Genomic DNA, 69,830 nt, shown 5'->3' with positions numbered 1-69,830 from the left:
GGATGACTTGAGAATTATGCCCAAAAGGCCATCAGAGCACCTGTAGCACCTGCCTAGCTAATTACCAATGTGTATCTTGAAGGATATCAGGAATGCAGAAAACAGTCCTTGGAAACCCAGTATTTCAATAAACATAAAAAATGAACCAGTTAAGCAAATTTACACAGTAACAGTCATGGAGTGTGAACTCAAGTAGTACAAACTACGTAATGTACAAGAACTGAAGGGATTCTGAAAGGAAGAGCTAATGATGTTCATCACGAAAGGCTTTTTGAAGACATAAAGGGTAGAGATTGGTTTGTTCATTACTATGTCAAGAGTTGGAGATATAGCTGTGATCAAGACAAGATCCCTGCCCTTGTGGAGTTAACACTGTAACTGGGGGAATGAAATAGTAAACAAGTAAATAAACAACTTATTGATTTTATCATTACCTATTGATTTTCTACAATAATAGATGAAGTTTTGATTCTCCTACACCTCTCCATCATATTTCTCTCCTATTATACCAACATTCGGTTAAATAACTATTTTGTGTCAAATCAGCATGTACTGCTTACATTATTATGACTACATTCATTTTATTCACAGTTGAGTCAAATAATATATTTTAATTATGTCTCCTTTCTCATATTCATACTTATTTTTCTCACAATTATTAACTGCCTATTTATTCATTCATTCAATTTTCTACGTAAAATTTAAATATACTTCAAGTGCCTTAAAATTGAAGATGACCTAGCAGGTCCATTTCTTTCCTTTTTTTTTTTTTTTTTAATTTGTCTTGGAGGCATCCTTCCCGGAGCCCTCTGTCTTCCCATTTCATTTTGGACTGGTTGCTCTCAAGACCTGCCGCACAACCCGTATCCTCGACTTTTCTTTAATCACCATTCTCAGAATTTCCTTTGCCTGTCTTCTCTATCGGATCCTTTATTTCTTGGGTCCTATGCTTCCCCCTCCCACCTCCTGTTCTTTGATTTCTCTTGCTTTGGTGGAACATGGCCTTCAGGAGCTTCTTGAGGATGTACGGGAAGTACCTGCTGAGTCTTGATTGATAGTTTGGCTAGGTTTAGAATGTATGTACTGGCAAGTTTTTAAAAAGCATTATTTCATTGTCTTTTAGCTTCCATTATCACCACTGAGCAGTCCTATGCCATTCTTGTTCCTCATCCTTTGTGTTTGGATCATTTTCTCTCTTTGGAAGCTTTTAGAATCTTTGTCATTTATAGTACTCCAGAAATTCATGGTGATGTGAAATCTTGGTGTGGATCTTTTTTCTTTCATCATGCAAGGCTCAGTGTGGGCCCTTTCAGTCTTTAAACTCTTAGCTGTGGGTTCTGGCTTAATATGCTACGCCATCCTCTCTTAGTTGTTTTAGAAATCCGACAGTGCATAATTTCTAAGCCTAGCCAAACTGTCAACCCAGAGTCTTTTGATTTACTCTTACAAAAAGAGTAAACTTTTGGCATTCTTCCCAGTCCTCTGGGCCAAGTGGGAGTCTTCTGCAGGCTTTACACTAATCTACTTTCCTACCGTAATCATGCCCTCCAACTATAGAGGTGCTCATACCTCTGGCTCCACAGCCTTTCTGGGGTTTTAGTTTGAGTAGGAAAAATGCTTTTATAGTTAGACCCCAAAATATATAATAGCTCAAACATAAGAGGTTATTTTTTCTTAAGTATCAGGTCCATCCTCCCATAGTCATTTAAGGACCGAGGCTGACAGTGACTCTGGTGTCTTCAACATGTGACCTCCAAGAAGTTTACCCTAGTGGTCATCTCCATTCCAGCCTATCGGGAGAGGAAAAGTGTATGGAGGAGGGTGTACAGGAGATTTTCAGCGGCCAGGTCTAGTAGTGGCACACGTCTCTCCTACCCATATTCTCTTTGCTAGAACTCAGTCCTGTGGGCATGCCCCACTGTGGGGAGGCTGGGAAACGTAATCTAGGAATCGGCCCAACACGAAGAGGAGAACATGGATTTCGATGAACAGCTGGCAGTCTGTGCCGCCCCCGTGCCCCGTGGAGTAGAATGCTGTGACTCGCTTAGCTTTCTCTAGTCTAGGTCACGCACCACTTTTATATCTGCCCTTCAGATTCCAAAATATGTCAGCACCTCTTTCTTTTTTGTTGTTGTTTTCTTTACTGTTCCCTTTGTTCTAGGTTTAGGCCTTTCTTATTCCTTGATCATCATTTCAGGGAAATTTTGCTTTGAAGAAGTGTATAGTTACGCGGTCATTGAAAACACACAGGCATAATAAAATGACCACAGAAACATATCTCTGAGGTCCATATGGGTTTATTGGCTATGAATTTTCAATTCTCGAACTATATTCTGAATACTTTTAGTTATGAAAGTAAACGAAGAGAATTATATTCATTGATAGAAAATGCATTTCATAGGTTAACAAGAATAGAAAATTTTAGAAGTGTTATAGTATGATTCTATTTTTTGTATATGTTTGTAACTGTATTAAAATTCTTTTAAAGGATATACTTCTAAACTTAATGGTTGTGATTTGTAGGCAGGGGTTGAGAGGTTGGGGAGCCTGTCCCTTTTCACTGTATATGCTTCAGCGATATGTGCATATTTTACATTGAGCGTGTATTCGTTTGACCTTTCATTTCTGAAGAAAAGGACAAATAATGGAATACAGTCACCACTAAAGTTCTCAGATGCTCAAGTCCCTTATATAGAATGCAGTAGTGTTTGTATAGGCTACAGCTGGGTATGCCTGTACATCACTTAAGTTGTGTGGATTCATTCAGTGTAGAGCTCAGCATGTGGAAAATCCAAGTTTTGTGTTTTGGAACTTTCTGAGATTTTTTTTCCTGATTATTTTCAACCCGCATTGGTTGAATCTGTCGCTGCCAAGCCTGTGGGTATGGAGGGCTGACTGGTCAGCAGGGCCAAAGGCCCTCCAGTAGTCAAATAAAGTGAAGGCTGAAACATATCTGCCGGATTTGGAACTGAGGAGGTTGTTACTGGTGCTATGGGATCGAAAGTGACTCAGTGAGGAAAATGGAGGGTATTGGGAACTAGATATGGTGATTTGGCTTTTCTTTAAAAAGACCATTCAAGATCAAGGGTATGATTAGAGAGGCATGTAGAGTTGAGGAGACCAGGTCTGGGGTTTTTCTCCTCAATATATTAGAACTTTGAGTATGTTTTATAGCCTGTGGAGGAAGAGCCCAAAAGGAAGGGAGGGAAATTCAAAAAAGATGACTTCAAGGAGAATAAATTCTAGAATGTTCCTCATTTGCCTCCTCTGTCCAGTGGTGATGAGACTCCTCTGCAGGACCGAGTACCCAGATAAAGTGCTGTTCAGCAAACGGACGTATAATGAAAGGAAAGCCCCGAGCTTTCTGTGAGGAGGGCTTTGATTAGATGGCCTTTGAAACCTCTTGCAGTTTTCAGTTCTGTGCAATTTACCTGAGCTGGCCCTACTGAGCGTGGACTTGACAGAAGCAAACACCCTGATTTAGTATGATTTGAGTTAGGAGTCTAGGCTTATTAGCAAGAGAGAGAAGAATGAAGAATTTCTATTTCTTTTGAGGAGCAAAGCATTATCCCACCAGCACATCAGAAAATCTGAGTTAACACTTCCTCTAGCTTTTTATCAACTTAAGAAGCTCATTTTCTTTAAAGTACCTCTTTCTCTCCTTTTCTTAAGGATACTAATTTAGAATCTGTTTTGCCAAGGATCAGAGTATTTTGGGAATACATTTCTTCACCTCACCAGGGTTACAGTGAGTCATGGCTCTGACTCCATCCTCCTGCCTTCCCTGGGAAAGTTCTAGGCTCTGGGCTGCTAAGAGTGACTGTCTTCCCCTAGAATTGGAGTGCCATCTGGTATGTGTTATATAGAACCTTAGGGTTCGATGCTATACTTCGAGGGATTTTGAATCATAATGTAAACTGGGAATAAGATGCTTTGTGTAGAAGTTTCTCAGGTCAACAACTTCTTATCAAGAGGTAGCTTATACTCTCTGGAGGCCACTTCGGGTGAAAACAGTAGAGCACAGACTCATCTGCCCTGGGAACTCTCTCCTAAGCTCAGTCAAAAGGCAGACTTGAAATCACATTCCTCACTCTGCTTTCTAACAGTAGATATCCTGACACAGATATAAGGTCAAGTTAAGTCCCCTTCTTCTTGGTCAGTCTCTGCACCTTTTATACTCCCACTTTTTGGCCCATTGAAGAGAAGGGAATGGATGACAAGCATATGACAAGCATATGGCAGAAGTTGTCTTACACTCTTCGAGGTTTAGTAAGGATGATTCCTGTGGGTTCTGCCACGTTCCAAAGTGTGTCTCTTGAGAGGGTTGCTCAGCAGGTCTCAATTCCTGTCTTCCCACCCCATCCACCTGTGGGTAACTCAGCCGTCAGGCCAGTAAGGCATATGTGTACGGATCAGTTACATAAAAGGCTGTAAGGGAGTCAGACTTGAAATAGAAATAGGCAGAGCCTCTGACAATCAGTCCTAGGCAGGCGTCTTCAGCCTCTAGAAATAAGCTGCCCCTTCTGTAAGTCACCTGAAAAGTACATCTGTTCCACATGGGAAAAGGACACTTTTCTCCTGAAATGCCCTTGTAAGGAAGGGGTGGGAAGGCACAGCCCAGGCAGTCCAAATCACAGGGTCCTTCAGTTCTCTGTAGCCATGGACTGTACATTGGCCCTAGCCAGTTTTTAGTGTCCCGCCTTGCTCTTTTCATTCTGGGTAGCCTCCTGCAAAGCGGTTTATAGTACCTGCTCTGACAATACCAGCGATGTCCCTACTTGAAGGAAGAATAAATAAGTAGCAAAGGTAGAGCTCTGTTATGTGCGGCTCCTTCATTATTTCAGTGGTACCTGGGGGACAGTGGGAAAAATGACTTGCCATTAAGAAGCCTCTGCTTTCCCTTCCTCAAGCAACCACATAACATTCTGCAGAGGCGCCTCATGGAAACCAACCTGTCCAAGCTCCGAAGCAGTCGTGTCCCTTGGACCTCCAAGACCAACAAACTCAATCAGGCCAAGTCTGAGGGACTGAAGAGGTCTGAGGATGATGACATGATTTTGGTTTCTTGCCAGGTAATGTTCTGAGAACAGCTTTTCCAGGGTTTTCTGGCAAGTACAGTTTGGGCTTATTGTGATCCCAATAGTGGGTTTCTTACCTCCAAATTATAGCATGTGGGTCTTACCATAGAATTTGTAAATGAGTTTCAAGGAGGGCACTCCCTGCAACAGAGAACATGTATGCAGTATTTTGCACGCATTTGCATCCTTATGGAAAAAAGGACCAAAACATTCATCAGATTTGCATGGGGCTGTGTGATACACACACGCGCGCGCACACACACACACACACACACACACACACACAAGATCTACTTGATGTATAGGATGAAACACCCAAATTCCTTTGGGATCTTCTGTCAGCTCTAGGTTCAGCAGGGAAAAGAACCCCTCAAAGGAGACTCGGCAGTGGGTAAAGATGGGATGCTACCACCCCATATTGTGAAGATGCTTTCCACCCCTGCCATTCATACGACATCTGCTGCTTGCTCTCTGGATCTCCCTTCCCTTGCTCTTATTGAACAGTGTGTTTCCTCTCCACAGTGTGCTGGAAAGGATGTGAAAGCCCTGATTGACACAGGCTGTCAGTATAATCTCATCTCTTCAGCCTGTGTGTATAGACTGGGGTAAGTAGCTGCTGGATGGAGTTGTACTGGATGGATGGAATTCAGATGCTAATCACTCTGCCTGAATCTGTTTTGAGGTTAGAGATGGTGAAGGTCTCCACAGAGGCTCCAAGAGAAGTATGCAGAGCTAAAATATCAGCTGGATCCAGTCTGTAGGACAGAGTGAGGGTCCTCAGGGCCCTGGGAGGAATCAGTGAGCCAGGAAAGCCTCAGACTTTCCATTAACTCCCATGTATTACATTTTGAGAAAAGACCACTGGGCTCTGGAATGAGAGAACATGAGATTCTTGGTTGCTGTGTGTCATGCCCTGATCCAGATTTGTGCCCTGCCCAGACATCAAATTAGAAGGAGCTGTTCTGTTGGTATAACCTCCATGAGTAACAGCAGGATATGTGGGAGGCTTTAGCTTACTAGGGTCCTTCTTAAGGTCATACTGCCTGTCCCAAGAAGCATCAGTCTGAACTTGGAATGGGACTGCTGTTGCTGCCAGGCCTGAATAGCAGTCATTAACCAAAAGTTTCTCAGTGTGTTTTTTTCTTTCTGAAGAACATGTGAAATGACATCTTACTTCTGTGCCTGCTGGGTTTTGGGTGCGAGAGGCAGATACCTCATGTATTGAATGTCTTCAGTTCTCTAACAGCTGGTAATGACTTCTCTCTCTTTTAGTCACAGAAAGCTGTTTTGTACCCTTCCTCCTTTTCACTCAGTCTGTACTTTCATTTCTTCTTCCTTCTCTTTCTTCCAAAGTACCAAAGGGCACTGAGATGTAGCCCAGAATTAGGAGGATCAACCCAGCGTTCTTTTCCACTTCTGTATCCCTACACACAACAGATCATTCTCTAGCCCAAATCTCTGCATTGACACAATCGCTAGGGTATATATAATGGCCCATTTTAAACTACTTTCAAGGCGTTCATATTCTTAGGTAGGGCTTACACAAGACTTGATTTGTGGGATCAGTGACCTATGCTACGTGATCTGTTCCTTCTTGTTCCTCCCCTGCCCTCCACCTTCACCATTGCTGTGTCTCTTTGAAACTACCTCTGTGGGTTTTGTATATTGCTATACAGGGTGGTGGGGGGAGTCCAAGATGCAAGTGCTCTTGTGGGAAGAACCCTGGTCTTTTTAATGTGGTGAAAAGATGAGGTAAAGTGCAACGTGATGGTTCCAGAAAGACTAATTATGTCCTGGTGCATAATTAGGCAGCAGACTGCCATGATTCCAGAGGAATTAATAACCATCTATAAAGCTGCAATTATTATTTTTTTGGATGGGCTATAACACTAAAAGAGAGGAAATGGAGTAAAGCAGAAGTATTGGCACAGAAAGTCCATAATTAAGTATTTATCCACCAACCCACAATGGTTCGGGTGCTAGCTGTTCCCATCACGTTACATAACTGTGAAACCTTGGATGCTGTTTCTTTCCTTCCTCCCCTGCACAGATAAGTTAAATTAGTTGGAACTTTCTCTGTGATATTCCTTGCTGATATTAATATCAATGCACTTACTGACATTAAACTTATAGCCTAAGACTAACTGATGAGGGTAGACTGAAATAAAAAAGACACAGAGAAAGTTAGACATTGAACAAAGTATCTTCTAAAATTAGAATCAACCTGCCCTCTCTGAGATCTGTTACCCACAGAGGGGTAAAAGGACATGTTAACGAAGCTGCCTCGCACATGAGTAGGGATGTCAGGATGCAGAATAGGACTCTCTGAGTGCATCAACTCTTATCTTTTACCTGCACACATAGTGGCGTTATCTCTTTATGTACAGAGGCTGCATTTTTAGTTTTTCTTATATCCCCTGGCATGTTTAGGACACAGTGCCAAAATAAGAAGTGTAGACTGGCTAGCACTTTTTTTGTAAATTGATCCCAGGAAATCCCTGGATAATTCCAACTGTGGGTCAGAAGGTAGATATTGCCAGAGTCCATCAGAAGCCTCTGCCAAGGGGATTCTGGTATCTTCTCCTCTGGTGCAGACTCAAGGAGCATGTCAGATCTCACAAGCATGAAGGAGAGAAGCTTGCTCTACCCCGGCATCTGAAAGTAGTGGGCCAGATTGAGCACCTCGTGATCACACTGGGCTCTCTCCGCCTGGACTGCCCAGCAGCTGTGGTTGGTGAGTAGAACTGGGGACCGGACCTATGGGCCCCCATGTAAATCCTCTTCCTACTCATGAGATCTCATGTCTGTAAATACTGACTTCTTCAAAATCCCAGGTTTTCACTTTTCTGTACTGTAGACTGTGTCCCAATTATTGCCCTCCAAAATACCAGTGGGACCCTGGGCTACATTCAAGGCAAGTTGAGACTTATCTTGAAAAAAAGAAGGGGGAAGGAGCAAGACAACAAACATGTTGTGTGCCAGTGAAAGTGGCCCCTCAGAGCTTTCCATGAGCGACTCTGAGGTCGATGGCAAGATCCTCTCACTCCTATGCCATAAATCCCTTGATAATTCCCCAACACCTATTACTTTCCCTAATGTGTTCTATTCTACACTACTCTAAGTTCTTGATTTTCATTTAAAGTTAAAAAGTCCTGGGTTTGCCCTGGCCATGTGGTTCAGTTGGCTGGAGCATCATCCCATACATCCAGAGGTTGCAGGTTCGATTCCTGGTCAGAGCATGTACTTAGGTTGCAGGTTTGATCCCTAGTCAGGGCACGTATGGGAGACAACCGACTGATGTTTCTCTCTCACATTGATGTTTCTCTCTCTCTTTCCTTTCCTCTCTCTCCCAAATCAATAAAGGTATCCTTAGGCGAGGATTAAAAAAAGAAAGAAAAAGACCTGCTTTTGAATTTTGGTTAAAAAGACCAGGGCTTGAATCTTTGGTTCTATTGATGTTTCACTATAATGATCTGAGAAAATTACTTAAAATAACAGATGCACACCAGATGTTTATTAGATGGATAGAACAAATATTTATTGGGTGGATAGATGATTGATAGGCTGAATGGAAACTAATGATGATAAGGCTGACTTCTAAATCAATATGGAAGTGGCTGAATTTTAATTTCTTTTTATTAGAGGACAATGAGAAAAACTTGTCCCTTGGTCTGCAGACTCTCCGGTCCCTGAAGGTAGGATCGGTTCTACTTTCCCTTTGATATAAGGGGTTCTACTTTCCCCATATGAGGGGTCATCTTATATGGACACCCCCAAAGGGAGATCATTAACAGTAACCAGTGATTTTCCTTTGTTTTCAGTGCATCATAAACTTGGATAAACACCAGCTGATCATGGGGAAAACAGACAAAGAAGAAATTCCTTTTGTGGAGACAGTGTCCTTGAGTGAAGACAAGTGAGTGTCCAAATGGGTCAGATCAAATCAAATCCATTGGCCATTAACCAGAGGGGTTCTCATACAGGATGTTGGGTTGTGTTCTTTTTTTTTTAGGTATAATTAACATATTATATTAGCTTCGGGTATGCAACATAATGATTCAATATTTGTATATATTACAAAGTGATCATCACAGTAAGTCTAAACATCCATTACCTCATTTTCCCCCGCCATTCCCCCCCCACCCGGCCATCCCCATGGGTTGCGTTCTGCCTGTGGCCTTCAGTCATACCACAGATACACTCTCCCCACCCCCACATTTCACCATCTTAAAAAACTCTCTCGCTCACATTTCAGAGTGAGCAGTTATGATACTGCCCAGAGTGGTGGAGAAAATGAGTTTAAACTAAACTTATGCTCGCCTTCCTAAAGTCCTTGAATTGGGTATCGTTTATTCTGTTTCCTTCTCCTTTCAGCACTTCAGAAGCATAACCGCAGCCTGCAGTGTGTCTGCACAGGTGCACACACCAAGTGGACAGATGGAGAAACCGGGGTTTGAACCAAATGCAGTAGCAACTTGCTGTGGACCAAGTCCTTTTCTCTAATAGAAGCCACAGGGGCTCTTTCCCACCCAGACCTCTCTAGACTTTAGTCTGTGCTTAGAGATCTTGTCTGGTTATAGCCATTGTTTTCTACTCCTTTGACCACTTAATATAGACCTTTTGACACTGCCAGGTCTCACTTGTGGCCTCTTTCTCTGCTTCTTCCAGGAACTTGCTTTTATTAGTCAAATATAGGGGCTGCCAGGTTCTATTTCCCCATAAGTACACTTGCTACTTCTCCTATAGCTAAAATGTATAATAAACAGGACCCTGACCTTTATCTCCTTTCAGCTGTTTCAGACAGGTGCAGGATATGTCTCAGAATGAACATCTCTTCTAATTCATTCATTGGTTTCTCAAGTATGAATAGATCTGAGATCAGAAAGAGCCCAGGGAGATCAATTTAAAGGTCCAGAGAGGCGACTGAATTGTCTAAACTCAAACACAGAGTCAGCAGCAGAAGGGACCTAGAACTTTTTCCTGAAAAGCCAAGGCTGTGTTCGTTTGTTCTCCCATGCTGCTTTGTTTACCTTTAGGACTTGAGAGGAAGGTAAAGAGATGGGGGTTTGTAGAAAGGCAGGGTAGGGGAGGAATGTGCTTTGGGGATGGAAGCAAGGAGGACTAGGTGTCCCTCCCCTCTGTGAGCTAAGTCCGCTGAAATTCCCCTGCCCTGAATTGTCACATTCAAGCCCTTGTCTTAGTACCTAAAAGCTGAAGGTACAAAGATCAATGAGATGGTCTTTCACCTGGAATTTCTTGAAGGAAAGGAGGGGAAGGAACCACAGACAGAAGAACGTTAATTACTCTCTGAGATGGAATTGAAGGCTTCAGTAAATACCGGTAATCTGGGTATCATTGTTAGACATTAATACTCCCGGGATGCAGTCGCTCTCTCTGCCCAGCCTGTTGTTTGTCTGGCCTGGACTCGAGTAGCTGCAAACAGGAGTAGGTAAACAAGGTGAAAAAACCTGGAACAGGCCCAGAATGGAAGGGAGGAGTAGACAGAATCAGTTGGTGGGAAGGCCTACACAGGGAAATTTTTCTGGGAAGGAAACTTCCAGGCTGGAAATTGAGGGTTTGAACACTCTTTAGCTCTGTCCTGGTATGAGGGAAGTGGGAAGAGGAAGTGCCAGCAGGAGCTGGCAGTGTTAATAAGGAAAACTTTTACTGACTGCCCAATATTTCCTGACCCCTCTCGAAGAACTGAAGATTACAGGGACTTCTTGAAGCTTTTCGTTGGGGGCATCAGCTTGGGCACACAGATACCTATAATGGCATTTCTTCTTCAATTTGGTCATAGAAGTGCCTGGAGAAGTCAGGAAAATAGCCAGTTGTGGGTATCCTTTTAGGAGATTCCCAAGTCTACCCTTGATTCATAGCATGAGTTCCCAGAGTGTTTAATAGATCCCACTTTGAACTTTGACAGGTCCCACCAACAGTCCTGCCTAACATTCAGCTGCTGCTCCTACCAAACAACTCTTTGGGACTTGGGATGTTTTTAGCCTTGCAGGAGCTCCCTCAAGACTAGAAGGAGACTTGGTGACCTCCATTGAACAGCTGCAACCAGTTATCCCGGGGTCATCTGCAGACCCCGTTCTTATCAGCTCCTATAGAGGAAGTAAGATGGAAAATTAAGCATAGCCGCAGTAGAGATGGTCACCTTTGAAGCTTTAGCAGGGATGCTTCCAGGCTCCCAGCCTCCATTGCCCCCTTCGCTTCCACTCCATTTTCTTACCTAGCGGGGCTTGTGCCTTCCCACTGAGGCCTCTCTACTCTCCTCCCGTCATGACAGCACTTTGGTCTGCTTCTTATCCGAGGACTGAGATGAAATACTTCACCCCTTCCCTAGTTGAAGTTCCACTCTGAGCCTTGGTTCCTGGCTGCAAGTGAGGCTTGTAGGAAATTCCTGGGCCTGGTGTATCTTTATATAGATTCCCTGTAGACCAGTGAGACCAGGAATTCTCAGGTACTAGAATGATTCTGTGCCCTTTGAGTTCAGGATTATATGGCATCAAGGGGAAGGTAGATGACCTTTAGTGATCTTTCTGGCCTCTGAGAATTAGTGATTTTTCCAATTTTGGAATAGAAACAAGTGGGGCAATTTGAGCTTAAAGCATCATAATCTCAATGTAGTCAAATCATTTGAATTTACTAACCAAATTATATTTTAAACCTCAGGCTTCATAGAGGTACCTTAAAATGTCCAAAGACAATTATGGGAAATTTTGAGCTTCATTAATCTTTAAATGCTGCCAAGTTGATTACTTTGGTAGCCCATATCTCCTTGATATTCATTAGGGAGCACTTGGGTGTATTTCGGGGGTGGGTGCTGGCAAGGTAAGCAGGTGAGGTCGGTTCTTCCCAGAATCCTAGAAAATTCTCTCTGGTACCTAGGTCACAGTTCTGAAGACAGGAAGCAGCAGGAAGTAGCTCTTAGAACTGGTACCCCTCACCTTCCTTGCTAGATGTCCATCTCAAACGCAGAAAGTTTGGAAGACTGTTTTTGTCATTTGGTATTTCTCTGCCTGACTTGTTTGAGGAACAAATGTTTTCTGACCTTTCTATTTCCCTGCCCTGCACAGATCCCATCTGGTACAATTCTCTGTTCTTTAGCTCAAAGTGTCTATAGAATGACTGCTTAGTGCGTCAGCTCTCCTCACTCTTGTGCAATAGCAATATCTTTTCAGGTCGGGGACATGGAGGAGATGAACTGCATTACTTCCTCCCTCTGTTGCCAGGCCTCTGCATTAGCACTTTATCTGCTCAGTGTTTCTGGCTGTGTTGGGTTTATTTGTGAGATTGATGTAACAATAAAGTGAAATCTTACCCTGTATGTGTTTGTCTGACAAAGCATCTGTGTCAGGGCCCCTGGAGGGTGGGGAGGCCGGGAACAGCCTAACTGCTGCATTAGTGTTTGTCTCATAGGGTGTTCTGAACACAAGGCTTTGTTGTCCTCATTTCCTCTATTGCTACTGGCCTTCAGCTCTCCCTCTTACTGGCTGTATGTCCTCTGGCAAATTAATGAACCTCTCTGAGCTTGGTTTTGTAATCTGTAAGACAGCTCATAATAGGATGTACTTTACAATGTCAAGTGAGATAATCCATGTAAGGTGGTTTTGGCATATAGTATTCCCTCAAGGTTTTTTTTAAAAGTGATTTTATTTTCATTTATTTTTAGAAAGAGAAGAAGGGAGGGAGAAAATGAGACAAAGAGAAACATCAACTGGTTGCCTCCAGCACATCCCCATCTGGGGACCTGACCTAGAACCCACTCATGTGCCCTAACTGGTTCGAACCAGCAACCCTTTGGCTCGCAGGCCGGCACTCAATCCACCGAGCCACACCAGTGAGAGTGACAACCAACTTTTATGGTGGCTCATCAGTATGAGAACACTTCTAGAAAAGGAAATATTTATTTAGTTCAAACAAATAGAAGAGTTTTGGGAAGGGGAAGGGTTTACTGAACCTAAATATATAGTTAAAGCCATTATCTAAGTGATATTCCAAGTAAATGCATTCCACAGATGATAAAAACTTTGTTAATATTTTAAATATTTAAACAGTATGAGTAAATAGTCAACAAGTAATAACCTTTATGCCAGTGGTTATCATAATCTAGAATTAGGGTTCTATCGCTACTCAGATGACTGTCATTTCACCAGAAGGTTTTCTGTCTTATTTTTGTCCATTTATTCTACATATTAAAAATATAAAAAGACCCAACCTGACTCTTAAGCAGTGAAGGACAGAATCAAGATTCATAATCATCTTAATTGAATGATACCAACAATATTAAGTTTTAATGGAGTTAAAAAATACATTCTGACTTTCATTTTTAAAAATTTGTTGTGCTCGCACAGTGAGAGAGAACTTGGACTAAGAAAGGTTCATGTGAAAATGATGGTGTTTTAGTTGATTAATCTCTATGTGGCATTATTAAGGACTGTGTGGAGATGTCATTCATAAGCCAGGGATGTGTATATAATATGTAGAGCATCCAGAAAAGGACAATGGCAACATGTCTGTCCTTCAGAGCTGTCACGTGGAAAGTGTTTTCCTATCACAAGAAAGCAGGCACGTCCAGTAGGTGGAGCTTGTAGAGAGGCACATCCTGACGCGATTGGAGGGAAGCATCCACTCTGACTGTAGTTACAGTTACACTATATTCTGGGGACTATACTAACTCTCGCAAAGAAGGTAGTATTGTTTACTGTTTTGCAGAAGGAAAAGCTAAAGCTCAGAGTAGTATAAAGATGCAAGTATTTAACAACTTAAATGGAATGTTCTAAATTCTCTTTCACCAAAAGTGAAAGGTGGAATGATCATTTTGAAAAAGATTTCTGCATTGGGGAGAAGGTTAGATAAGGAGACCTACAAAGTCATTTCTAATGCCCAAATTGTATTAAATGACATTGTGAATCATATGTAGTTTCTTGTTGACTCATTGCCATCACTGCAAACATAGACTCATTAATTGTGAGCTTTTTACCCAGATTTGAAGGGTTGAGGTTACTGTTCTCAAGAAATCAGAAAGCTGAGACAAACCAGTCTGTGTGTGATAGCCCGGACTCCTCCGTGAGCTGTTGCCACTTCCTTCCGCGGTCAGTGCATCCTCAGCTATACTTTGCTGCTGTCTTATTTTATGCTCACTTAGCTGGCTGATGACTTAGTGGTAGCTGCTTCTCACATGGTGTCAAGCCTATAGGCATTGTGACAACTGTTTTCTCAAAGACCTTTTTAATTCAAGCATTGTGGTATGTTCTAGAAGTCTGGGCCTCTCAGATGCCTGACCAGAATGGAGGAAAATCTGGGTCTTTACCTGCTTTTAGGTACTGACTTGCCCAGAGGTTCTAGCAGCTTGGTGACTACAGGCCTTGTCCTTTCCTTCCAACATCCTTACATACTGTGTTGGGTATATGTCCCTAACCAGCACATTCCAGCCACCAAAGCCAAGGAGGGGGATTCAGTCCTGGCATTGCTTTTCCTGGAGACAGAGTAGCCTCCCAATTTGTAATCAATACAGAAAACCTCATTCTGCAGAGAGCCCAGGCACTCCAGTGTTCACATACTCAAACCCCATCAGTTGCCTTGAACAGGAGAAACAGGTTGGGAAGAGGGAGCGTGGTTGATCTAGTAGAGATACTTGTGTTTGCCAGAGGAGACACTTGGAGGGGCGAGGGAGTGGGGACATGTAATCTTCTGTACTGTGATTCCAGATAACAGGAATTTAACTTTGTTTTCATCATTTGGCAAACTAATGTTGGGTATCTTAGGATTTTATTGTTGGGAACCAACCTGCCTGGTTTCAGAAACTGTAACCCCCTCCCCCCCCCATGGCTATGGCTGAGTGAGACCCTAAGCCACTAAGGAGACAAAGCTTATCTCCCTGGCAGGAGCACTGCCTCTGTTCACTTTACTTCACCCTGCCTGGCTCCCAGTGTATGACTGGTTAGCCAATGACAGGTAAGATTCCTCTAAGGAGAGATGACCTAAGACAGGCACAGTCATGAGGGGGCCCTCTGGGAAGGATTTGGGAGCTATGGAGAAAGGGGGTGATGGACCCTCACCCCTTGTCTTTGACATGGCCTGAGTCCTCATTCTGTCTGCCAGAAGTCTCCTAATCTCTTGGCTGACTTACTTTCCCTGCTTGACCTAAGCCTGAAACCATGCTGGAGGTAGGCGTGGCCCTGTGCTGGAAAGGGTAGGTTCCCTAGGGTGATCAGGCCTAAGAAAGAATGCACAAAATCCTGTGAAACCCGCTTTGCTAATACCCTCAATTTAAATGATAAGGGTCCAAGCATGAAAGGAGCTTGTTTCCCCAAAGTTTTATGGCTCTTTAGCTATCTGACCCTGACCCAAAATAAGCCCATAGAGTTCTATTGTTTAATCATTTCTGCCTGATAATGACGATGAGCTTTAGGTATACACCCTGTATTCCTGTGCAAACTGAACCCAATAAAAGCTTGTCAAGGCAAGGGTTGGGGCACTCTCGAGAGAGTGGTTGAGGTGCTCCTAGGTGCTATCCCCTTGAGAGAGTGGCTGTGCTGTCCCTTTTTGTCTACAGGACTCAGTAATTCGTGAGAATTTGTCTCGTCTCATCCACAATGCCACAGACACTGCTGGCCAATGTCTGCATCAGTTATGAAATTCTGGACTCCTAGATATGCTGGATGACCTTATTCTTTGGGGGGCTGATATAGTGGTTCTTATCTTACTTATTTTTAACATGGGTAATGACATGAGAATTGGGTGCTGAGGAAGCAATTACTCTGTTTTGAAAGTTCTATAGAAACTATTCCCCACATATCTGAATTCGTAACAGTATCTCGGTGGTATATATGAACTAGCTGGGGGAACATTAAAGGGAACAGTTTTCATAAGGACCAATTAGACCTCTAGGGTGTGTGAAGAGGGCCTGTTCAAAGCTCTGAAGAAGGGAGGCCAGAGAGGAGAGTTTCCAGCTGTGTGTGTCCCATGGAGAATGGAATTTCAGAAATGGTTAAGACTCAGTATGAGCAGGTAAGGGGTGAGGGGAAGGGCAGGAATTGAAAAGAGTGACAATTAAAAGAAGGAAACATGGGGTGCAAATCCCAGCTTCAGCCTAAGTTGACTCCACCACTGGGATTCAGAGCTTTCTGTGTATGACAGAAGGGCGGGCCAGTCAGGAGCCGTATGTTTGAGGAGCTGAGAAGCATCCTGAAAAGACTGAGTCAATGTCAGTCTCTAACACCTCCTTCCACATTCTCGATGCTGACGTTGCTTTCTACTCCATTCGTGAAATCACCAGAACATTCCCCACTCCCACCACATCTACCCTCTAACCGGCATCTATGTGCAGCTATTCCACTTTTGCCTTCTATTATTGTGCTACCATAGCACAGTATATCCAAACACTGTGCAACTTATTGTCTGTCTTCCCCTCTAGAATCTCAGTTCTGAAAGGATAAATCCCAGAAGAGATCGCTAAAAAATAAGAAAGAAGTCTCTGGGGAGCAGAAATTGATTGTGAGAGGGCAGGGTTTGCTGTGAAATACTATTTTACTTTTTTAATGTTTTATACTCATAAATAAAAATGAATAAAAGTAACGTAGTATTTCATTTATTTGAAAATTTTGGGGCTCCGAAAGGATGGACTGTTTTCCTTAAGACACTGGGAAATCAACAATACTGATTTGGCACTCCTCTGAAAGAAACTTTAAAAGTTCTCTCTGCTTTGGTACTAAATTTTGGGTTGCTTTGTTGGTTTGGGGGCTGCAGTAACTTGTCAGCAATAGAGACACCCAAATCTCTAGGAACAGAGAGATAATATTCTGACCTCATACATTGTTGTCATGGTGGGCACTGGCAAGTGATGGCGTGGTACATGTCTGTAGCTTTACAGGCAGCAGAGGACAGAAATCTAACTAAAGGAGACAAGTAGATGGGAACATCCTGGCAATGCACACGGTAAAGGAGAGAGCTCATCAGAGAGGATGTTCCCAAACATGCTCAGAAGTAATTGGAAGAACTGTGTGTGTGTGTCCTGCTAGAGGCACCATCCAAGGACACAGTGATCACTGATGCTATGCACCACTCCATCTGTTCTCCTGCCCCAGTGTGGCCTGGGAAAGTGCTGGGTAAATCAGCAAGGATCAGGTAGAGAAAATAGAAAGAGGCATGCAGGGAGCTATTTGATCACTGGAGGGGAAAGGCTCTCAGAGCTAGCAAAACCTCGGTCCCAGATACATAAATTGTCACTGCCTCTTGTCCAACTTTCACAATTAAATTTAGAGAAGGCTCTTTTTAATCTCCTGACCATCCCCCACCAGAGAATTTTTCAGGTCTCAGGAAGAAGTGAGAGGGCCTCGCCAGACCTGTGCCACTCCTTAAAAGGAACGAAGTGGGGAAACCTAGTCACAGGAAAACAAGGAAAGGGGAGGGGAAAGAGTGGACACCGACAAAGGCCTATCTTGCCTGTAAATAGAACAACTCCGATGGGACAGAAGGACCTAGGAAGAGCCTAGGCCAGAAATCTCCCCTCTCCTGCCTGTTGTGGTGCCCCAGAGCCCCTGTGGACTTCTTTGGGCATCTCAGTTTCTTCCTGTCATGGTCAGAAAGAAATCAAGTGGAGATTCAAGAAACAGGTCCCCACAAACATTTATTGGTTTTTACTATACCCCAGTCTCCAGGTACAAGGATAATAGACAAGGCAAGATCCCTGCCCTCAGAGATCAAATATTTTGGTGGAGATTGGGAATATAGAGGCAGATATGAAAACAATAATTTTACTGTAATGGGCAAAATTAGAAAAGAGATCTACACAAATGCAGAAAGGAGGGCACTTAAATCAGGGAAGGCTTTCTAGCTTAAGATAACCCCTGACCTAAGGGAGGAGTTATTTAGATATGAACAGGGCAAAACAAGAGGGACTGACCCCTCCAGTCCTACTGCATCACCTAAAATTGCACCTCCCAAACCCTTGGCTCTAGCTATGCAAGTACCTGCCCATCATCTCTGCCTCCTTACCAGGCTTCTTCATTCAGTCTCCAGACAGGCAACCATCTTATGGTCACACTCCACTTACTCACGCTGTTGCTGGACAGGGAACCTGGCCCTGAGCAGGTCTGCTTAGGGTCAGCCAGCAGTGTGCAGGTTCTTCTTGACTTCACGAAGGAAAGATTTCACAACACAAGTGGAGGTGACTAGGAGGGTACGTTTATTAAAAGCTGGGGACAGTAAAACAAGAAAGAGCTTAGTATAGAAGCAACAGAAGAGCCCAGGCTGAGCTGCTGTAGCCCACTGGGAAGTCAAGGAAAAGAGGGCGTTGGAGACAGGTTCAGGGGATTTGCTTGGGAAGAGCTGCTGCTGCCCATCATTCCCCTGGTCTCATGGGCACTCTTGGAGTCTAGAACATGCATGCCTCTCGGGGAAGGGGGAAAAGGGGGAAAGGGAATGGCGCAGGGAGAGCAGGTGCTGGGCTTTTATTTCTCTCCTGCAGGCAGGAACCTTAGGGGAGGTCTCAAGGGATGGTTTCAACAGAATATTCATGTTTTCCAGGTGTGCCTTTTCAGGCTTATGGTCTCCACTGATTGGTCGGTGTCAGTGCAGGGGGTCCTTAGTCATTACAGCTGGTCCTGGTGTTGCCCACCTGCTTTTGCTGCTTTTCTGGGCCTGGAGCTGAAATACAACTGAGGCCTAAATGCTATCTCAAGGGAGGTGACCTGCATCTGGCTGTAAATGGCTCGGCCAGTTTATTCAGCTGTCTGTCTCAGCTTCCCTATTCCACTTGTCCTGGCTTCCTGGCCTGTCTCAGTGGCAGCCTCATTCTAACAGTGATGCCCAATATAAGTACTAATTTTCTAATGGCTACATTTGTGAAAAAAGAAATAAGTGAAATTATTTTAATAATATAATATATCTAAAACATTTCAACCTTAATATAAAAACACTGAGATTTTCTTTTTGTACTCGGCCTTTGAAATCTATGTATATTTTACACTTACAGAATATCTCAATTCAAACTAGCCACATTTCAAGTGCTTAATTGCCACATGTGGCTAGTGGCTACCGTACTAGACAGTTTCAAGTTCTGCCTAGACAGAGTGTACTCGGTGTTTCTGCATTGAACAGAGGCCTGTCAGACTATAGCATTACTATATATTCCCCCTACCCCCAAGATCAATTTTGAAGAGAAAGCCCATGAGGATTCAGCTAGACACTGGACACTCCCTTTAGATACCAGACCTAGACTATTAAACCTAAATTGATCCCAAAGTTGTTGATGAGTCAGCTTTTAGCAATCGGATCTGTAGTGCCTCACAGTCAAGACACATTTGACCCCCGGTATCTTCAGGTTGTTCTCTGGCCAGCAGAACACCCACTACGAAGACTTGAGATTTCACTAATGTGACGGCATCTTCATAAGGCAGCCTGGAGGAGCCTGGGTGAATGTAAGGTCATCTAGTTCTGACCATCTGGTTCTGGTTGAGACTGGGCACCACCTGGCGGCTGGGACTTAAAGGGTCTCCTTCCGGTCTTAGATTCTAGCATCAAGAATCATAGCAGAAAAATAACATAAAATGCTGTTATTTAAAACATTTCCACAAATAGACCACCTTTTAAAAATGTTTATGAAACAAACACAGGAGCACAATTTGGAATCCATAAATAAAATCTCCTCATTTGAGCCAAGAACCAGAGGCCCAGAAAAGGGATATTTTGGTCAAAGTCACCAGCAAATCCGTAGTGGTTGTGATGAGTTCTATATCCTTTACTGTACCCACTAACTGAAAAATATTTTAACTGCGGACACTGCGCCATTTCAAGAGTCCTCCTAAATTACCTGCGGAGGAGGAACGGCACTGGGAAGACTGGTTAGCTCTCCCCTAAACTTAAGAGCCCGACCGCTATGCCACCCTCTGGAGTGCTAGGCAGAGAAAAAGAGGCAGCAGGGTGGACCTTGGCGGCTAGCCCCGGCGGGAGGCAAGCAGGGAGACCACACGGCGCAGGCAGCTCCCAGAGACTGTTAAAAACCTTGCGGGGAATGGCGTTCGGGAGGCGCAAGGTGGCCAGTTATTCCCCAAAGTGCGAACACTACCACCAGCCTTCCGTCTGGGGCGCGCCGCCCGGGGAGGGATAATCGGCCAGTCCCACACCCCGCTCCACGCCTGCGCCGCCGCGAGCGGCCGCCCCTTCTGCAGCCCCTGCAGCTGAGGCTCGCTGCGGCCCCGCAGGGGTCGCAGGTCCCCCTCTGACAACCCAGACCATTTCTCCACGGGCAGGAGAACTTCCCCGCGCCCGCTGCTTCTGCGCCCAAGAAAGAAATCCTAGCGCCTCGAAGCTTTGCTGGGCCGAGGCTGTCCCCTAAAAGAGGGCCCCTTTGGTTCCCCGGCCCGAGAGAGGTCCTTGCGAGCGCCAGGACCGCGCAGCCTCGGACCCTTCGTATCCGGAACAGTTTCCGGGGCGGATGCTTTTCGCAGCTGACCCGGCGCGGTCGGTGACGCCAAACCCAGGCGGAAGTGCAGGCGGAGGAGCCCGAACCGGAGGGGTTCGCGGCGGGCTCCGGGCCTTGAGGGCTGCTGGGTTTGGCGGCAATGGCGACTCTGTGGGGAGGCCTCCTGCGTCTTGGCTCCTTGCTCAGCGTGTCCTGCCTGGCGCTGTCCGTGCTGCTGCTGGTGCAGATGTCAGATGCCGCCAAGGTGAGTGTCGCCAAACCTGCGCTGCGGTCTGTAGCTCCTCCTCTGCCCCCGCTTGGCGGGGGTCTCTCAGCCTGCGGCTCGCCCCATTCCTCTCTAGTCCCGATCGTCCGACTCCTCGCTTTACAGCCCTGGCTGCCCGCAACGCAGTACTTTCCCTACTGCCCGATAGCCCTCCACCCCCAGCCCTGACACCCCGCCCTCCCTTACCTCCACCCAGTGCCTGACAGTGCTGTTTGGACAGCAACTCCTCCTCCTCGTTGGCATTTCCCTGCCCTGCCCCGACAGCCCCCACCCCAAACCGTGTAATCTTTCCAATTCTGGGAGCCTGTAACTTGAACTTTCCACCCTGAAGCTCTGACAGCCTACCAACACCCTCCACCAGCCTCGCAGACCACCACCCCGCCCCCATTCCCCAGGCGAAAATGATGGAGAGCCCCCATCTCACATAAGTCTTCCCTCTTAGGAGCTAACTCCTTTGAACTCATCCCTGAGCAGATTCCCTCACCATTGCGGAAAGCTGTCTCTTCTGGCAGCCTTCCTTCCCAATAGGACTTCCGGAGTCCTCACCAACCTAATATCCTCACCTAACTCCCTCCAGGACCTCTTGACCCCTTTCTTGCCTCCCCTCTAACTTATAATTCAGTGAGTAAGGGAGGATCCAAACTACAGGAATATGAGGCTGTGGTCTTTCCCTTGCTCCACTTCTTGGCTCTTCTGGTCCCCTGATGCTGCTTTCTAGTCCCCTTTGTCTGCCTGCGCTCCAGACCTGCCCTGGCCCGCTACATCTGTGCTTCCTCCTTGATGAGCTAGCACGTTATTGGGGAAAATAGAAGGAATTCATATTAGTGAGGTGGGAAAACAAAATGACATTTGCATTTTTTTAAAAAATAGGAGCTTTAATCTTTAACATTTTTTATATGAGGATGAGAAGAGAGACATTGATTTGTCGTTCTACTTATTTATGCATTCATCGTTGGGTTCTTATATGTGCTCTGATCGAACCCACAACCTTGACATATCTGGACAGTGCTCTAACCAACTGAGCTACCCAGCCAGGGCCTCTGTAATATCTTTAAATATAAAGTCTGGGAAAAACAATTTATAGGCAGACAGATCAGGGGGTTTTGATTGGGGTTCTTGATCAGGGATTTTTTTGGAAATCTTCCCTACCTCCCACCAAAAACAGGGATAGTAGCAAGTCTCCTGACTTTCAAAACATTGTTGTCACCCTCTGCATATCTCTTGTCATCATTTTACACAGTGTATTGTGATCATTTATTTGTCAGTCTCCTTTATTAGGGCGTGTCCTAATTATAGGCAGGAACCATGTCTTGCACTTATCTGAATCAACCACGTTGAGCACAAGGTCTGGCACAGAGCAAATGCTCACTAAATGGTTGCTGAATGACATGTCATATACAAGAGCAGGGGCCTGGTCCTCTGAGACTAATGGGCCACTGCCTTCTCAGGTAGATTTCCCTTTGCTGAGGAAGTATCTCCTTCTTGTATTAGTCACATATTCCTCCACCTTTTGAAATTTGCTTCATCCGTGGCTGTCCTCTCTGTCTGCCAGGGATTAGAAGCAGTTTCCTGTGGAGGGTAGACCAAACTGATCTCAGCTGGACTCAAGCTACTCGCTTTAAGTACTTTCTAATTGTAGCTGAGTGCCTCTAAAACTACATCCCTTCTATAGGATAGGACTCTGGCCTAACCCCTTTCATCCATATCAATTAATGCCTGTCTATCTAAGCATGAGAGAATGGTGGATAGAGGAAGTGTGACTTGTTTTTGAGTAATTTTTAATTTGATTCTTGCCCATCCTTTTATAATCAACATTCTTATTTGCAAGCGCAGCTATCCATGTACTGTGTACTATTGCCAGATAGGTGGTGATAACATTAGCACAATTTGTTTTCTGATCCATAATGTGATTAATAAGTTATATATCCTGTACTATGTATTAAAGTTTTTGAAAGTTTTAAGTGAATGGTTTTATAATACTTGGCAGGCAGTGCTTAACCAAATGTACTATATTTTGCCATGTGTAATGCACTCCAGTGCATAATATGTACCCACGTTTTTGGCCCAAACTTTCAGGGAAAAAACATCTTTCATTTTGATTTTTTAATTCAGTCTTTTATTTATATTTAGAAACCCAAACGATTATAGTATTCCAGGGTATTATTTTGCATACAGGCACCATTATTGCTTTCTAGAGTTAGCCTTTTAATGCATAAACATAAATAAAAGACTTAAGAACACTTGTGTAGATAAAGAATTAATACTGCCCATATATAATGTACATCTTTATTTTTTCCCTCAAAAATTTGGGCAAAAAAGTATGCATTATACACAGCAAAATATGGTATACAATGCAGTTTTTAAAAATATTGACGATAGACTATCAATAAGCTATATACCACGTTTCCATTTTGGTTACAGAATTCCGGGGATGTCCGGTGTAAATGTATTTGTCCTCCCTATAAAGATATTCCGGGGCATATTTATAATAGGAACATATCCCAAAAAGATTGGTAAGTATTCTGGATTACTTAATTACCTGTCAGATTTCTTTCTGTGGTTGTCACTGTTAGCTCAGAATGTTCATCCAATGTATTGTTTTCTTTTTAAGTGTTTCTTCTAAGCAAAAGTGTCAAATTCCATTTCCCTGTGAAAAAGGGAGAGAAAGGCCCTGGGTGCATGATGTAAACCTAAAGGAGTAGGGCCAAACACTAAGCCCCAGGTAGGGTGGGCTTTCTCGAGATTGGGCTGAGTTTGTGCCACCTGCTCTAGTTTCCTTTGCCCCCTTAAATTTTGGCCCGCCCTCTTTTCAGTGAAAGGTAAGCAAGCCTCATTTATCTGGGTTATACTTTTTACAAGTTATAGGTTTTGACACCATATTGCCAAATATAGTAGACTGTGTTTAAAAGTGTCAGAGGCTCAGGAAGGAACAGGAATGAATCACGGATATCAGTTTCCCAGTTGGTATGCCGGGAATAGGCTATAGGTGTGATAAGCTATTGATCCATCCAGGCCTCAGGGTGATCAGGCAGGCCTCTGATGACTGGGATCTTGATTGGCTTGCCACCAGCAGCCCTTTCTGTCCATCTCAGGAGACCTTATAAATGTGCCATAAAATGGTTGGGAAGCAGCTATTTTGTTGCAGGATGGATGGGCTCCTTCCCATGGAACTGTAACGTGTTCATGGTTTGTGACCATAGTGGACGAACACCAGGATAGGCATAGGAGAAAAATACCTCCAAATGCTGTTTACTTTCACGTGTGCTTGATTTCACAGCCAAACAGCCTGCAAAGGTTTGAAAGCAAAATTAAATTCATTTGGTTACTGTATTCCCAGCAGCCTTTGAAAAAGAAAAGGCAGTCTTTGAGCATGTTTAGTTTTTCTAATGTTATTGTCTATTCCCATTTTGGTTTAATCTGATATTGATAAGTATGTTCTTGAGAACTTCCTGCGAACTTCCACATTCCACTTAAATGGTCTCTATATTACAAAGTGATTTATCTATATTTTTATAGGTCTTATATCAGCAAGTTATTTGATATGACACAAGAAAGCTCAAATAAGTTTTGAAGTTATTCCTATAAATTTTCAAAATATATCGAGCACTTATAGTTCATTCTCTTAACAGTAATAACATATGTTATCTATTATTTGAGTGGCAGATGAAGTCGCTATTCGAGTGGTTAGCACTAATCTTTTCATTGACTTTTTGTTATTCCAGGTTCAGACAGAACCACATGTCATCATTCATTCATCCCTGGTTATTGGTCAAAATGAGCAGTTGAAAATAAGGCATGTTTGGGATATTTCTTCCCTCTCTCCCTGCTTTCTTCCTGCAGTTTAGCCATTTACTGAAGATAGGTTCCCAGTTGTCACTGAAAGTTTTTGACTGGCAGAAGGGTAGGCAAGTTATGTTATGGCTTCATGAGGCCTGCAATATCTGGCCCTACCTGTATCTTTACCTTCTGGACTCCATTTTGTCTAGTTGTTAGCTTTAATTCTTCATTGACTTAGGCTGTGTGACTTAAGAAAAGTTTGAGTTCTCTGGTTTGTGTTTAGGGTGTGATTTAAGGAGAAACATGTTCTCCCTTTGGCACTAGGGGGAGGTGTTGCCTAGTTCCTAAAGGGGTTGAGTTCTGTATCTGGGCTCTGGGCTCCGACTGGCCAGTCAGACCAACCTTTCTGCTTCCTCTCCCACCCTGCAAAACTTCTGCACAACACTCGAAATCTCTTCGTTATTAAACTGTATTTTTTCTTCAGAAGAAACACTCAGTACCCAGTACTTAGATTCTTAAGTAATTCTTATGTAGTATTACTAAGGCTTCTGAAGCAGAAATAGGAAACTAAATGGGAGGTGAGTCTCATTTTCCTGAAGTTCAGAGAGATACATGGGGGCTGACCAAGGAGGCAGGAGCCCTGGATTCTCATCCTTTTACCTAATAATTTACTCTGTGACCTTGTTGTGCAGGTGACCTCTCTGAGGGTGTTGGGCTGGATGAGCTCTATGATTCTGAGATAGATACTGCTGTAATGAGGTTTAACTTTCTCTGCCCATTTTATGCTTGCATCCAGCTGGCTACCTCCCTGGTCTCGTATAGGTTTAGAACAGATATCACATACTTGTATGGTGTGAGTTGTGGGACCTTACCCTTATTTGACATTCTACCATTGGAGACTTATGTTTTCATTATATACTGCCTTTGTTTAAATTACCTGCTCAGTATAACTGATTGAACTTTTATCATTTATGTTATTTTGGGTTTTCTTCTTATGCCACAGCACAGAAGGAATGAAACCAAAAAAAAGAAAGTATATTTTGGTAGAGCAACAGGAAAGAATCAGCTTAGAGCATTGGGTGCCCCCAAGAAGGGCAGGTAGAGTGAGACAGGAAGCTGTCAGAGTTTGTGTAGCCATAAATGCCTAAGGAAGAGATGACAAAAGGGAAGAAAATTGCCCCCAGAAGGCAGGGAGAAAGAAAAGTTTCCCTACTTTTGCTGAAGGTGATCAGAGAAATGGGCTCTTATTAGCTAAGGGTAGTAATAATTATTTCCTAAAATTGACAGAATTCTGAGAAAAGATTTTTTATGGAATTGTGTTTTCATAAGCCATAGATAAGTAGCCTAGAAACTGGGGAAAAAATAAACAAAAACATCCAACAACAAAACATTCAGCCTTTTATTTTTGATATGAGGTCCATCCAGAAAAACCCCAGCCATTGGTAATATGATGAGAGTGGTTTGTGCAACATCAGTGTAACCTGGCAGCCAAGGAGAGTGGACTGGAATGTGCATGTGTGAACAATGACGACTTCACTGTACTTGTCAGTGGGGGTGATAGATGCCATTGAGTGGGCATGTGTACTGTGTGGCCGTCTCATTCGGAATGATGGAGTGAGTAGAGCAACGAATCTGCACCAAATTTTTTAAAAAGTTTTATTTATTTATCTTTAGAGGAGAAGGGAAGGAAAGAGGGAGAGAAATAACAATGTATGGTTGCCTCTCATGCGTCCCTTGCTGGGAACTGGCCTGCAGCCCAGGCACGTGCCCTGACTGGGAATTGAACCGCCATTACTTGGTTCGCAGGCCCACGCTCAATCCACTGAGCTACACCAGCCAGGGCGAATCTGCACCAAATTTTATGTTAAGCTTGAACATGCCTCTGTGGAAACTCTTGGGATGATTTAGAAGGCCGCAGCTATGGGCAACTGGTGAATGGCAGCTTCATAATGACAGTGCACCTGCTCGTGCATCACCTCGCTTGCAGAGTTTTTGGAAAAATATCAAATTACCCAGGTGACTCAGCCCCCCTACAGCCCACATTTGGCACCCTGAGCTTCTGGCTTTTTCCAAAAGTAAAAGTATCTTTGAAAGGGAAGAGATTTCACAGACTGTTGATGAGATTCAGGAAAATGCAACAGGGCAGCTGATGGTGACTGGAAGACCTGTGTGAGGTCCCAAGGGGCCTACTTTGAAGGGGACTGAGATCTCATTGTCCTGTGTACAATGTTTCTGTATCTTCTGTCTTCTTTAATAAGTGTCTGTTTTTCATATTACATGGCTGGTTACCTTCTGGACAGACCTCTGCTTCCAAGTAATCAGTTTTCACTTAAAAATATTTATATTGTTCTAGTCCTCCTTCTCCATGCTTTTTCAATAGACTTTTGCTCATTAAAACAAGTAATTATTTCTTATTGTAGTTTCGAATGTTCAGATTTCAGAGTTTCAGAATTTACCAACTGTTAAGTGTGATTAGGCATTCATATATACCACACTGTGGCAATTAAGAATGATGTTACTTAATTCATAAAAGAGATCATCTCATATTTGAACAATGCCCGGGTCACTTTAAATCATTTAAAGCAGTTTTGCTGAACAGGTTTGAATATGACTCAGTCTGCTAAGTAGTTTTTGATCCTATTTGGGACTTTTTAGTTACATTTTAAACATGAGCACCTTTGAAAATAGTTACTACATATGTCTTGATGGCTTCTTAGACTCTTAAATGTTACCAAATTGCTGGTATGAAGAGAGAAAGTGGTTTTACTTCCCTTATTTGTTTCTTATATATTCTTTCATTGGGGAAGTTCAAGAACTATTCTGGATTCCAAGAAAGTTTTGAGTAGAAAATCCCGTTAGGCTTGAGCTGTACTTTACCCTTGTGTTTCCCAGCGACTGCCTTCACGTGGTGGAGCTCATGTCCGTGCGGGAGCCTGACATAGAAGCTTACTGTCTGCGCTGTGAGTGCAAATACGAGGAGAGAAGCTCGGTGACGATCAAGGTAAAAAAAAAAATCAGTTCTTTCTGCTTCTGGAATAGTTCTTGATGGTATTGAGACAAGAAAGAAAATTTGTCAAACAAATTTTATTTTAGTTATTTAAACTACTGCTCTTCCCCACCCCCTTGCCCCCTCTTTCCAATCTCCAACCTTCACCCCAAAAGAAACAATGGGCCTGCTCTCCTCCTGCCTCGTTGAGATGCTTTATGGATTAGTCAAGGTAGGATGTGTGAATAGCACAAAAATGCCCTATATGTAATTAGCGTGTCCCAGAAAAATATCCCGTCTTCTCTATGGATCATGCGTGCCGACGGATAGTGAGAGCGGCACAATTAGGCCCTCGTTCTACCCTGTCAGCCCTTAGAAAAAATTATGTAGATAGTGACTGTTCTCTTCTAGAAACATGACTTCTGGATTTTAAGATTTGCTTTCTTTATTTGCCGTAAGAAATGGGAGGTAGATCATTTTGATCACCATTTTGACCTCTAATGCGTTCAGTTACGTTATTGTGGTTCTTTTCCCCAATTTGTTTTTATATGGAGCTTCCTATTTCTTTCCCAAAAAGATGCCTCATGGGGAATCTGGGCGTGGTCAGCTGTAACAGTTACGAAGATTTCTGTTGTGGTTGACTCTGTCAGCAAATGAATTAAGATCTCAAGAAAATCACTAGGCTATACCATATTTTTATACATCTAAAATAATCTGGAAGAGTATTCCTTTGAAGTCCTTCTGCATACATTTCTGTTAGGGTTCCTTTACATTGTCTTCACAGCGCTAGGACATCGTACTCAGGTGATGTTAGTGCGATCAGTGGTGACAAATGACTAGCGGTGAGTGAAGATGAAGTTCTGGAGCCTCACAAAAAGATCCCAAAGACAGAGGCCGCCTTTCCTTTTTTCTTTACTACTTTGGTGAAGAGCTGAGTTGGTAGGTTTGTATAGAAATCCTTTATGCGTAGCAGATAGATCAGTCTTCACTATGGCTTTACTACTATATAAAATTCTAATTTCTCGGCTTGAACAGAGATGTAACTTATTTCCAATTTCCTTTAGGTTACCATTATAATTTATCTGTCCATTTTGGGCCTTCTCCTTCTGTACATGGTGTACCTTACTCTGGTGGAGCCCATCCTGAAGAGACGCCTGTTTGGACACTCACAGCTAATACAGAGCGATGACGATGTTGGGGTAAGTTCTCAGCCACACATGATGATGGCCTTTGGCATCATCGAGGTGTAATACAGATGTCCATGTGCTGGAGCAGATCATCAACTAGAGAAGCTGAAGACAACTCTAAATTTAGCATTCGTTTCTTTACGAGGAAATTGCTTTGGAAAGCCATAAATATGGTGGCTTCAACTGATGGTCCTGAGTGAGTGTGTTATACAAGGTCTTGCTCTTCAGTACCCAGGGCAGAGTTTCATTGCCTTTGCCTGTTTACATTGAGAAAAGCATCTGAGACAGTTTCCTCCCCAAGCTCCTGCCTGGACACCTTCCTGTCAGCATCACCAAATATCTTAGGAGATAAAGAGGCTTTAGTGAAGAAAAGCATAAAGACTGTACTGTTCTTTTTTTTTTTTTTTTAATTTTTAAAAATTTTATCTTTAGAGGGGAAGGGAAAGAGAGAGGGAGAGAAATATCAATGTATGGTTGCCTCTCGCTCGTCCGCTGCTGGGAACTGGCCTGCAACCCAGGCATGTGCCCTGACTGGGAATCAAATTGCAATCCTTTGGTTTGCAGGCCCGCGCACAATCCACTGAGCTACACCAGCCAGGGCCTGTACTGTACTTTTCTTAATGAAGTGCAGCTTGATAACCTGCTGATGTTCCATATATCCTGTTACCCTTTTTAAAACAAACCTGTGGTCTTGATCTCTATAGAAAAATAAAACCATCACTCCAGATTATGTTCCTGTCTTTAAGATACATTTGTATTTTTACATATAGTTGGTATAATCAGTGCATAAATTGCTTTGTGGCCTGCTTTTTGTATTAACATTACTTCATTAAAAAATGTCCAGAAATTGATGTAGTCCACAAACTTGTTACTTAATTTAGCATAGAGAAGTATGCTGTTTGTTTTGTCATTATTGTGTTTAGGCTTGTTTTCAAATTTTCATTATATATATAATTTTTTATAAATTACTTTTGCTCTGGCTGGTGTGGCTCAGTGGATTGAGTGCTGGCCTACCAACCAAAGGTAGGTTCCATTCCCAATCAGGGCATGTGCCTGGGTTGCAGGCCCTAGTTAGGGCCACATGAGGTGCAACCACACGTTGATGTTTCTCTTCCTCTTTCTCCCTCCCATCCCCTCTGTCTAAAAATAAATAAATAAAATCTTTAAAAAGTAGAAAATTACTTTTTTATCTTGGATTACTTTATTGGACTATGTTCCTCTAAGTGGATAAAATTCAGTCGAGTTTCAAGAACCAGTTCCAAAACTAAAGCCAGGGTGAACCTTGCTAACCACAGTCAGAAGTCCTTTTACTCTTAAATGGCCTGTGGACCTTTTGGTAAAAGATGGGAAAGGGGGTCCTGATGGATGGCCTGACTTATAACTATAAATGGAGTCTGCCTTTTGATCAATATGTTGTTGTGTCATGTATATCAGTTATGAGTATTCAACTTATTTGGGGAAGATTTTTTTTTGTCAAGAGCTTTGATAGAAATACCTCTATTTACCTCTTTATCCCTTGTTTCTTTTATACATTTATCCAGTATGAAATGAGTAACTTTTCATTATCAGGTACTGTGCTGGATATGAGCAATAAAGAGATGAATAGAACAGAAACAGACCTGTCCAAGAAATGACAAATAATAGTTTGCTTACTCCTTTTATTTTTAATGATATAAGAATGCCTATCTATTTTTTTTTGTTGGGGGTTGTGTGTTTCCTTCTTCCTTGCTCTGCTTTGGGGGGGCAGTCCTTTGTGCTTTTTTGTCTTTCTACTGAAGAATTTCAGGAGGAGACTTCACAGGCTGGGATAAAGGTTAAGACTAGGGTCTGGAGTGGTCAAAAATCAGACATAGTGGGGCGAATGGGGTGAGAGAGGTAGAAGGACAGGGGGTTATGCACCAGGCGCATGAGAGACTCGGGTGTGGTTCCCTTGCTGATTCACACATGACAGGGTTTTCTCAGCCTCTCCAGTGCTGACCCTTTGGGTTGGGTAAGTGTTTGCTTACCGAACCCCTGTAGGGGCTGCCCTGTTCATTCGTAAGATATTTAGCAGCATCCCTGGCCTCAACCCACTAGGTGTCAATAGCATCTTCATCCCAATCATGACAATCAGAAGTGTCTACAGACATTGTCAGGTGTTCCTGGGGAGCAAGATCACCCCCAGTTGAGAACTACTAACATGAAAATGTCATGTATCAAAGGCCGTATAAACCATTTCATTGTAAGGCACATAGATAAAAAGTCTGACTTAAATTACATCACAGCATTAAACATTTGGTTCCTGATTTTAAGAATAGATAATATCAATGTAATACACAGATAACATAAAAGAAATGGATGCACAGATGTGTAGATAAAAACATGTAGGAAAGACATTTGATTGGTGGGATCATGTGCTCGGTGACCTCTTCACTCACCAGTGACTGCTCCTGTGTGTAAGTTGACCATTTGAGGACACTGTTTTCGGGAGGCCTGCCTGAGTCTTGGATATCTAGTAAACTGACTGTGGGCAGAGACAGGTTTTCAGACCAGAGCCATGAACTGATGGCAACAATTCTGTATAAAAAGAAGTTAAATTAAAATTTCTACAGTTGTTAGCTAAGATAAGAGCACTTTACTACTAATGTGCTTTAAAAAGTACTTTTGTTAAATTCTAAGTTAAATTGTTTTAATTTTTTAGATTTTGTTCAGCGTAGACCGTTTTAAATTGAGAGTTAGTACAAGTAGTTAAGAAGCTTGTTGTAAGCAGTCACAGTATTTACTGTATTATATATCCATGACACATCATTGCTATTATCAAAGCATTACATTAAAACATGTTTTGTATTTATTGTAATTTTATCAGGTGTAAAAAGAACAAACATAAAAAGGTTAACTCTATTTGCATTCTTCCCACATTCATGACCGTAAGCGACTAGTTCAGTCCGGTTCTGATAGGTGGAGAGCTGAAAGGATTACTGGTTTGTTTAGTCCTTTAACTTTGTTGCTTAAGAAGATGTTTCTCCCCCTACCTTGAAGAGTAAGTAGCAGGACTGTGAAATGGAGAAGTACTCTACCAATCAAGTACATCCTTCTTTCCAGTCTTGTTTATGTCAAAACAAACCAGTGGTAATAATATTTTATATACAAGTTCATCACCATATTCCTATAGTGTCATTTTAATCTACCTGAACAAAATCAGTGTGTTTAGACAATATGACACCAAGTCAGGGTTAGGTGAGCCAAGTCTTGGTGTTTGTGCCAGCAAGTTAGGTGACCTTGGATCAGCTTATTTCCTCATGGGGAACCAAGGAAGCCAACAAATTCAGCCTTCCTCTTTCTTCACTTTTTTCACTTCTCTTTATTTCTTATATCTTTGATACATTTTAACTTTATGAAATTGTTTTTACTGTTTTCACTTGAAGATTAAAAATAAGAAAATAGGGTTTGCACGACTGTTACCTAAATTAAGTGGAAAGTTGAGGGAGTTTTAGTAAAGAAGGCAGGGAAAGATCCTCTATAGAAAACTCTTTGATGTAATTATGTGCATGTCTTGGTGTACAAAGAAGACCAGGTGTTCTAACACCACATGGTTACAGTTGTGTATAGTTATACTGTTGTTTATAGCTTTCTGTAGACATGTGCTGGCTCCTGCCCTGGGTATATAATAGAGCTTTTGCAAACATGCACAGCAAAACAATGCTGTTTCTGTACTAGAGGCAAGGTTTAGTTTAGGAGGTACAACTTACGACTTGGATCCTGTGTCGGGACTTTTACAAGCTTTGCTAACAGGGTTTGGCAGAAAGAGATCAAGGAAAAGGCAGTTAAATTAGTTTTGAGTGCTTTTTGTCATTTAGACAGCTGTGTTTATATCTCATTCATAGATAGATTAGCTCTCCTGTGTGATGACCACAAACATCAGGCGCCTCTGGGTACTTTGACCAGGGTAGGTTGGTTTTCTACGCAGAGACCTGGGTGAGCCTTTAGTAGCCTCTTTCTAAGGTGGCCACTGACATGGAAACCACTGGGTGCTCAGCATTGAAAGATTCAAGTCTTTATTGAATAGAAATTCTGCAGTAATAATTCCTCACTCTCCTTGTTAATGGTGGGTAATTTTAGGACTTGAGCTGCGTCTCTTTCCATTACAGACGGGGGAAGGGGTAAACCAGTCCACTTAGTGCTTGTGTTGGGGGTGCAGGGGGAGATTAAAATTGACCAAGATCCTGTCAACTCATCTCCCAGCGTGAATGTGGCCCCAAGTTGGAAAGTAACAATTCTGATATAATGGTAATCAGGTAATTACAAGACAGGTCTTTCCTCTGCCATAGATTAGCTATACGGTGTTGAATAAAGCAAGCAGAACTCCTACCTTCTGTGTCTGTAGCATATAGATAGTAACAGGAAAATAGATTTCCTTTTCCCTACCTGTTAGGGAAGCTTTCTTTAATATACATGACCAATGTCTTTGGTCCCTGCTTCTTAAGGGAAATGTCTTTGGAAGTAGTGACCCATAGGAACATTACACAAATACCTACTCATCACTTATGCCACTTGAATCACCTCTTTCTGCAGCTGAGTTCATCCCACTTTCGGCAGTTGAGTGCCCTGGAGTGGCTGGGCAAATGGGTGTTCTGTTCTTTGGAAAGTCCCGCTGCTTCTGTCTCTGTGGCTGAATAACTGCTGTTTTCTGTGCAGGTTTTACACTGATTATGCCATCTCTTATGTTCCCCATTCTTGAACTTTCAGGATCACCAGCCTTTTGCAAATGCCCACGATGTGCTGGCCCATTCCCGAAGTCGAGCCAATGTACTGAATAAGGTAGAGTATGCCCAGCAGCGCTGGAAGCTTCAAGTTCAAGAGCAGCGAAAATCTGTCTTTGACCGTCATGTTGTCCTCAGCTAACTGAGAAGCAAATTCAAGGTAACTAGAAAGCAACAAGGCAGACAACTAGAAAAAAATTGACTGAGTTTTCCTGGATTTTATTTTATACCCTGTTGATTTTACCAACTCTTGCTGGGAAATTCAAAACCTGAAACAGAATCGTGCTTGGTGTTTTCTTTTGTTGTTAACATCGTAAGAGACATTTTTTAAAGCACACACCAAGTCAGCCAATAAACCTTTTTCTCTTTGTGACTTTTACAAATAAAAATAAGTCTGCTTGTAAATTATGTCAAAGTCCTTCCCCTGGAACAAGCATTCTTTTTCACCACACAGTTTTAACTTGGTTTTCAAGATAATTTTCAGGTGTTTGTTTTTGCTGCTGTTGTTTTTGGCAGGGGAGAAAAGAGGTGTGTGGGAACTGCTTAACATAACTTTTCTCAAGTCACTTTACTAAAAAATCTTTTGTAAATAGACTTTACTTATATTTTCACGTTTCATTTCTGTCTCGTGGTGTAGCCAGCCTCATCAAAGCCCTTACCTGTCCCTTTTGAATTTTGCACTGACTGTATTGCCGAGGTATCTGGTTGGCATGTGGCCAACTTCGCGGTAAACTAGATCCAAAATGCCCGGTGGCTTGTCACACAGTGCAGATTTTCTCTAAGTACTGTGGTGTGTGATGTAATGCATCCTGGAACACACTGGCCATTTGCTACTTCACTGTAATGACTAACCATAGTCTTGGCATGTGTTGGCTTACTCATCCCTTATATCTTTAAGGATGAATCCTAAGGACTTGGGTACTTGCAATAAAGAACTTTTCTTTTAAATCCAAGCCTTGCTGGATTGATGATATTTACATGTTTGTCAGCCTTTTGGGTCAGGTTGAGAGGCAGCTGTTTGAGCTCCGGTGTGTGCAGCTTTGGACGAGCACCGGAGTTCCGTGTGCCTCCCTCTGAAAGGTGGAACGGTCAGTGGATAACTGGCTTTTTCCTTCCTGTGTCCTCTTTGGAATGGAACAATAAAAATAATTTTTGAAACACCTACCAGCTTATCTGTCTCTTAACTTCTCTCTCCTCCCTCTTTTGCTCTATGATGGATTTAAAAATGCAAAGGCATTTTGTACCCTGTTGTCAGACTCCCATTTTAGACCAGTCTAATCATAAAACATTGGTTCCAAATTGTGCGTGAGTGTGTGTGAGACTAGTGAGAGAGAGAGAGAGAGAAAGAGAGAGAATGTACAGGTATTAAGATGGTTTTCTGGCCCTGGCTGGTGTAGCTCAGTGGATTGAGTACAAGCCCGCAAACCAGAGGATCGAGGTTCGATTCCCAGTCAGGGCACATGCCTGGGTTGCAGGCCAGTTCCCAGCAGGAAACCCACAAGAAGCAACCATACACTGACATTTCTCTCCCTCTCTCCTTACCTTCCCCTCTAAAGAGAAAATAAGTAAAATCTTTAAAAAAAGAAATTCATTAAAAAAAAAGATGGTTCTCTGAAAGTATACAAATAACATTTTGATGTTGAGAGATTTACAAATGTATGAACAAATGCTTGTTCTAAGAAATTCTTAGCAAAAATTATTAGAATTAAGTTATATTGAGTTCATAAGTATAAGGCTTTAGGGGCTATTAATGGGTTTTTTAGTTAGTAAAAAACAAATTTTCAGACCTACAAAACTAAACTAAAATTATTGATTTTATTTGTGAGTATTAAAAGATTTCTAAGTTCAACTACAATTGAGTGAAATTTATGCCAGGGATTCAAGACTGGTTAAATAGTCAAAGACCAATTACTAAAACCTATCACATCAGCAGGTTAGGGAAGGAAAATGATCTTATCAATAGACGCAGAAAAAGCATTTGGCAAAATTCAACACCCTTTATGAAAAATTCTCAGTAAACTAGGAACAGAAGAGAACTTCCTCATCTTGACAAAGAATATCTACAGAAGCCCACAGCTAACATACCGAATGGTAGAACACTAGGAGTGTCCCTGCTAAGATGCGGAACAAGGCAAGGAGTCCTCGACACTCCTTTTCAGCATCACACTGCAAATCCCGGCTGATGCAAAAGACAGGAAATAAAAGGTATATAGATCAAGAAGGGAGAAATAGTCCTGCTTTCAGATGAAACAATCGTCCATGTAGAAAATCCCAAAGAATCACAAAACAAAAACAAAAAACCTCCCTGGAAATAATGTATAAAAAGGTTGCAGGATAGCAGGCTAATATTCAGAAGGTAATTGCCTTCCTATGTGCTAACAATGAACATGGGAAATTAAAAACAACACCATTTACCAATACCAGCCCCCTGAATGATACAGGTATAAATCTAGAGAATAGGTACAAAATACATGTGATGAAAACTAAAACTGATGAAAGAAGTCAGAGGAACTAAATGAATGGAGAGAGATTCCGTGTCCGTGGATAGGAAGACTCAGTGCAGTCAGGATGCTGGTTCTCCGTTTGATTTATGGATTCAACACAATCCCCATCAAAGTCCCAGCAAGTTATATTCTGTATTTCAACAAACTTATTGTAAAGCTTGTATCAAGAGGCAAGAGACCCAGAAAAGCCAACGCAGTATGAACAGAGGAGTAAAAAGTCAGAGGACTGACACCGTCTGACTTGAAGACTTAACATAAAATTATTGTAATCAAGTCAGTGTCATGGTACGAGGACAATGATAGACCAATAAAACAGAATATGGACCCCACAAATAAACCCACACAAATACAGTCAGCTGACTTTTGACAAAGAAACAAAGGCAATACAATGGAGAAAAGTCTTTTCAACAAATGATGTTGGAACATCTGGACATCTATGTGCAAAACAAAAACAAATGAAGGTGGACATAGATCTTACACCCTTCAAAATACTAACTCAAAACGGATGACAGGCCTGACTGTAAAACACAGAACTATAAACATCTGTAAGATAATATAGGATAAAAGCTGTGTTTGGCAATGACTTTTCAGATAAAACAGCCCTGGCTGGTGTAGCTCAGTGGATTGAGTGCTGGCCTGTGAACCAACGGGGCACATGCCTGGGCTGCAGGCCAGGTCCCAGGTTGGGGACACATGAGAGGCAACCACACATTGATGTTTCCCTCCCTCTCTCCTCTTCCCTTCCCTCTAAACAATAAATAAAATCTTAAAACACACCAAACGCACAAACCGTGAAAGAAAGAATTGGTAAGCTGGACTTCATTAAAATTAAAAACTTCTGCTCTGAGACATATAGTGAAGAGAACGAGAAGACAGGCCACAGACTAGGAGAAAATATTTGCAAAAGACATCCGATAAAGTGCTATTATCCAAAACATACAAAGACCTAAAAACTCAACAGACAAGTTGATTAACAAAAGATTCGAAGACCTGAACAGACACCTCACCAAAGAAGATACACAGATAGCAAGTAAGCATGTGAAAAGGCTCCACATCATACCTTACCAGGGAAATACAAAGAAACAAGATACCACTACACACGCATTGGAATGACCCAAACCCAGAACTCTGGTACCACCCCATGCTGGTGCAACAGGAACCCTTGTTCACTGCTGTGGAAATGCAAAATGGTACGGCCGCTCCGGAAAACAGCTGGACATTTTCTTTAAGAACTGAATATACCCTTACCGTAAGATCCAGCAATCACACTCAGTATTTACCTAAATGAGTTGAAATCTTGTACCTGCACAAGAACCTGCGCATGAATATTTACAGCAGCTTTATTTGTAATTGCCAAAACTTGGAAGCAACCAAGACATCCTGCAGTAAAGGAATGGGTAAGTAGAATACACCCAGACAGAACAATATTCAGCGCTAAAAAGGAATGATCTATCAAACCATAAAAAATCTTAAATGCATACATATTATTGAGTAAAGAAGCCAATTTGAAAAGACCATATATGGTATATTTCCAACTATATAATATTCTGGAAAAAGCAAAACTGATAGGGGACTTAAGAGTTGGAATATTTTAGTTTAAGTAATAGTTAATAAGCTTAGTAATCTGCATATAAAAGCTTTTGTTCCAGGAACTGAAGATATGACTCACCTTGACTCCAGGAGACCTTAAGCAGTCCCACCTTTGTGCCTCAGGAGGACAGCAAGCAACTCAAGATGATATCTGAGCCACTGTCCTCCAGGGTGAGATGACCACCGCCTGGGGCACACAGCTTAAGACCACTGAAGAATACTGAAGGTTTTTTTTTTTTTTTCAATCCAATGAATTTTCCCTGAATTCCAAACCCCTTACCTACACTTTGTTCTCCTTCTAAAAAGGACCATTTAAAAATGGAATTTAAGATGGTCTGTTAGGGTATGAACCCACCATCTTCTCAGATCACTGGCCATCTGAGAAGTACCCATAAAGATTCAATCCCTTATTAAGGTTGGTAGTGACAGGCAGCCCGAACTCTGCTATCTTTTCCGGTTTCAAAACTATGGAGGCAGTAAGAAAAAAATCAGTGGTTGTCAGATATTGGAGGGAGAAAGGGAGGGAGGGAGGGAGGGATGAATAGGCGTAGCACAGGGGCTTTTTAGAGCAGTGAAACTATTCTGTATGATCCTATAGTGTTGATACATATCACAATTTAGTCAAAACTCAGAATGTGCAACCCTATGCAAACCAAATGAGCCTATGTAAACCCTGGGCTTGGGGTGATAATGGCGTGTCAGTACGATTTCATCAGTTCTCACAAGTGTATTTGGGGTGGGATGTTGGTAGTGGGGAGGGATGTGTGTTTGGGGGCAGGAGCTGTATGGGAACAGTCTATTTTCTACTCAGTTTTGCTGTGCATCTAAAATTATTTGGACAAAAGTACAGTCTATTTAAAGGGGAAAAATTTAATAGGTATTTTAATAAACTATAGGTTCATAATGACCTTTCTGGTCTTAATCGCTGTTTAAAAGAATATTGACCAATATTGTCACATTATGAAATTATTACTTAAAGACATTTTTCATGAATAATTTTGATTAAAAAAATCATATAACCCAGATGAATGGGGAGCATTCTTTTTCCAAATGAATTTGTTAAAAGAGTCCAGTTTTATAAACAGACCTTTCCACTTAGTTTTGTTCTATGTTGTCATATCTACATGTGGTGTGGAAAAAACAGCTAAACCAGAACCGAGCAGTTCTGTTTAACTGTCAGCTACTTTGCATATTGTTACTAGATGGTCACCTATAAATCAGGTTAAGTCGGACTGAATCCAAAATACAGCATCTCGGTGATAAAAGTCAGGTAAGAGACTCTTCCCCAGGGTGGCCCATGGGGAGAGTAAGAATATGATTTATAGGAAAATTCCTAGGCACAACTGATAAATGATGAATTGTGTCAGCTGTCTGATTATTTCATTATTTTAAAGTGTCCACTATACCTGTGTGTTAGATTCAGATTTTGCTGGTGGCTGAATCATCTAGAGCAGTGGAAAAGGTTTTGGTTTGGAAGTCAGGAGACCTAGGCTCTGACCCCCACTCTGCAGCTACCTCTGCAGCTTTAACCAAGTTTCAGTCTATGGGGGATGGGATACGAGGATTTCTAAGGTTCCTTCCATCCCTAATATTCTAAAACTCAGCTATATGTGTAGTTGTAGCTTTGTTTTTTACATGCTAGAGATACATTTAATGTCTCTGAAAGTTGAACCTTTTATGCTCAGTAGAGCATCCAAAATCTATTTAGGATTTTATTGTTAAGACCTCATGTATTTCCCAGAAGAGCTCTAGGACAGAAACCTGAGACTTTCCCAAGACAGGTGTGTCTGTTAGCCATGCCTGTCTTGGGAACTGCCGAACCCCAGCACTGCTCATCTGGGTGGCTTTTATAAAATTTGTACTCAGCTTCTGCAAACATACCCAGCTTCCACTGGACTTCCCACCTTGATCTTCTTCATTACTGCACTTTTCATTCTATCACCCTGTTGTGGTTCAATTTTCTTATATGAATAAAAGATGATCACTGCTACTACAGTGATTAGTGAACTTTTTTTGAAATGCTCAACAGAAACAGCTCCTCATCAGCCTGTCTCCAGAGACACTGGTCTCTTTTTCTAAGAATAACACAAAGTCTTGTTAAAGCCTAGAAACTTTTAATTATCTGTGGCATACACACTTTATTCAGATTTCATCTGAGTCAACATTTAAGACAGTATTAAAATGATCTGTCAAAATACAACCATACCCAAAGAATTTTTGTGCAAAATTGGCTTTGGTGACTCCTGTCTTACGTGTTGGTGTCCTGTTGTGTCACTTCTGGCTTGTCAGCCATGGGCAGCCGTGAGGACTGCCATTCTCAGACGTGTAGGAACACGGGCTCCACACATGTTCTGTTTCCACCCTCCAGAATCTCTGGCTCGGGGATTTCCTAACTCTATTCTCAGCAATTTTTTTTTTGGACATGAGCTTGGCTAGTTTTTCATCTTCAGAGATTTTTGTTTTTATTTCAGGCCAGTTGGTCAGTAATTTGGAATCTTTCGCTTCCTGTTCCTTTGTTTTGATTTGTTTCACTGGACCTATTGCACTTATCTCATCCCACCCTCCACCCCCAATAAGGAACAGTTTTTCCTGGCATTTACTTTTTTTCCGGCTTGTTTCACCATGACTTCTAACCCTCTTCACCCTTTGCCCCTATGCCCGCTTCCCACTGCCCTTTCTGTTTCTGTAGTCACTTGTCTTTCCATATGAGAGAGATGCAGGCTTTTCCACAAAAATTGTGATACACTTGACTGCACGTGAGTTCTGGTGCTCAGAGGCTGCTCTCTGCACTGGGTATTGTGGCCTGCAGAGTTTCTGCTCTGCTCAGGTGGAAGCACAAGTGACAGTGCTATCTAACCCTGCTCGTGAGCATTAGAGATTTTTTTTTGGGGGGGGGGGTAAGTTTTCTTTGCATATGCCAAATACAGAGAACATCCTCTCCTAAAGATGTTGAAAAATCACACCCCCGAGAAATTAACCAAAAGCCCTATTTCCTTCTTTTTCTGGAGGCCCATGGTTAGATTTCATATTGCTTCCCGTTTTCCATTTTAGGTATGCTCTTCATCTCTGAACCAGTATGCTTTGGGATATATCAGTGTTTGGTTTTCCAGTGTTAGGGAAAACATAAGCCAGGTTTTCTGTAAGGTGCCAGTTACAGGAATGCTGCGCAAGTATTCGACTGTTAATAAAGAAAAAGGGGAAGAGCCAATGCCTAGCACATTGTGTTGTTGTTGTTTTTCTTCAGTCCTCACAGTCTCTCTGCAGAATAGTCAACAGCTCGGTTGGTCATTAGAAAAAGCTGAAGCCCAGAGAGATTATGAAACTTGCCTCAGGCCACACAGCTAGGGAGGAGCAAAGCCCACTTGGAAACTCGGGGTCATCACTGAAAGGAAAATGCTCTTTTCTTACAACGTTACCCTGGCGCCCAGTTAACTGGTTAAACCGCAGTATCCCTGTAAAACCTGTTGCAGCTGCATTGTTACAGTTAAAGGCAAAGCAATGGCGATTTAAGGAACGAGATGAATGCAGGGCTATTCAGGTAGAGGAAATGTGGCGGTGTGGGACCTTTCGGGGTGCAATACTTGATCCTTCTGTTCCATTTTTAAAAGAACAAAACTTAAATACAGATGCACTCCACTCCATATTCTTCAAGTTCTGTGCAAGTAAAAATATGTAAATCTATATTATAAATGCGACAGGAGAATTTTCCATTTAAAGGACCCAGTGAACTTTTAAGAGTGAATGATTCCTTTCTCATTTTTGTTTTCAGACCTGCCTCCGGCACGTTAGGCATTATTTAAGACAGCTGTGCCTGTGAGGGCGCAGGGGCACTAAGTCTGTAGCTCCTCCCACGCGTGTTCAAGCGCTGTGGCCTTGCAGTGTTTCCCAGACCTCGGTCATTGGCACACACCTTCACAGCCACCATTATCCGAGTTCCACCTGTACCGTTACCGACTTTCCATTTTCCTTCAGTTCATATTTTTCACTCAGGTAGGTTTTAGTTTTTAAATAAACTTTGTATCATACTATAAATGTGAAATCAGTATAACTCACAGTAACAAGGAATTAAAATATTATTAAATCCTAGCTAGATCGTATCTCTTGTGGAAGGCCTCCATCTGAGGGTCAGAAAGCATTCTGGTGGGGCACAGGACACACCCAGCAGCCTAAAGCTGCGTCTTTGTAATCCTTGCAACTGAGAGAGGATTGAAAGGCAACAACTTTCTCACGAGGTGAGTCAGTGTTATTTAATGCTGCTTCTGTGTACCATCAAACATCCTCTCTTTTACTACCCACAGAATGTTGTAACCCCTTTTGGTCTGAGCTCAGAAACTATACATCAAGGCAGAAAAGTCTTTAAAACATGGATCTCTGAGAACGTCAATATCTGTTCTTTTTTGATTTGGCCCAATTAATAAACTCAGTTATGTTTCCAGGCGAACGAGGAAATGATGGACAATAGGAGCTACTGTAATCTGCCAGAAAAACTGCCCGTCTTCTCTGACTCTGCCCACTTGCCCCTGACCCGGTCCTTCTATCTGGACCCCATGGTCACTTTCCACTTATACCCGGAAGCCCCGGTGCCATCCCCTTACGCTGAAGACCTGCCATTGCTGCCCTTTCCCAGTGATTCCCTGATGGTGGAAAATTACAGCGAAGCCTGCCCCTTCTCCTTCCCAATGCCCTATGCAAGTTACAGGAGGTGTGAGTACGCCTATGGGCCCGCCTTCATCCGGAAAAGGAACGAACGGGAAAGGCAGCGGGTGAAATGTGTCAACGAAGGCTATGCCCAGCTCCGGCACCATCTGCCAGAGGAGTACTTGGAGAAACGACTCAGCAAAGTGGAAACCCTCAGAGCCGCAATCAAGTACATTAACTACCTGCAATCTCTTCTGTGCCCCGATGAGGCTGAGACCAACAATAACCCTGGGAAAGGTCCCACCATAATAGCAACCACCAGCCGCCACACTGACCCCATTTTTAGAATCATTTGACTCAGTGTTTCCAAAGAGAAGCAAATAATGTCACAATAAAATCGGGGCTCTTAGAGTGTCATGGAATAGTTTTTCCTAAATGTAATTTCTGTGTGGGCAGATAGTAGCTCAGATGCCAACCTATGGTGGATATTTATTACCCAGATTTCAGACATCACCTTCTGCAGACTGAGAAGAAGATTCTTAAGCTTTGGCGATTGCTTTCCAGCACCTGAGGGGAACGGGAGTCCCAGCATCCTCTATACCTCTCCGCTTGCCCTTTTCACACGCTTCCCCAGAGTCTCTGCTGTGAGCAAGTCTCACAAAAGTACTGTGTGGCTAGTGATTACTGAGTGCTTGTAAAATGCACTTTGCAGGCACCACATTTGAAGCAAACACAATGCACCTCCCTTGATTTGTCAGATTTTGGTGTTTTTTATTTGGAACCCCAAATAAATCTATACCTTACCCATGTCATGATGGGCAAGTGTCTCAGAGCTGAGGCAAAAGTAGTCAACAAAACCTTGTTGTCATTTGAAATTATTTCAGCTATCTGTTTCCTGCCCACAGAGGACTTCCTTAGGCAGCTCAGTGCAGAGTGAAGAGGGCAGGCTCCGGAATGAGGCTGCCTCCGTGCAGACGATGACTCTGCTAGTTTCTCTCCACGGCACAGCTCTTCACCCACAGATGAGAATAATGAGAATAGTAACTACCCCGAATGTTTATTACGAGGATTAACATATTAACAGCACCTGGTACATAAGTAGCTATAACCTTTATTATTCTTGTCTTTCTCTTGTTTTGTCTGTAGCATCGTCATTCTCTAGACTTTCTCAGCCAGCAAACGTGCAGCTGCCTTCACCCCCCGGGGAGGGACAGTCAGTGGCCCGTATCTTGGCGTCTGCCTTCAAAATGTCTGAATTTCAGCTCTTCCTTCCCCCTTAACTCCCAGGTCCCATCTGTCCCCAAGCTCAGTGAGAACTTCCAATACCCTGTCACACTCACCTCCACTGTCATTTCTCGGTGAAGCCTTCTCACCCTGGCCGTTGCTTGCTTTTTTGTTTTGTGTACATATTTTTGTGCGGTTTTTATCCTGCTGTCTTTGCACGTGGTGTTGCACAATGCTCTGTCTTCTTCAGGAGACTGGAAGCTCCTTGAAAATAGGGACTGCTCTTATTCGTCCTGCACCCTTAGCACCCAGCGAAGAGCCTCTAGTCAGGTAGGTGTTGCCAGTGGTATCTGGGTTGCCATTTTCCAGTCCTATCATACGTCTGAGTAACTGTTAACAGCTTCCTCCCGGGCCTCCCAGGCTCCGTTCTCAACTGACTCCATCCTCATGCTGAGCTTCTTAAAGCATTTCATGCTCCTTTGTGGCTCAAACCCCATGAAGACTGCCTTTGACTACCACATTGTTTACATGTGTCTGCTTGGTTTTCAAAACTCCCACCAATCTGGCCCTTTCCCAAGTATCCACACCTTGATTTTCCCGTGAAACACATTCCCCCCCAAAACAAGTGTCGTCTTGTAAATGTATCCGTCTCTCCTAGCTCTTGCTTCCTACTTAAACTGAAATGTTCTCCTTTTCCCCTCTACTATTGAAACCCTCCCTGTCTTATTCAGGAATCCTCCTCTCACTGCCAGAGACTTCTCTGGTTTTTCTTGGACTCTGACTTCAGCATTGTGCAGCAAAAAACTCAGCCTTAGGCAGGAGAGCAGTCATCGGGTGGGAAGCTTTGGGGTGTTAGCGAAAATCCGGATTGGTGTCACTGATAAAGGCTCACATAACCGAAGCGTCTTGCAGTAGGGCAGCCTTCACAGGGCTCAACACTGTCACCAAGAACCTGCATCCTTTAGGTCTGTCCTCTGAATCCTCCTCTGGGAATAGTTTCAGTATCCCCAAAAGGCTGGTAGAAGCTCCCAGAGCCACATACCTCCTTGTTATGGATAGGAGGAGAGAGACTGTAGCCAGGGATTCCCAGCAGAAGTCTGGAGTGCCTTGGCTATGTGTCCCAACAGACCCCTGCAGCCAGGGGGATGCAAGGTGCTGACTGATGCATGTTCCACCTGTGGGTCTGAGGGCACCATCAACCTCTCCTGACCACATGGATCCTCAAACAGAGATAGGCACTGGTGGTACAGGGGACCAGTAACATGGGAGAGACACCTACAAATAGCAAACCGTGTTGCTATTTTGCCTCCACTGAGCCCCGCCTGGCGCACCACTGGTGTGCAATGACTGTCAGATGCTTCGAAACCAGCTTCTCCTGTGGACATTCAAATGAGAGCAGAAACTAGACTTCTGTTCCTTTGGTCCCCACTGTCCACTCCACCACCAAAGTGGTCACCACACCTCTGCTTCTTGGCAGGGGCCTGTCTGTTACAAACAAATATGCCCATGCCTTCGGTTATTTTGTCTTAAACTACCAACAAATTCTATGTTAGAGTCCCTAGTCCAGCCAGTGGATCCGCACCCCCAGCCCCCGGCTTGCTCAGGGCGGAGGCACATCTATGGTCCTGAGTCTAGAGCTCCCCTGGGATCCGGGAGGGCTCCCCCCATGACTGGGTCTTCCGGCAGTGAGGAAGCCTGAGCTTGTGGGAATTGAAGCTACCAATACCTTTCTCTCCAATATCCCCCTCTTTATAGATGGAGAATAACCGCCTGCCCCTCACCAGGCTCATGCCTCCCAAGGCCCCCTGTCAGCCCCTGCACATGCTCAGTACACTCAGCCCACAGTGTTCCTTCTGGCTCACAGCCATGGCAACCTGCTTGGCAACCAGGAGTCAGTTGGGCTCAGGCCCTGAGCCCCAACTGTCGAAAGGGCTGAGGCCGAGGTGGAGGAGGCTGGGTCTGTGGGTAAGTGCCTTCGGGTTCAGACCTGTGGACTTGGGCAGGGACAGACCCTGACAGGGCTCTGGGGGGCTGGGGCAGCAGAGCATGCTCTTGGGCCCTGGGTTGCAGCTGTTGCCCCTGAACAGGTCTGTGGAGGCCACAGCCCTGGGATCTCAGCTGGGTCTGGGCCTGGGCCTGAGTTGATCCTATAGATGACTGGGTCAGGAGGGTGTCTGTGGCTTGGGCTAGGGGTCACTTCACCATCAGGGGTAGGATTTGTGAAGGGAAGTATGGTCTTACCCTCCCCTACCCTCAGGAGTCCTACAACTGGGGAGAAGGAAGGAGGAGAAAACTAAGGTAGATACTGAGCTCCTTCCGTGCCAGGTGCTTTCCATATATTACCTCCTGACTGCGTGTAACAAGTGCTGAGGTGAAGAGAGCACACAGCCCGCAGGCTGTGAAGAATTTAAAGCAGATTTGTCTTCAATCACAGCTCCTGCTCTTTTCCACCCTGTTCTGAACTGAGGTGCCCAGGGCAGGTGGTTCAGAGGCCACTCTGAGCATCTGTGGGAGCGAGTGGAGCCCCAGAGAGGCCACTGACCACTGACTGCAGAGCTGAGCCCCGTCCCAGCCCGGTGTCCTCTGCTGGGCTTCATGCAATTCAGATAATGGCGGTGCTTATTCTCAGGCGGTTTCTCCGAAGTCCATGGAATCCCCCGCAGAGCCTGGGATGCCTTTGCCCAAATACTGCAGCGTGGCCACAACCCTGGAGGTCCCCGCCTGGGCCGGCACTGCTCCTCCCTGGGACTTGGCCTTTGCCTGCCCCTTTGGCCCCCAAGCATCCTGGCTCGCCTGGCACAGCCCTCTCACCAGGTACCGGGCCCCGCCCCTCCGGAGGAAGTTGGTGGTCATCCCCTTTTTCTTCTGTGTCCTTTGGTTCTGCACAGTGTACCGTGAGGGAGAGAACTTGCTTCCTGGGAAGGCCGAAAGTGTTCCTTACTGTGTGGGCTATGATTTGCTTAAGGTAATACATGCCCCCAACCTAAACTGTGCTCCCATGGACCTCCAGGGCTGTCCGGCTCTTGTCCCACGGTGTAGCAGAGTGGCATGTATCAGAGTGTGAGAGAAGGCAGTCAGGTATCCCCAGTTATATCGTTTCCGGATCGTTTTAGCATCAACCATGGGACTTGTTCTGGCACTATGTGAGAAATTAGGGTTTCCGCAATCCAGAGCCAAGGTGAGATCTCCAGGCCCCTCCCCAGGTTCCCTCAGCATCCCTCTGCCCTCCTGGATCTTCGGAAACCAGATCCTCAGTCAGCTGTCTAAGGTGCTCCTACTAAAGGGGAAAGGCCCCTCAGCCTATAAGCACATACTAGCCATTAAGTCCCAGGGACTGCCCCTCCATTCAGCCTGCCCAGCTTAGAGACATGGCCGCTCGAACCCTTAGTAGCCGGCCCTGTCTCTTGATTCTCCTAGGTAGGCCATCTCGGCTTGCCCTATAGCCTGGCTTGCCCACGAAAGTAAACAGCTTCTTCAGAAACCCAAGCTCTGATTCACCGGTCCCTCCGTCCCTGGCTCGGCTGTGTCCACAAAATTCCCAGAACCAGCTTCTCCTTGTCTCTGTCCCCACAGCCTCTGTCCAGCTCCTCGGTGCCTCCCCTGCACACGCGCTTCCTCCCCCCTCTGACCCCACAGCGCCACACATTCTCACACACTTGCTGCTTGGGCATCACCATCCAAGCCCCCACACCTCCTCCTGGAATCCCACACACCCACTTAGGATGCACCATTGCGGTATTCTTCTCCGGGCTGCTATCTGATCTCAGAAACAGCATTAACTAACTTGACTATACAAGGCTAATCACATTCTGATGACTTTGAAAGTTTCCAGTCCTCAAACAATGGTTCCCTCCTCCATCCTCTCCTGCCCCATCCCACAGTTTACCGCACCGAGGAGTCACAGATGGGCACTTTGTAAGTGGATTTCTGTTCATATAGCTTTATATGTCACACGCACACCTCAGTGCTGCTCAAATCTCTCTGTGAAACGTGTTTCTCGATGTGTTGAGGGCTGGGTCTTCTCTACTTCCTAATTCCGTTTGCTTTTTCCCAGATGTGTGTCTTATCAACCGTATCTCCACGTGGCTGAGCCAGCGCGGCAGGGGCCCTGTTGGCTGGGAAGAGCGGGAGACACCGCTGGCACGTGGGTCTTGGCGAGAAGGGAGCCAGATGGCTTTTATTACCGGGCTCAGATAAAGACAGCTCCAGAGGCAAGTCCCTCACCACCCACGTCTCCCCGGCACCCTCCTCCTCTGGTGGCCCTGTCACACCCGACATTCCTCAGCAGTGTGTGCCCAGCAGTTCAGGTTCTTGGAGAAGCACAGCTCTCCCCTGGCTGGGCTGTGCAGGTGGAAATGCGGTGTCAGTGAGTGCATTAGTACGCTAGGGCTGTGTAAGAACATGGTGCCAACAGAATGGCTTAAACAGCAACAGAAATTTGTTGTAAAAGTACTTTGTTCGGTAAGATTCAATGTGTGCGATTCTTGGGCAACAGCCTAAGGGAAGCAGGAGCAAACGCGTGTGCCTGTGTGCATGCCTGTGCGCCCGCACACGCAGAAGCACGGGAACCTGCACTCGGGAGCTGGGCCCGGCTTTTACTTCGGCGGCTGCTCACTTCGGAACTTTTCTCTTCTTTATGGAGGCAGACTGTGGGACTGGGGGGCGTGGAAGAAAGACTAGTGTGAGTTCTGACAAAACACATGACTGATAAAATCTCCAGTGAAAAGTCACTTTGTCATTTTCAAGTAACCAATTCATGAATTCAAATGAAATGTTAGCAGGGTTTTGCTCAAATAGAGAGGTTTTGTCTAGTGATTTGTTAACCAGAATTTATTTCTTTTCAAAAGCATACTGAGCTCTCAAAAAAGCTCACACTTGAAACTAACCTCAGTGCTTCTCCCGCCCTTTCCTCACCGGTGTGACGAGGGCTGAGGGCTGCCCCAGCACCCCAGCCACTCCTTGCCCTCGTGGGCCTGCGGGTGGAGACACTGTCGCTGGCTGGTCCTGGACACAGGGACGAACTTCTTGGACATGCTAGCGGCCAGTGGAGTGCCCTGGGGAAAGAGCCAGAGGACCCAGGGTTTGCAGGACAAAAACAAGAACAGAAGAGGAAACAAGAAAAGGACGAGAATGGGAAGGAAGGGCAGGACCGGGTGAACAAGAGCTGCCCCGGCAAGAAGAGGTGGAGAAGGAGGAACACCCTCCCACGCCGCGCCGTCTCTGCTCCCGTGGGCTCTGAGCAGTACCTGCCCCTCCCTCCTCTGAATGGCCCTCGTGTTTGTGAGGAAGTCTCCGGCCTGGTTCCAGGTCACAGCTGCAGGGAGCCGTGGTGCTCCTCGTGGTGCTTCCTCCCCCAGACCTTATTCTGAGTGTTTTCTTTCCCACAGCTGGAGAGGCAGGGGGCCCTGCTTGTGGAATTTGAGGCTCCGCTTGTCACAGGCCCAGAGCTGCCAGCCCAGCGGCAGAACGTGGTCTTAGGAGAAGATGTTGTTCAGTTCTCACCATCCACGGAACACTCACTGCACCCTGGGGACAAGGTGCTGGCCCCCTGGGAGCCAGACAGACAGCGGTATGGCCCTGCCACTGTCTTGGGCTTGGAGGCGAGAGATCCCCAGAGAGGTAAGGCCAGCTGCTCTGACCTACCGGCTCCCAGGGGGAACCAGGCTGGCGATCAGGCCAGAGGAGAGCGCAAAGGGGTCTCTACAGCTTAGGGGTCTCTACAGCTTAGGGGTCTTAGAGGCATTAAAAAAAACAAAACACCCTTACCTCCTCACTAGCAGTTTAACCTGGGGTGTGGCAAAAAAAATCTACAAATCATATCGTTGAGATTAAAAAATATTTTTCATCAGGGCAAAATAGTCTAAAACTATTATGTCTATGTTGGTTAGCCAACCTGTGCTGTGGTGGGTTATCCTGGGGTTACACCAGTACTCGTGACCTGTCCCCCACCAAATCGTCCAGAGACTGGGACAGTCCCCTTCTACAGGGCCGACCAGTCGGCATCACCGTAATTCAGAGAATGGCAGAAGGAGGTTCCCCCTTCCAGCCCCCACACTAGGAGGCACTTTGGTTTTGACGTCAGAACTGAGGCTGGGAGGCGCACAGGTGCGCTGACGTGAGGGCTGCTCCTGCAGACTCTCTGGGAGAAGTCCGTGTGAGGAGGCAGCGGGGCAGCGGGGCTGCCTCTGGGGAGAGGAGAGCCCCTATCTCATGGCGTAGAAGAAGAGGTAGTTGTAACAAAATGTCGCCCTTTTCTGTTATGTAGCATGGAAAGAAGAAATTACTGTCCACTTCTGGAATGGCAAGACAGCCACGGTGCCTCCAGGTGGGGTCAGCTGGGTGCCCCCCGCTGTCTGGAAGAAGGCTGTGGAGAAGCTGCGCCGGCCTTTGACCAGGGAGCACCCCAGTGCCCTGCTCAGGGCGCCCTGCTGCTCCCTGCTGGGGCCGGGCACTGGATGTGTGACCCACGGGTTTCCACTTGGCCCCCCGCTCCTGTGCCCTCCCCGCCACCCCCACGCCTGCTGCCAGCTGCTGTGCCAGGGCTGCCCCGGCTGCCCTTTGGCCGGACCTACCTGGTGGCCTCTAACCAGGGCCTCGGGCGTCACAGCAAGAGAACATCCAGAGGCAGAGCTGAAGCCCACAGCACAGCTTTTGCCCCTGGAGGCTCCTAAAGAGGAGGAAGTAGCAGTGCCAGCTCCCATAGCTGTGTCCTCCTCCTCTGAAGAGGATGTGGAGAAGGATCTGGAGATGGGCGCCTCCCAGAGGCCGATGGTGGACAGTACAGCCAACACAGACCCTGTCCCTGCTGAGAAGACTCGGAGGCGGCCGGGTGGCCCCTCCCAGCCCGAGTGGAGGTACTGGAGGAGAAACGGGCAGGAGCCCCAGCCTGGGAAGCCAGGTATACCTTCCTGTAAGGCGGGGCTGAGGCCCTTGCCCCCTTCTCTCCCTTGTGTCTCTTGGGAATCTGAGCCACGTGACCACTAAACTGGGAGTGGAAATAATAAGCAGAGTCTGTGATAAGAGGGAAATAAATGGTAGGTTTCCATCTCAGCAGTAAAGCCCAGCAGGAAAGGATGGGGTGATTTTCTTGCAGAGGTTCACCTCTCTCTTTAACAGCTGTCCTTTCTTCACTAGTCTCTCCTAGAGGTCCTGCTGCTAACCTTTGCTTTTATAGTATCTGCCCCCTCACCCTTTTTGTTCTCGGAGGCCTTGATTTGCCTCTAGATGAAGCACCTAAACGCCTCCAGGGGCTGATTAGTCTTCAGTGCCCCAAGAAGCCCAGAAACGACTTTTCAAACCCCAGTGGTCAGGCCCTACTCTCCAGAGGGGGCCCTTACTAGGTCAGAAGCAGGGCCCTGCACCGTGCCGCTCATTCTTACAGCTCAGAGGGAGGCAGTGTTATTGTTTGCAATCTGCAGCCATCCCCAAACTTCTTCTTTTAAAAAAATTAATTTAATTTATTTTGAGAGAGAGGGAAAGGGAGAGAGAAAGAGAGGGAGGGAAACATCAGTCAGTTGCCTCTCATACACCTCAGATGGAATCAAACCCACAACCCAGGCATGTGCCCTGACCGGGAATGAAACCAGCAACCTTTCACCTTGCAGAGTGAGCCCACCCCACTGAGGCACACTGGTCAGGGCCAACCCCAGACTTCTGCATCGTGGGCTAAGAGCTGTGTGATCTGCCCTCACAGGTTTAGGAGCAGTAGGTCACTGATGTGCCCACCCTGTCAAAAGTCCCAAAGTGGCCCCAGAAGAGCAGACGCCTGTCAGCCGGCCGAGCTATATGGTGGGGGATAAGCCCAGTCTTAGATGAGATTCTTGGGGTATGGGGTCACTAATTTAATATTCAGTGAAGTAAATGAACATTCCATCTGGGGCAGGGATGCTGTGAGGGTTTAAGAATATCACTGCTAAAAGCTCAAGGATCTCCAGATACCCCCGAATTGGGACCCACGTGGGTCCCGGATTAAAGCCAAGCCATCGCCCTATTTCCAGGACCGAGGCTCAGCCAGAAAGACCTTCTAGCCCACGAGGATTTCAGTCTTGCCCCAAGACAGGCTTTTTATTAGTCCTCAGTTCCAGATGGTTGAGAAATTGTTTCTACAATTCTCATTGTACTTTCTTGGTTGTCTCCCCTGGACCCCTGGGCTTTGGGGCGGGCGGGGATGGGTAGATGTCACTGCTGTTGTGTTTTTTTTTTTTTTAAATATTTTATTATTTATTTATCTTTAGAGGGGAAGGAGGGGAAGGAGAGAGGGAGAGAAACATCAATGTAGGGTTGCCTTTTGTGCGTCCCCTGCTGGGAACTGGCCTGCAGGGAACCGGCCTGCAACCCAGGCATATGCCCTGACTGGGAATCGAACCGCGATCGTGTGGTTCGCAGGCCCGCGCTCAATCCACTGAGCTACACCAGCCAGGGCTTGCTGTTGTGTTTTATCAGAGGGCGCCAGGCCTTCCTCAGCTTTCAAAGTGTGGGATCTCTCCCCCACCTCTGGGAGGAAAACAGTAAAAGGACAAGAATCTAGCCATGATCAGCTGAGCTGTTCCTCCCCTATCTGAGAAAAAATATATTAGAAATAGGGGTGGGCAAAAGTAAGTTTACAGTTGTAATACAAGTAATATGATGATAATAATAATCCAAGGCTAAACTATTTCTCTACTTTTGCCCACCCTGTTCAAAGGCTGGGGGAGGTCCCTGTGCTTCTGTGAAATGGGTCACTCCAGTCTCACAGAGGGAAACATTGGGCAGCCTGGGCGAAGCTACTTAGATGTGCCCTCCCAACAGGGGCTAATACAGGGAAACTGGTGCCCAGACCTGGGGTGCTCACGCTGAATTCTCCATAGCTTCTACCACCTCCTGCTTCAGCACAGTGGGGAGAAAGAAAAGCTGTATCTTCAGAGGAGTCTGTGGGGAACAGCTGGGCAGCCCAGGCCCTGCTTCACGGAGAGGGGCACCAGCGGGGTCGAGGTGGTCAGACGTGCCCCAGGTACATATTCCCGCTGCGTGGCCGGCCCCACAGCGTCCTCTGGACTGGCGCCAAACCGGAGCCCAGCCCGGGCCCAGAGCACACATTGCTTTTATTCCCCCTGCCTGCCTACCCACCTAATCCTACCTCAGCCTCTCTCCCCATCGCCATATTTAAACAAATCCACTGCAAAGTTTTACTTCCCAAAATAGGTGATAATAATTGGCTACATAAAGAGAAATATAGTATCTTTGGGTACTTGGCCTGGCTGTCCTCCAGGTGCTGGATCGCTTGTTGCTCCAGGCGAAGGTAGTCGCTAGAGCTGAACTGGGAGAATCAGTGGGCCTGTCTTCTGCCCAGTCCCAACCTGAGATGGGGCGTGGAGGGAGGGGCCATCCCTGGCCGTTGCCACAGGTGGGCCGCTATATGCCACAACAGACTAGTGATGATGACACAATGCCAAACCCCAGGGCTTTTCTCCCGCAACCCCCCCCCCCACCTGGTTTTTGTATTTTTTAAGGGAATATGTGTTCTGTGTCCTCCAGCTGTGCCTGGTGGCCACCACGTACTGATGCTCAACAGTCAGTCTCAGGCTCTGCCTCTTAACCCTCTCACATGGGTCCCTCCACCCTCCACACTTTTTTTGTTACTTTGACATACAGGCAGTGAGGTTACCATCTGATCCTAAAACAGCAATCCTGGAGAGGCCAGACTGTTGGCTACCAGCAGCCACTTTGCTCTCCTCCCTTGCTTAGGGCTGAAACAGGATTTAATCTGTAGTTTTAAAAGTCAGGGAAGTGACGGATTTCCTTTAAAGTATTTCTTCCTTTTTATATATTGCCCTATTCCTCAGGAAGTCATCCCCCTCCCCCCCCCCCCCCCCCCCCCCCGTTTTGTGGCCTCATTCAACCTGTGAAAACTTGTTTTTCTATCAGTTTACTATCTCTGTGATCAGCATGGTTTCTGAGCTCTTTTAACTGGTGGCAGTGGGTTACCTTTGCTCCCCCTAATGGCTGGTTTGAAAAATATGCCTGCTTACTTCTACCCAATTCCAAACCTCGTGACCAGATAACACCTTTCTCAAAAGCATAATAGGCAGAAGTGATTAATACAATTTATTTCTTCTTTAAAAAGAACAGTGCTAGGAGCTTACACAGTGAAGAGATTCTGTGATCCTTGCCATAGTTGTACTTAAGCCATCAAGGCCCATCCCATCAAAATGGTGACATATTCAACATACCCCATTGAATTTTAGGGTTAGGAAAAAGATGTTGTGACGCCCAGGACGTGAAGGGCAACACACAACAGAGAGATCAAACTGTAGTAGTGGGGAATGCCAAGGAGCTGGTCCTGGAAGTAACCAACACGAAGCCCGTGCAGATCCTGCCGGAGAAAGCTGCAAGCAGACCACGGAGTCAGGGAGCGGCTACAGCGTGTCCGAGAGGCCAGAGCTGCTCAGACTAAATGCCCTGAGGACCCAGGTAAAGCAGCATGGCTCGGAAGGGACTTTTTAAATTTTTTCAGTGACAGTTGACAGTCAACATTATTTTAGTTTCAGATGTACAGCATAGTTGTTAGACAATCACATAATTTACAAAATGACATCCTGATAATTCCTTCATCCACCTGGCACCGCACAGTTATCACAACATCATCGACTATATTCCCTACGCTGCACTTTATGTCGCCATGACTATTTTGTAACTGCCTTGTTTTTCCTTCTGAATCCCTTGGGAAGGGGCTCCCGGACTCCTCCTATGGTTCTTCAACCTTTTGGGGTCACACCCTCTTTGAAAATAAAACCCATCTCTTCTTTCCAGAAAAATTGACATACCCACAATTTTGCACATAATTTCAAACAGCTTACAGAACCCACAAAGGTCATCATAAGCTTCTTAGGGGAGCAAGGGTCCCCAGTTAGATGACCCTTATTTGGTGGTAGGCGCGGGTCTGCTCTACTAGGCCCTGTGCCGTGGGAGTCTGATTCTCATTAGGAGTGCTAATACAGCGCTACTTAAAACTTCATGTTCATCATGTAAAGCGCCGGCGCTTTTCCCCTGAGGGAAGACTTGTCATGTTCAAAATGAGATGAATAACTAGGCAACTCAACTGAGAGGTGCAGCAGTAACACTATCGGCGAGGTAGCTTCAATGCTAAGGACTCACTGATGACTTTTTAAAATCAGTGCCCTTTGATCCTTAAAATTACTTTTGGTCTGACTCTGAGGGCTTTTTTCCCCTTATAGGAAGCTACAGACAGTAAATTCCTGAGGAGGAGTTACAGAGTGGCTGGCAAAGCCTCCAGTGGAAGGAGGTAGCGTGCAGGCCACGGGGGATAGCTGAATGAGCAGCAGCATCGTCGCCCCACTAAGACTTCCCTGCAGAGGGGCGGCAGGGAGGCACCTGTGGTGAGAGGCACTGGTGTGCTGGCGGCCCTGGCCAGGGCTGCCGGCCCGGTGGGGTCAGCTTGGAGGACGCTACTCCACACAAGTCACAGGAGACGTGGTCGGCCTGCTTGGGGCGTCTGCGTCCACAGCCTCTCTGCCGTGTTTTCATAAAGCCTACAGTTGTACAGGAGCAACATTTTGTTGCTCCTAATACTAATAAAAAGGTATTCTCTTTATTTCCAAATTGAGTCTCCTTTTTATTATCATGATTAACCTTTACTTGGAAAGCAAGCAGTAAAAACTATTCAGATAGCCATTATTACTTTCAGGGAAAACAGGGTAAGAGGACTTCTACACTTAAAAAAAAAAAATAGGCCCTGAAAGAGACAAGCGCCAGTTCCCCGTAAGGCCGACCCTTTACGGTTGTTGCCCAAAGCAGGATGGATGTGTAAATGTTACGAGAATCACGTGGTGGTTTTATTCTCCTTGCTACTTAAAAAAGGTAACGTGATAGTCAATATCATATGGGGAAAACCAAGTCCACACTTTGTCCTGAATCAACTGCCACCACTTGAGTCTTCTTGGTTAGATCATTTGCACCCACAGTGACAGAATAGGTCCCTGGATACACTTCTATGTAGAGGTCCTTAGAGATGTTGTCAGCCTGGAAGGAAAGCAAATATTAGCAGCTTAGAGGTTTTTATATCCCAATGCCCAGGGCACCCCTACCAGGCTACCTCTGTGTGCCAGAGGCCGGATGGAGTGCAGCATTAATGTGGAAGACCGAGGTCCTGCTTTCAAGTCTCAGCCACATGATAGGACTATCCCTTGGGTAAGTCTCCGTGTCTCCTTATGTGTGTTTCCTTAGTTCTAAGACTGTGGTAATACCTACCCCCTGATGTGAGCACACTGTAAATACCCAAGTATTATAGGAACATGAAGGTTCATAACAGGAACACTCTAGCTAGAGGAGAGAGAGGGAAAGGCTAAGTCCACTGTTTTGGGACCAAAAGCAGACAGTGGCACTTCTTAGCCCAGATTAGCAGTAATGCAGAGGCACCCTGGAATTATGAGAATCATTCTTTTCCAATGTGTTTTTGCTAAATTCATTATTGGGATGATGAAGTATTTCTCCCAAGGCTGTGAATTCTATAAGTAGATTCCATTTTGTCACGCAGCAAGCCGGCCGGCTGGCAAAAGCTATTCCTGGGCAGACTGGTTCTCCGATAGTGCAAAACACGGGACACTGGAGGAAGTGGGAAGACTGATGTGTAGAGCTGAGCTGAGCATGGACTTCACACACGGTGGGGAAGTGGGTCGCGGCAGGTGTGCAAGCAGAGGAGGGCATCTTAGTTTAGATGGCAAAAGAGCAAAGTTGCAAACCAGGAAGGGGCCTGTCATTTAGTGCCAAGGCTCTTATTCCACAGCTGGGTGACCACTCATGCTCACTCAGTGCCCAAAAGGAGAAGCTGTCATTTCTGCCACCACCACCACTCCCAGGGAGGGGACCAAAGCATTGGCCAGCAAATTCTACTAGGAAGATGAATGATAATACTTGTACTTTAAAAAAAAATTATTTATCTTTAGAAGGGAAGGGAAGGAGAGAGGGAGAGAAATATCAATGTATGGTTGCTTCTCATGTGTCCCCTGCTAGGAACTGGCCTGCAACCCAAGCATATGCCCTGATCGGGAATCGAACACGATCTTTTGGTTTGCAGGCCTGCACTCAATCCACTGAGCTATACCAGCCAGGGCTCACTACTTGTACTTTTAAGAAATGTCCTCCTCCTCCACCCAATAGATTTGAAGCCATTCCCCCCGCCCAAACTGCTTTATGTTATATACTTTCATGTTATACTCCACTTACTGCAAAATCAGAGGTGTGGCATCATTTAATTGATGTGAACGACACAAGTATTTACTAGTCATCAACTACGTAAACAAAAGTAGGTTCAGAAAATACAGCTGTATCTGAATTTCAAAAAGGCAATGATGCTTCATTTGTCTGAACAAAAGGACACACATGGGCTAAGGCTGTGTGCTGCCACCATGGGGCTGTCTGGAAGGCTGGCATTACCAAAATCCTGCCAATGCTGCAGGCACCTAAGCCTAACCACTTATACTTGTACTAGGAGGACAGTAGTCTTATTTGCTACTTACTCTGTTATTGGGTCCACCAAAAAGTTTGTTTGGGTTTTTCCATAAGCTGGCTCTAGTAGCACTTAGTTGTCTTTTAACTTTATTCAAAACAATTTTGTTAGGTTGTATTGTGACAGCTGTCATATCAGTGTGCATTTAAAAAAAACATAAAAATTGGTGAATTTTTATGTAGCCATTTCATATTGAAGATGGAATAAGGAACATTTTTGGCATATTATGTTTTATTATTTCAAGAAAGGTAAAAACGCAACTGAAATGCAAAAAAAAAATTTGTGTAGTTTATGGACAAGGTGCTGTGACTGATCAAAACTGTCAAAAGTGGTTTGTGAAGTTTCATGTTGGAGATTTCTCACTGGATGATACTCCGCAGTCAGGTAGACCAGCTGAAGTTGACAGTGATCAAGTTGAGAACAATCAGTGTTATACTGTGCAGGAGACAGCCAACATACTCAGAATATCCACATCAGTAACGTTATTGGTGAAAAAGAAAAATGTGTCTTTTATTTACTGAGAACAGTAAACAGGCTTTTTGGCCAACCCAATATATTCTGAATCTTGGCTAGCACATTGTATACAAAAAGAAAAAAAAAAAGCAAATTACAGCAACATGCTGGAGTTCCTTTCCTCAGGATTCCAACCCTTCCGAGTTCCAAAAGATTTCCTGAGTTTAGAAACTAAAGAGTACTTAATCCTAATGAGAAACTTACCCCTATATGCTTTTTACAGAAAAACATTAGTGGAAAATGGGAACAAATCCCTTCACATGTTTTGGAACCCGATCTCACCAAATGTGTAAGTTTCAGAATGTCAGCAATGGCATTCGCTTTGCAAGCACAAGGGTCAGGCCCCTCCTGCTGCTTGAACAGATGGTGGAATTCCAGCAGGACCCAGCGCCAGCCCAGCTGAGCCATAGGAACTGAGATGGGAATACTTCACATTCTTTCCAACCACAACTATGAGTTCAGGCACAGAGCATCACTAAAGCTTCAAGTGAAGGAAGGATACCGAGAAAACAGAATTTTACACTGACCCACAATATTGTGCATGCTCCACAAGGCTAAAGACACCCCAACATACAGACACTGCAGATCCAACACCAAGAATCATAAAATAACCAGGCCAGCTGGCTCACGATTTTGCAATGGTGGTGAAGCCCCGTGTGGGACACTGGGAGCTCCGTACTCACAGGCGGGGATGTCTCTGGGATGCACTCTGGGGCTTGACAGCTGCCTCCAAATCCAAGGGATGTTGTTTTACTCTGAAGAAACAAGTAGAAACACTGTTTTGTGCCCAAGTTCTCACTTCTGGATTACAAAGAGAAACTTTCTCCTACTTCATTAGGAACTAACAATTTTTCTAAGTTGTCACCTAAATTATTAAGGCTTTTAGCGAATTCTGTGAGATATTTTTAGTCAGATGTTCACCATGATTACTTTTAACCTTCATGGGCTTTGGAGCCAGATAAACCTGAGTTTGAATCTTATGTCTGCTATTTACAGAGAGGGATTCATTTCTCTAAGCTTTGCTTTCCTAGTCTACAACATGGGGGTACGAGATTGGAGAGAAGAGTTAAAGTGTAGAAGTGGCAGACACTTAACAGGCTCTCAGAAAACAGAAGTGTCTTCAGTGCTTATCTCAGGAGTGTGGCTACCCAGAGGGGGACAGGCTGAACGATACATTCCCCTGAGAGGCACAAGCTTGCAATTTACAGGGAAAAATGGGAGAGATAGGAATGACCCTTGCCCACAAATAACCCCTTTGGCGTCAGGCCAGAAAAGGGAAGCTGGGGTTCAGGTTCTGGTGCTGCTCCTTATATCCCAGGGAACAAGAGGGGCTTCCCGTGTGCATTCAGTTCTCACACCCATCCCTATGGCCACGCTTCCCTTCCCCAAACCCACAGGCCAGAGAAGTCACAACTCCAACCTGAAGATTAGACTCGGGATTTAAGTTGGCTATTTTTTTTAGCACAACTAGGGGGGTTTAAAAACAAAAATAAAAGCACCTACTCTCCTTGGCAACAAAGGATTTCTGTCAGATCAGTTCAACAAGTAGAATCTTTGTCTTCCCCAGAATGACACGTAGTAAAAACCAGGTAAGTTTGTAGTGAGAGGCCTGTAAGTGTTATTATCTTTAGGAAAAGTATTTTGCTAAGAGACCCTCTTCTTGCACTTTTAAAAAATTACCTAAGACATGATACATATCACTACCTTAGAATAAAATATGATTATGAAAAAAAAAAAATCTCTCCCCTATCCCTAAAGTAGAAGAGGATATTCAAAGCTCTTTTCTTTGAGCCTGCCCAAGAATCCCACGGCCAGGACTGCAGGTTCGAGGGAAGATCCTACAATGGCATCAATATTATATTTTAGACAAACTCCTATTTCATGTTCACTGCCAAAAGCTTTCTGAACTGGGGGTTGATACATTTCCGTGGAGCAGTGGAATGCTGAGTCACGCAGACATCCGATAATACAGCTCCAGCAGGAGCTCCCGACAGAGGGCCTCCCACCTTGGGAGGCTCAGCGCACAGCACAGGACAGTTGAGGACCCGTACCTGACCACTCCCTAGGTCCGAGCACGAGTGCAGTTGTGACTTCCTTCTGTGATATCGATAGACGTGGGTTGCCCCTCCTTCCTCTGGCACAGATGAATAATATTTCTAGAGAAGTAATGTGAAAGATGTGGTTAAATAGTCTGGTTAAATTTTCAAAAAACTCTGTTACTTAGGCAAAATAGGGCTAAGAAGGGAGGCAAAAGAGCAAAGGTAAATTACCGGCCTGCGAAGTCATTTAACACATCTGGGCCCATGTAAACTGGCTGCAGAGAAGGAAGGTGCATTTGGCATTGCTTTGCTGCCATCTGCTGCCTCTGTAGGGCAATAGCTCTGGCCAACTAAAGCTGGGCAGGACCATGCTTTGCTGGGTTAAATAGTTTTCCTGACTGCTCCCCCATGCCAAATACACAAGCCTTTTCATCTTCTCTCATAAGTTCTGGTGCACAACAGTTCCACATTAATTGTCTAAGTCTCAGACAAGGACAAGGGAGGAAAGGGGTGTATCTCCTTGAGATTTGGAAATATAACAGGAAATGTAACAAGAGCTATGCAGCCGCTCTACCCTGTGGAGGAGGGGAGGGGAAGGAAGACGTCTCCAATTTAAGGACAATAATCCAAAGGATCAGAAAGCCGTTATATTTTTCTTGTCTGCTTCCTTCCCTTTGAAGTTAACCTTAGATTTGTCCTTGATTATGACTAATAATGAATTTATTAGTCTGTTGAATTGGAACGCAGCATAGGGACAGTATTTAAGGTAGGAGACCAAAAGAATGAGATGCTAGAGAAAGCACTTCAAGACATGGATCCAATGACGTATCTTAGGGGCTGCTTCAATATTGTGATGACAAACTTTTACTGTTTTTAATTCTATCTCAGAAAGACAAGGAGTTCTGAGGCTCCATTCCATAACAGAGACCTGAACTGAAAACCAAAATGAAGAACACCAATTTGCTAAACCTCAAACCAAAGACAAATATTATTCCTTTTAAGTTGATCACTTCACAGTAGAGCCCAAGTTATGAATTTTTCTAAAACCCCTTAACAGAGTAAGAACATAAAAGTATTCTCTGAACTACATCTCATTGGTTGGAATCTTGTTCTCAGAGCCATAGGGATTCTATGAAAGTTGTAGAAAGATTAGAGTTTTTGGAATCTTACTATATAAAACTGAAAAGCAAGACAGAAACAAGGCATTCTCTTCCTTCTCCCTTATAGACCTGCATGCTTACAACCACGTAAGAATCACAAACGGTTAAGGCTGGAAGAGACCCAGAGTCTGTTGTGATTCTTAGACCATAAAGAATGACTTCCATGCAGGTGATTTCCTTGAATTTTGGCTGGCCTGCCTTCAACATTCCCTCAATGTACTTAAAGATGACCTTAGCATAATTTTGAGAAGAGGGTCTTTAAAACCTTTGCTCATCCATTTCAATGAATGGTACCAAATGTGGTAACCATAAATCTTCATGCTCTAGTTTATGATAATTTTCTGATGTTCATCTCTCAGTGGAAACTAAAGAAACAGACTGTAAAGGCTGGAAAGGATTTTAGAGATCTTCATTCTTTCCACAGGGACAGTAAGGGTGAGTGAGACGAACTGCCCTAGGGTGTTACAGCCAGTATGTGGCAGACCTTGGGTCTGACTCCCTGGAGGCTGCTCCTGTTCCACAGAACCACCTTTGCAGCCAACAGGCAATAAGAACCCATAGAGACATACCTAAAACCTACCTTACCAGGGACTTGAAACAGGGATTAAATTCTAATGTGTGGATATTGTTTCAATACATTTTGAAAGCAGAGAGGCTCCGTTCCCATTTAGAGTGATCCTAATGAATTTTTTTTAACTCATCAGTTCAAAGTTTAAAAAACTCCAAATATTTGGGCTGGATTGTTTTGGAATTCAGCAGATGAGGGCAGAGTCACCTTTTCTGACTTGTTCGCTGCTTTATCCTCAATAATATCTACTGAATTAGGCATTCAATAAATATTGTTGAATTCTACCAATAGCTTGGATTTATCAACTGGTTTAAATCCTTAAGTGATTACAACTGACACATGAAGGGAGGGCAGGGTGAAATGGTAGTCTCCAGATTCTCCCTAAAGTCCACAAAGGTCCACTTTGTGATCCATCACCAGGCAGATCCAGGCATGGCTTCAGCTTACACCAACTTACCCCACACTGACTTGAAGTATAGTCCATGAATTCAGCCATTGTTCTGAAGGAAGCACTGAGGGTTGGGCATCTTTCTTCTCTCTATTTGAATAAATGGCAAGTCACAGGTGAGATCTGGTATTCCCTACTGGAGAATGAAGTCATTTGGGGAATAGCTTCCGTTTTACTTCTTGAAAGTCTCTGAAAGTTTAAGTTGTTGAGAGAGATTTTACTAAGAAAGAACTCCAACTCTAAAATGAGTAAATTGACATGCAATTTACCCAGGACAAAGATTGGTTTACAGGTTTTCCTCTAATCTCAGATGGTTGCATATAAGATTTTTTTTTTTTTAATTAACCAACCAGGGCCGAGCACTAGCAGTATCCTAGAGCTACCCAATAATGATCTGTAAATGTCACGAGTTTTCAAAGAGCTTTTCCGTTCACTTTCTGGACACTTCACAGCTTCCACCGCCAAGGGCAGGATCCCTCAGGTGCTTCCGTACAGTCCTTGCCCCGATCCCCAGCAGGCCACCGCTGGGCGAATGAATGGGCTGGTTCCCCAGCACAGTGGCCCTCACCTCTCCTAGGAGAAGGCGCTCGGGGCCGGCTGCGGGCCATCTTTCTCCGTAGGGCCGCTCCTGGGAAATGACCCCCACGCTGCCTTTGGGAAACTCCAGAGAAGGCCAGTCCACCGCCCTCCTCTTAGCCCGCTCCAGCACTTCTTGACCCAGCCTAGCCGAGCGCTGCAGGGAACGCCGGTCCACCCCGTTCAGCGCCGCGGCCGCCAAGCAGTTCTCCATGTAGACCTAAGCGGGCACACATATGTAAACAACGGCGGGTCAGCCGGATGCCATGACTCTGCTACAGCTTTGTGTCCGGGCCAGGGCTTCTACCGCCCCAGCGAACAGCACCCCCCGCCTCCGCCCCCAACACGCTACCCAGCGACGGCCCCCTTCGATTTCCACCTCCCCCTACCCTCCAAAGGAAGCCCTTACCCAGCCCATCTGTCAAGGCGCATGCGCTCAGCGTTCCAGCCGAGAGGGAGAGCTGAGTCTAAAGCACCCGGCGCCGGCGCAGCAGGAGGCTGGAGGGAGGCGGGGCGGGGCAGTAGGGCGGGGCGGTGGGGCGCAGGTATTGGCGGGTGGTGGAAGGCGGGGGCGCATGCCCTACGCGGGACACGCCTCCTGCGCGTTGTCCGCGACCTTTGCGTGAGGGCAGCCGAGTGAAAAGGAGAGCGCCGGAGGCGGGGGCGTTGTACGGTGGCGTGTGTAACACGCAGCCGAAGCCCTCGTGGGCTCTGTTGGAGGCGCCTCAGGGCCTGGGTCCTGGCTCTTGGAGGTCATCTCCGCTACTTAACGTAATGAACTTGATCTGACGTCAGGTGGTCTCTTGTTGAGTTAAGAAATTGTGGGAATAAGACCTCGTGCCTCTGGGCACCTCTTTCTGCCTGGTCAATATTTTGGGATGTTGCTACTTTTATTTGAGGAGTTGGGTAGGATAGGCCACACAGTGCGGCTGCCAAGGTGGCGTTTGGAGAAGGAAGTCTCTTTGGCCGGCTGGCTGTGGACGATGGGACGTTTCAGCCAGAAGGCAGGTATTTCTGGCCCACGGCCAGAGGGACGCCTTAGTTGCTTGTAGGATAATGTAATCCTCTAGTGGCAACTTCCTCGCCCCACACAATTGTGTGAGTTGAACACAGCCTTTAAGAATAGTTGAACCACGGTTAACCAGGGGATTGTGTAGTTACCTTTCCACCCCAATCCTTTCGGATATTTGATAGATGTAAGCCAAGGTCTCGTTATTTAGTGACTCCTCTACCCAACCCTGTGTGCAACAAAGCATTGGTGCTCAGGAGGGACCAATTTAAGAGAGGAAATCGAATACTCACCTAGGCTCCTCAGCAGATGACTTGATTAGCAGTTCTGAGCTATTGCCTATATAATAAAATACCTACACATTTTTGCTCATTTCCTCTCAAAAAGTTGAGAACTGGGTTTAAATTCTGACTTTGCCACTTTTTTTTTCTGTGTGATTCTGACAAATTACTTAAATCCTTCGGGCCTCAATTTTATCTCTATACCTGGGGACACCAATAGTACCAACGTCCCTAGACTATAAGCTTCTTGCAGGGACTATATCTGTCTTGTTTACTGAATTTAAGATGCATCTAGTATTATATCTGTCACAGAATGGGCTAAAAATAGCTATTGTGAATTGGGTTGCTGTAAGGATTTTGTGAAATCATTCTTGCAAAATGCTTAGCACAATGCCTTGGAAAGAATAAGTTTCCATGGATTTAGTTAGCATTATTATGTGCCAAGGCACTGCCCTAGGAGGTGTGGAGAATAGAAGATGGGAAAAAGGAAAATAAAAAGAATGACATAAAATCTGTAATGTCAAACAAAATAGGGCTTGTCATAAAGTTTAAAAAGATAGTGTTATGTAGGTTAGAGGAAAAAGAGATTATGTTTAGTTGCGGGGGAAGGGTCAAAGAAGGCTTTGTGGAGACGGAATTAGTTCAGCTATACCTTGAAGGATGGCCTAGACATTAATGAGAAAGGGGCTAGTCAGCTTACCTCTTAACTGCTTTTGTAATGAGTGTGGTCAAAGGTAGAGAATTTGGTATTCTTTTATTATGGACTTTAAGACCCTGACTCTACTACTTTTAGCTGTGTCTGTGTAACCATGAACAGCTTATGCAACTGTTCTATATCTCGGTTTTATTATTTATAAAATGGGAATGATAGTAACTAATTCTTCATAGGGTTGCTGTGAGGATCAAATAACTAATACACAGAAAATGCTTTCAATGGTATTTGGCACAAAGTTCTCCATGATCAGACGTGATCAGACTGGTCTTCCAATATGTCCTCACCTGGTTCTAGAGCCACACCTTATCTGACTTGGCTCTTCCCCAGGAATCTATTGCTACCTACTTTCATCATTTTGGTTCAGTCGAAGCATTACTTTCTTTTTGTCGAGTCAACTCTTTGAAATCTCCAGTTATTCCCAAGTTGCAACATCTGTTTTCATAGCTTTTAAAAAATATCTGTTGTGGTACTTACTTCAATCTGATTAAAATGATATGTAATTGTACTTCATTCTCTCCCAACAGCTTATGGACTCCCTGAAGGCAGGAACTGTACCTTATTTGTTCCTAAATATCCAGGGCCTGTTAATTAGTGAGTATTCAATAGACATTGTTGAATAGACTGACTCAATTTCTAATTTAAATAGACACCTCTCAAGCCAGGTAAGAGTTGGCTATAAAAAAATTACCCATGTGCACTTTAAAGAAGTGATGAATATTCAGCTATAACTAATTTTCCCAGAATTTAACATTTCGAAGTATATGAAAAAGAAGATGCTTAGAATGAAACTGAAGACTAAAGACTGGCACCAAATGAAATCTTTGCATTTATTTTTATATTTATGTTTATATGTATATCGTTTATAACTTTAAGGTTTGTACTGTAAACCACAGTTTGAGAGAATCCTTTTTCTCTTTTAAAAAATTGAATGGAAATGAGAATGATGGAACATGACTTACCATCAGGGCCCTTGTGGGTCAAACACAGCCCAAGGCAGGTACTTGAGAAAGCCATCAGTGAGACTGGGAAATGAAGGAGAACGTGGAGGAAGGGCAGATAGTGTGCTCTGGTCATCAACAGAGAGAGCAGCTGTTGGTTTGTTTTTCATGATTTATCTGTTCATGAGGGTAGATTCATTACAGAGAATATGTAGAAGTTATTTGTCTAGGTTATATGGTTTGGGGAATAGATGGGTTGGAAAAAGTCTTTACTCCTGAGATCTGAGGAATGAGATGGGTGCTGTATATTTTGGGGGAAATTTTAAGGAGAAAAAGCAAGCCTAGGGAGGAACAATGCAAATTCCTTCTTCCTCTGTGTGAAGGGATCAAAAAAGAGTTAAAAACTTAGGATGCAAAAGTGGATATTGTGCCTGAGTTAGACAATGATTTACACTGTACATACCAGAGAGTGTATAAATCACTTCATTTGACAGGTGGTATTTTTATTTCTTCAGAAGACTTAGGAGCTTTAGGCTTTATTACAGCTTTGTAAAGTAGTATTATGTATGAGTCATTAGATCATTCATTTTGCCTGATTACATCAACTCATTGGGTGATTGGGGAATGAAAGAAACTCATTATCAAAATTGCCATCTTGATTATATAGATTAAAGAGGATGAATCAAACTTCTGAGAATTTGCTTTTAGAACCTTTTAAAATTGACTGGAAGTGAACTAGTTGGTTGCAGAGCAGGAATGATTGGGGAAAAGTTTTGTCATTTAATTTAAAAGTTATCAGAGATTTGAAGGAATTATAATTTTGGAAGATATAAATAGTTAGAATCCATGTAGAATTTTTTAAAAACTATTTTATTGAGGTATAATTCCCATGTAAAATTTACCCGTGTCAAGTATACAATTTAATAATTTTTAGTGAATTTACAGAATTGTGCAAACATCATGCCAATGCAGTTTGGGAGCATTTAGATTTGCTGAAAAAGATCCCTAGTGCCCACTATATGCAGTCAGTCTCAGCTCCCACTGCTAGACCCAGACAACCAGTGTTCTGCTTGCTGTCTCTATAAATTAGCCTTTTGTGGATAAGTCATGTAAATGGATCATGAATGAAAATATGACTTTGTTGTTTGGCTTCTTTCACACAGCATAGTATTTTTGAATCTCATCCATGTTGTAGTATGTATCAGTACTTCATTCCTTTTTATGGCTGAATAATATTCCATTGCATGACTACACTACATCTGGGGTATCCACGCACCAGTTGGTGGCCATTTTTGTTGTTTCCCCTTTGGGGTTATTATGACTAAGGCTGCTATGAAAGACTGCATATAAAACTTAGTGTGGGTACCTGTCTTCATTTCTCTAGGGGAGATACTTAGGAGTGGAAATACTTGCATGGTAAATTTATGTTTAACATTTTAAGAAACTACCAGTGTGTTTTCCAAAGGGACTGTACCATTTTACATTCCCACAAGTGATGTGTGACGAGTCTAGTTTTTCTGTTTTTCTATATCTTCTTCAATACTTGTTTTTTTTATTGTAGTCATTCTAGTGAGTGTAAAGTAGTATCACATAGTGATTTTAATTTGCATTTCCTTAATGACTAGTGATGTGGATCACCTTTTCCTGTTATTAGCCATTCCTATTTCTACTTTTCTGAAATGTTTATTTAAATCTTTTGGTCATTTTTAAATTAGCTTGCTTTTTTTTATTACCAAATTGTGAGAGCTTGTACTCTGAGCAAGACTTCTTTTTTTCACTTATGTGGTAATTATTCCCCCCAGTTTATGACATGTCTTTCACTTTCTTACTGATGTCTTTTGAAGCACAAACATCTTAAATTTCGATGAAGTCCAGTTTATTGTGTTTTTTAAAATTTTATGGATTGTGCATTTGGTGTCATCTAAGAAATCTTTGATTAACCCAATGTTGCGAAAGTTTTTTCCCCATGTTTTCTTCTAAAAGTTTTATATTTTAGTTTTACACTTAGATTTATGCCATTTTGCATGTATCTGTGTGTTATGATGTAAGGGTCTTTTTTCTTGTATGTATGCATGTATGTATATATGTATTAATTTATTGTTCTATTACATTGACCCAGTTTTCCCCTGATGATGTAAGGGTCATAATTCATCTCTTTACATGCAGATGTCCAATTGTCTCAGTACCATTTGTTGAAAGACAAACCTTTTGTCTTTAAGCTTTTGCCATGAAGTTGCCTTGGCACTTTTGTTAAAAATCTGCCCTGGCCAGGTGGCTCAGTTGGTTGGAGCGCCATCCTGTACACCGAAAAATTGTGGGTTTGATCCCCAGTCTGAGCATGTGTGGGAAGCAGCCTGTTGATGTTTCTCTCTCACACTGATGTTTCTTTCTCTCCCCATTTCTCTCTCTCTCTCTCTCTCTCAACAATCAATAAGCATATCATGAGGTGAGGATTAAAAAATATCTATTGATTGTGAATATAAGAATTCAGTTTTGGACTTTTAATTGTTTCATTGATCTATATGTTTGTCCTGATGCCTGCACCACGTAGTTTTATTCTTATAGTTTTCTGGTAAGTTTGGAAATTGGGAAGTATAAATTTACCGTCTATGCTCTTAATTTTCAAAATTGTCCTGGTATTCTATGTGATTTGTACTTTCATAAAGTTTAAAATCAGCTAGTCAGCTTACAGATAATAAGTTTTAGGATTTTGATAGGAATTGCACTGGATCTATAGGTGAATTTGGGTAGAACTGTAATTTTAACAACATTAAGTTTTTAAATTCATGAACATGGTGTATCTATTTTATTTGAGTTTAGTTTCTCTCAATAATGTATAGTTATCAATGTATACCTTGCACTTCTTTTAACATTGAGTAAGTACTTTATTTTGGAATTGTTTTTTTTATTGCATTTTCATGTTATGTACTAGTATGTAGAAATGTAGTTGATTTTAGCATATTGATTTTGTGTCCTGTGATCTTGCTAAACTCATTAACTAGTATTGGTAGTTTTTTAATACTTTTTTGTTTTTGTTGTACTTGGAGTTCATTATACATCTTGAATGTTTGGATTAATTTTTTCCTCAAATTTGGAAAGTTTGTGACATTTTGTTCTTTTTAAAAAAATATATATTTTATTGATTATGCCATTACAGTTGTTCTATTCCCCCCCTTCATTCCCCTCCACCCTGCACCCCCTTGCCCCTACCATTCCCCCCTTTAGTTTATGACCACGTGTCTTAGGTTCTTTAGATTCTATATTTCCCATACTATTCTTGCCCTCCCCCTATCTATTTTCTACCTACCGTCTATGCTACTTATTTTCTGTATCTTCTCCCCCCTTCTCCTCTTCCCACTCCTTTGTTGCTAACCCTTCATGAGATCTTCATTTCTATGGTTCTGCTCCTGATCTAGCTGTCCTCTTAATTTGCTTTTGATTTAGGTGTGGTTGTTAATAACTGTGAGTTTGCTGTCCTTTCACTGTTCATCTTTTTTATCTTCTCTTTCTTAGATAAGTCCCTTTAACATTTCATATAATAAAGCCTTGGTGATGATGAACTCCTTGAATTTGATCTTATCTGGGAAGCACTTTATTTGCCCTCCATTCTAAATGAAAGCTTTGCTGGATAGAACAATCTTGGTTGTAGGTCTTTGGATTTCAAGACTTGGAATACCTCTTTCTCGCCCCTTCTTGCCTGTAAGGTCTCTTTTGAGAAATCTGCTGACAGTCTCATAGGAACTCCTCTGTAGGTGACTATCCCCTTATCTCTTGTTGCTTCTAGGATTCTCTCCTTCATTTTCATCCTGGCTAATATAATTATGATGTGCCTTGGTGTGTTTCTTCTTGGGTCCAACTTCTTTGGGACTCTCCGTGCTTCCTGGATTTCCTGGAAGTCTATTGCCTTTGCCAGATTGGGGAAGTTCTTGTTTATTATTTTTTCAAATAAGTTTTCCACTCATGGCTGTTCCTCTTCCCCTTCTGGTACCCCTTATAATTCGCATGTTTGAGCATTTAAAGATGTCCTGGAGGTTCCTAAGCCTCTCCTCCTTTTTTTGAATTCTTGTTTCTTCATATTTTTCTGTTTGGTCATTTTTTTCTTTTTTCTGGTCCACTCCCTTGATTTGAGTCCCAGTTTCCTTTCCATCACTATTGGTTTCCTCTGTATTTTCCTTCATTTCAATTAGTTTAGCCTTCATATGTTCCTCTAATTTGTGACTATAATCAACCAGTTCTGTGAGCATCCTGATCACCAGTGTTTTGAGCTGTGCATCTGAAAGTTTGGCTATTTCTTGGTCGCTTAGAGTTATAGGTTCTGGAGCTTTGAGTTATTCTTGAGCCATTTTTGGTCTGTTCGCACCCGTCAAGTATGAGGAGTGGAGCCTTAGGTGTTCACCAGGGTGGGGGCACCCAGGTTGCTGGTTTGTGATGCTGTATGTGGGGGCAGGGTCAAAAGAGGGGCAATGATGGTCCTCTCTGCGGCTTCCCGCTGCTGGGGCCTGCACGATCTGTCTCACTGCTCACTCCTTTGCTGGTTTATCGGTCTGGTTGAAGAATTCGTGTTGTCAGACTTCTGTATAGTTCAAATTTCTGTATTTTGGCTGCATTTTTCTGTTACTAAAATTTTGTTGTCTTTAAACTTGGTTGTGCGAGAAGGC

At 44.1% G+C, this 69,830-nt stretch overlaps 5 protein-coding genes across 9 annotated transcripts in view; 4 read left to right on the top strand and 1 right to left on the bottom strand.

The window, feature by feature from the left end:
• Positions 1-12,394, top strand: part of NRIP3 (nuclear receptor interacting protein 3) — a 17,421-nt gene extending 5,027 nt beyond the window's left edge. The window contains exons 2-7 of the mRNA XM_037133878.2: positions 4,911-5,072; positions 5,601-5,683; positions 7,673-7,812; positions 8,721-8,773; positions 8,900-8,994; positions 9,453-12,394. Of these exons, the coding sequence (XP_036989773.1) occupies positions 4,911-5,072; positions 5,601-5,683; positions 7,673-7,812; positions 8,721-8,773; positions 8,900-8,994; positions 9,453-9,468 (549 nt within the window). The 3' untranslated portion in view covers positions 9,469-12,394. The remainder of the gene's footprint in view (positions 1-4,910; positions 5,073-5,600; positions 5,684-7,672; positions 7,813-8,720; positions 8,774-8,899; positions 8,995-9,452) is intronic.
• A 7,875-nt stretch (positions 12,395-20,269) lies between these two features.
• On the top strand, positions 20,270-34,627 carry TMEM9B (TMEM9 domain family member B). 2 transcript variants are annotated; one of them, XM_037133843.2, is made up of 5 exons: positions 20,270-20,755; positions 23,198-23,289; positions 27,446-27,554; positions 28,604-28,738; positions 33,452-34,627. In XM_037133843.2, the coding sequence occupies exons 1-5, from the start codon at positions 20,651-20,653 to the stop codon at positions 33,605-33,607; spliced, it is 597 nt and encodes a 198-aa protein (XP_036989738.1). In that variant the 5' UTR covers positions 20,270-20,650; the 3' UTR covers positions 33,608-34,627. The 2 variants fall into 2 exon arrangements, with proteins under 2 accessions (XP_036989738.1, XP_036989739.1); XM_037133844.2 differs by lacking the exon at positions 23,198-23,289 and having other exon boundaries at positions 20,670-20,755.
• A 1,541-nt stretch (positions 34,628-36,168) lies between these two features.
• Positions 36,169-42,619, top strand: ASCL3 (achaete-scute family bHLH transcription factor 3). Of its 4 annotated transcripts, none has more exons than XM_053672943.1 (4): positions 36,169-37,785; positions 41,329-41,549; positions 41,651-41,791; positions 41,996-42,619. In XM_053672943.1, exon 4 carries the CDS (start codon positions 42,008-42,010, stop codon positions 42,551-42,553), a length of 546 nt encoding a protein of 181 aa, XP_053528918.1. In that variant the 5' UTR covers positions 36,169-37,785; positions 41,329-41,549; positions 41,651-41,791; positions 41,996-42,007; the 3' UTR covers positions 42,554-42,619. The 4 variants fall into 4 exon arrangements, with proteins under 4 accessions (XP_053528918.1, XP_053528917.1, XP_036989777.2 ...); XM_053672942.1 differs by having other exon boundaries at positions 41,647-41,791; XM_037133879.2 differs by lacking the exon at positions 36,169-37,785 and having other exon boundaries at positions 38,836-41,549; positions 41,647-41,791.
• A 3,449-nt stretch (positions 42,620-46,068) lies between these two features.
• Positions 46,069-53,853, top strand: CUNH11orf16 (chromosome unknown C11orf16 homolog). The gene is made up of 5 exons (XM_053673145.1): positions 46,069-46,235; positions 47,476-47,632; positions 48,809-49,040; positions 49,687-50,319; positions 53,645-53,853. Exons 1-5 carry the CDS (start codon positions 46,069-46,071, stop codon positions 53,851-53,853), a joined length of 1,398 nt encoding a protein of 465 aa, XP_053529120.1.
• Positions 53,528-62,727, bottom strand: AKIP1 (A-kinase interacting protein 1). The gene is made up of 6 exons (XM_037133860.2): positions 62,639-62,727; positions 62,222-62,449; positions 61,663-61,743; positions 59,490-59,594; positions 58,122-58,193; positions 53,528-55,439 (listed from the first exon to the last, which is right to left on the bottom strand). Exons 1-6 carry the CDS (start codon positions 62,645-62,647, stop codon positions 55,296-55,298), a joined length of 639 nt encoding a protein of 212 aa, XP_036989755.1. The 5' UTR covers positions 62,648-62,727; the 3' UTR covers positions 53,528-55,295.
• Between the last annotated feature and the right edge of the window lie 7,103 nt (positions 62,728-69,830).

The sequence above is a fragment of the Artibeus jamaicensis genome, unplaced genomic scaffold (assembly GCF_021234435.1).
Source record: "Artibeus jamaicensis isolate MK-2021 breed Jamaican fruit bat unplaced genomic scaffold, CSHL_Jam_final contig_797, whole genome shotgun sequence".
Lineage (NCBI taxonomy): Eukaryota > Metazoa > Chordata > Mammalia > Chiroptera > Phyllostomidae > Artibeus > Artibeus jamaicensis.
This window is presented reverse-complemented; position numbering and strand designations above follow the sequence as displayed.

Bases quoted from the DNA above. Each gene is read 5' to 3' on its own strand.
- CUNH11orf16 (XM_053673145.1), top strand. From the start codon at position 46,069: ATGGAATCCCCCGCAGAGCCTGGGATGCCTTTGCCCAAATACTGCAGC. The intron at 47,633-48,808 runs GCAAGTCCCTCA...TCTTTCCCACAG, and splicing joins AGATAAAGACAGCTCCAGAG to CTGGAGAGGCAGGGGGCCCT. The intron at 49,041-49,686 runs GTAAGGCCAGCT...TCTGTTATGTAG, and splicing joins GGCGAGAGATCCCCAGAGAG to CATGGAAAGAAGAAATTACT.
- TMEM9B (XM_037133843.2), top strand. From the start codon at position 20,651: ATGGCGACTCTGTGGGGAGGCCTCCTGCGTCTTGGCTCCTTGCTCAGC. The intron at 20,756-23,197 runs GTGAGTGTCGCC...TTTTGGTTACAG, and splicing joins AGATGTCAGATGCCGCCAAG to AATTCCGGGGATGTCCGGTG. The intron at 28,739-33,451 runs GTAAGTTCTCAG...TTGAACTTTCAG, and splicing joins AGAGCGATGACGATGTTGGG to GATCACCAGCCTTTTGCAAA.
- AKIP1 (XM_037133860.2), bottom strand. The intron at 61,744-62,221 runs GTGAGGGCCACT...TTATTCAAATAG, and splicing joins AGCGCCTTCTCCTAGGAGAG to AGAGAAGAAAGATGCCCAAC. The intron at 55,440-58,121 runs GTGAGTACGGAG...CTTTCCTTCCAG, and splicing joins TCCCAGAGACATCCCCGCCT to GCTGACAACATCTCTAAGGA.
- ASCL3 (XM_053672943.1), top strand. From the start codon at position 42,008: ATGATGGACAATAGGAGCTACTGTAATCTGCCAGAAAAACTGCCCGTC.